The sequence below is a fragment of the Salvia miltiorrhiza genome, chromosome 5, assembly GCF_028751815.1.
Source record: "Salvia miltiorrhiza cultivar Shanhuang (shh) chromosome 5, IMPLAD_Smil_shh, whole genome shotgun sequence".
Lineage (NCBI taxonomy): Eukaryota > Viridiplantae > Streptophyta > Magnoliopsida > Lamiales > Lamiaceae > Salvia > Salvia miltiorrhiza.
Genome location: NC_080391.1, coordinates 43,403,104 through 43,475,192, shown reverse-complemented (window position 1 = coordinate 43,475,192; position 72,089 = coordinate 43,403,104). Strand labels below are relative to the sequence as shown.

Here is a 72,089-nt window from a genome sequence, read left to right as displayed (position 1 = left end):
TGAAATGCAACCATATAATTTGAAGCACTCTTCCGTGTTATTGCAAAAGACCTTCTGAATCATCACGCATTCAATAAGGAAATAGCTTTTGCTCATCTGAGTACCTTTATAGGGTATGTGTCCCCATGTGTAATTCTAAGTCATGGAATGACCTTAGTCCATGCTTGCATTCTGGCTACTAAACTGAATGTTTGGTCTAAAATGTTCTAACTGGGGAATGTCTCTGATCGACTAAGGTATGCATACTTAACCTGCTTAGTCTCTCATCATAATCTCAATCTCTTAACTTTAACATCGAACCATTGTCGATATTTCTAACTCTTGTTAAACTCCAAACCATCTTCAGGAACTCCTCCCGTCTTACGCACTTGTATAGATTTTTCTAGTCAATCATAATGGTTGGTAACTTCTAGTTACCCATGGCACCTATCCTCCTTTCGATTTGTAGTAGGTGATCGTAATCAATAGGGATTCTAAATCATGCTCACGTGTAATATAATAGGTAATTGTAATCATAAAGGTTCTGAATATCTGAAACTGTAAGCTGGCAGTTCTAATCGCGATGCTATAACATCATACACAAAGTGTTATAACTGCATATGAGTCCGACTCTGAAGTTCAAACATAAATCATGAAGGTTCTCTTCATGCCATAACTGGTGATAATCGAGAGTTAGTAATGAGTCTTAGCTCATTATGCGATAGCTAGCTGATTACATAAGTCACACTCGTCGCTACGAGCAATGACTCACGTGATCTATCATCAATTAAGGCAATAGTCGATTCGGTGTTCTGTCACGCGTGAACAACCTGAATGAAGAACTATGCCTGCTTCAGTGATTCGTGCGTGGCACTCTGCTTGCACTGCTTTCATTGGATTCTCTTCCTCTTTCTTAGCTCTTCACCATGGCTATAGTGAAATATAACTGAGTTTCTAGCTTCTATTGTTCTGCTCGTAACAGTGATCATGCATTCTTAACGCATCTAAGTTCATTGAGATATCTAATCAATCAATAAAGTATAAAACTTGAATGTAAGCATCAGTACATTCATATAAAACGTGAACTTCTCAATATTTTAAAATCATTACCACATTCTATCTTGCTGAGCATGACGATGTGATGAAGTGATGAGCTTTGGTTGACTGACTCATATATACTAGTGATCATACTAGAAAAATGGGCTAACTCTAGGGTTCAGAGCAAATGAACTGCTCTAATACCACTCTGTCACGACCGAACATAATTAAGGATAATTAAGCCGGGGAAACCGTGACTAATGGAGGGAGATTAGAAGCGGGGTAGAAAGGGGAATAATCAAACAAGAAAGGATCGCAGTATCATTGTTAACAACAGGGATATTTATAATATAACGGAGTTTTAGTCGTATAGACTCAAATAACTAGTAAGTTCGGATAACTCCGACTTATCCAAAATAACATAAAACTTCTGAGTACGCAGCGGAATAAAGTTCTGATTACATGTATGAAGACATGTAACCCTAGAGTTCATTAATACATAATAAGACAAAAGAGTCCCGCTCGTCACTTCATCACCATCGGCAGCTGCTCAACCTGCACATTTAGAAATATATGCAGGGCTGAGTACAAAAGTACTCAGTGGGCACATATGCCTACTATGAAATATAACATGCTTCGTAAAGTTGTAAATTGTCATGCCATCATAAACAGTACAGCAAGGGAGTTTTTCGCTAAAAAGGCCCAAGCTTACTAAATTCATTTGTGATTCTTAAAGTTCGTCTGCAGACTAAGTTCTCTTGTAATCTATCATATCTGGAACTGTGTGCCGGAGAGGTGGCCACCTCTCACGGACACTTGACCGGCCAACCCGCTAGATGACTCACGGTCACTGGTGTACACTAGCCCTGGCAGGATAGCTATCAACTGCTCAGGACCCGAATTCGATTTCATAATAACTGGCAAAGCCACATCAGATAGATATCATACCAAACATTGAAACATTTATGGCAAGACAACAGTTGAAATAATTTTCAGTTCAAAGATTTTGCAATGAAATATCTGTTCAAACATAACATTAAACTCATTTGATATATATGAAAGTAACCCACCTGATAGCAAAGCTTTGCTACAGATTAGTGACTCCTTGACGAGCTCTTATTCTTGCGCTCGACCTTTAATCCGAGAAAATAACGTAAGACTTTAAATCGAGGGAAAATTCTCAATTAAATGAGAATGCGTAATTAAACTATGCATGAATCTCGTATGCATGAACTATTATTCTGAGATAATAATCAGGGAATTTCTATTGTTAATCCAGGCTATCGGATTTAAACAAAAGCTAAGTCTCGTCTCATGAAGCCGGATAATTAACAAAAATTAATCCGTTCTCTTCGGGGTGTTCTAATCCGTCAATTAAATCCCCGCTCCTCGTAGTCAATAGAAAATAAATAAATACTTCAGCTTATTCGCTTTATAACCTCATAATTAATCGGCTTAATAAATAGGAATAAGTAATGTTATAAGATTAAATAATTAAAAGGCTCAACATAAGGCAACCTAATAATTAAGTAAAAGTGGGCTTGAATAATTAACATGAGAGGCCCAATTGAAATAATTCATCGGCTCAAGTAATTAAATAAATCTTGGCCCAATAAATAATTATTTGATTAGCTGGGCTCAATTACATAAATCAAACGAGGCCCAACGTAGATAATATAACAGCCCAATTAAAATAAAATAGATGGGCTTCAATTTAAATAAATTCGGCCCAATGAAATAATGTAATAAAAGCTCATCTGAGTAAAATAAATAAATTCAGAGGCCCAATCAGTAAATAAAATCGGCCCATATAAATAAAATCAGAGGCCCAATCAGTAATTAAAATCGGCCCAACTCAATTAAATAATAAGCCCATTAAACTAAAGCCCAAGGAAATAATTAAATTAGGCCCAATTTTCACAAATAAGGGGAGAAGCCCAAATTCTTTCCCCCCAACATCTCGGTTCTCTCTCTCTATCTTTTAATTCTCATCTCTCTCTCTTTCTAACAAAACAGTCGAGCTCTCTCTCTCTCTATTTCTTCCTCTCGTTCCAGCCGAGGCGCCGCCGTCGCCGCTCCGAAATCCGGCGAGTCAGCTTCTGCCACGCCAAGGTCCGACGCCTCCTGTTCTTCTCTTCTCTCTAAGCAAACACGCTCTGCTATCACGCACGCCTCTCTCCATCTCGCTCTACCTTCAGCCGAGGCGGGTGCCGCCGCCGCTCCAGAATCCGGCAGGCGGTCGTCGACTGGAAGCAGCTCCGTCCAACCTCGTCCTCAATTCCTCCTCCGAAGTTCTCTCTCTCCCATATCTGTTGAAGGAAACAAAGAGGAGCCCTAACTTCTGGAAATCGTTGCCGCGTTCTGGTCTCGGCCGCCTCCGTCGATTCTCCGAGTCCCGACACCGCTGTTGTTATAACTTCTTCTCCGGCGAAGCAAACTCGCGACGGCATTTCTGGAGATCCGTGAGCGCCCGTCACTGTGCTCAATTTCCGCCGAGCAGAGGTCCGCCGTTGCTGCTATTTTCGGAGTCGAAGGTTCGAGCCACGCCTCCAACTACAACTGCTGTTTCGCCGGGTCGCGGCTTGGAGTTCTATCGCCGGACGTCGCAGCTTGGGAGCGCCGCCGCCAGCCGCTGCTGTTAACAGCAAGAGTCCGGCAGCCGCCTCTCCCGGAGCCGCCGTCGCCGTGACTGAGCAACCGGCGAGCAGAACCGCTGAGGTCTGTACGTGCGCCCCTCCGACGCCGGTGAAAGCTCTGCCGTCGCCCTTGGTTCACTGAGCAGGGCAGTTGCCCATTCCCTCTCAGAAGTTAAGTTCCCTACTCTCACTTTACAACTACTACGTATGGTATGAATTGTCTGAGGTATTTTATGTACATGGTTTATCAATTGTGAGATGGTAAAGCTATGGTGTGAAGGTCAAAATCTGTTAAAGGTTATATGTTGCTGGTTCTACATGCTGCTATGTTCATTCTCACATATTGGTTTTGTTTCTATTTCGTCATGAATAACACATAAAACTGACTTTGGTTGATTGCTATGTCCATTATGCAAAATATACTCATCTTCTACTTTGTATTCTTTATCCAAAGTGTGTTTGATGGATGATGCGTGAACTGGAATTGAAATAAGGGAGTTTAGTATTTACCTTGTAATGTGTTTGAACTGGGTTAAGCTGAGGAATTTGTTGAAAAAAAATCTGAAATTGAATTGTATATTGTTCTTCTTAATAATTGTAGGCTAAACAAGAAGTTGAAAGGATTTGCTTCAAGGCTTACCTCTTCAAGGTACAGTTTGGAGTTGGAGGAAACTCTCTCTCCCTTTCTCAGCTTCTTCAGCACGTTTTAGTGAGGGAAGAAGAGACTTGATGGCTGGAACAAATTTGTGTTGCTGCATAATTGAGTGGTGGGGAAAATGGTGGTGAAAGTGGTGGGGAAAAGTGATGATAATGGTGTGGAGAAGTTGGGGAACAAAAGTTGATGGAAGAAAAAGAAATAAAAAAAAATGTAGAGAAGAATTAATGATGTATTTTCTATATCTCGGTGATTCTGTAACTGTAATAAAATACTGGCTTCGATTCTGCTTGATACTGTATTTACATAAATCTCGATTTCGACATGTGATATCTCGCTAAAATCTATAAGTTATAAAATGAATCTAAATTAAATCCGTAGATTTAATTCGTTCGTTGTTTTAATATAAAAATTAAATCCGCAGATTTAATTAACTCACGGGTCGAAAATAATCCACGACTTGAGTAAAAATAAAATTTAATTCCATCTCGCTTAAATAAATAACGTGACTTTGCTAAGTCAGTTATAACTCTGAAATAATATCATTTACTGCTTTAACAATATAAATTCAGGATCATCAGCTGAATTCATATCAGGATAATAACTGGTTTCATTCACTGATGAACAATAATAAACACGCATTACTGGATTTAAAAATATATAAAAGAGCGGGTCACTACAGATTATGATATGATCCTACAAGGTTCAGACGAGATGATGCTCAGATGAAATAAAATTTTCAATATCGATACATTTTTCAAAATATGATTAAATAAAAATCTACATAAAAAAAATATTTATTATTCTAACAAAAGGTTAACATTTAATTGAGAAATATGATTCAAATTAATATAATTTCAACTATATTACCTTAAATTAAATAAATTTAAAAATAATTTATATAATAAGTTAAAATAATTTCCCGTCGAATTTCGACGGGTTGCGCACTAGTAATCTATAAAACACATATATGACCAACATGGAATTTTAATTTCGACTTGAAAGTATAATTAAATTTATAAAACCTTAGATACTAATATGAGAGCACTTTTGAAATAGTTTATAGTTATTTTGGAAAAGGAACATAATATTTGGTTACTAATAGGGCTATCTAATTGGTTATTGGGTTTTTGGATAATCCGTTAATCGAACCGAAATTTTCGGGTTTGGGTATCCAATAACCGAATTTTTTGGTTAACGGTTCGGTTTCGGGTATCATTTTTAGAAAAATTTTGGGTATCGGTTAACCCAATAACCGAAACGGGTTAACCGAAATAACCGAAAATTATTTAATAAATTATTTAATAAATATATATATATTATATTTTTTAATTATTAATTCATTAATTTATTTATTTTTCTAAAAAAATCGAGTCTTAGCTAAAATAAAATTATAATATATTAAAAGTATAAGAATAAGCTTTAGTCTAGTGGATAAATTGCTTACTGTATTTTCTAGAGACTAAGGTTCAAATCCTTTATCTAGCAAATTATTTGAATTTTAATTTTAATTTTTTAAATGAGTATTTCAGATACCCAAATAACCGAATCGGGTAACCGAAGCGGTTATTGGGTAACCGAACACCTAAAACGGTTTGGGAACGGTTAGTGAAATATGGCAATTTCGGGTTCGGGTAACCGAAAATTCGGGTATGGGTAACCGAACACCTAAAACGGTTTGGGAACGGTAAGTGAAATATGACAATTTCGGGTTTGGGTAACCGAAAATTCGGGTATGGGTAATCGACCCGAACCAATCGACAACCCTAGTTACTAATTCAAAAAACATAAAATTTGACAATTTCTCACGTTTTAGGACTGTTTTTGTACTAATATTATCATATTTGAATCATAATTAAAATAATAATCCCTTCGATTATTTTTTTCTACAACTAACAAAGAAACATGAAAAGTATTTGTGAATGCCTTCGAATTCCTTTATTTTTTTTAAAATTTGTTACAACCAAAGAAAGGAAAAAACCCACTCACACTCTAGCTCCTAAGGTGACTCGAACCCCCGACCTATTAGTTGGAGGGGAAGCGTCTTACCAACAGACTGCACTTCATCGTCCATGCCTTCGAATTCCTATTCCTCTAATACTTTGGCAGAGGAAATAGTTCCCCTAAATTGACATGTGACCTACAACTATATGTTATAAATACTTGTGAGCTGTGGACACAAAAACTTTAGCCACCACTCGTGATTTGAAGTTGAACTGGAAATTGGCCTTTGGATTCGGTAAATTTACTACTCTTATTTTGTAAAAAATCAATTGAACCCATGCGATGTGAGGTCAACTTTATCCAACACCAAAACAATTGTATTATGTAATAATCAAATTTAAAACAGTGTCAACTTTATCCAACAACAAAATAAATGTATTATTGAGTATGTAATAATAAACAAATTTAAAACAGTGGTCAATACAAAATCAAAACATTAGAAGGGCCTTGAACGCGAGTCTATATTACCAAATCTAAGAAAAGTAAAAGATCAAAATCTCCATGTATATATCTACACACGAAAGGTTGAAGAAAATTGAGACACATATATAAGTATAAATTCCCTTCTTCTGTCTCTAAACACTTTGACTTCACACAGTCGTAACATAAAAATCCCAAATTCAAAAATGGGTAACTGCAACACCACCACCACCACCACCACCGGCGCCAATCCCCCACCCAACGGCGGCGGAGGGCAGCAACCCAGCATCAACGTCGTCCCCGCCGATACGCCGCCCCCGCCCCGCCGGCCTCTCCCGACAGGCATCGGCCGCGTCCTGGGCCGGCCGATGTCCGATGTCCACTCCGTGTACATTTTCGGGCGGGAGCTGGGGCGGGGCCAGTTCGGCGTGACCCATCTGGTGACCCACCGCGCCACGCGCCAGAACTTCGCGTGCAAGTCAATCGCCACGCGCAAGCTCATCAGCCCCGACGACGTCGCCGACGTCCGCCGCGAGGTCCAGATCATGCACCACCTCACCGGCCACCGCAACATCGTCGAGCTCAAGGAGAGCTTCGAGGATCGCCACAGCGTGCATTTGGTGATGGAATTGTGCGCCGGCGGCGAGCTCTTCGATCGGATTATCGCCAAGGGGCATTACTCGGAGCGCGCCGCGGCGGGGCTGTGCCGCCAGATTGTGACGGTGGTGCATGCTTGCCACTCGATGGGGGTCATGCATAGGGATTTGAAGCCTGAGAATTTCTTGTTTTTGAGTAAGGATGAGGATTCGCCGCTCAAGGCTACAGATTTCGGCTTGTCTGCGTTTTTCAAGCCGGGTAATAATCTCGTGGTCATTAATTAGGTTTTTGAATGAAATGTTTATGTTGATGGGATTAGTGTGGAAGCCATTTATTGATTGGAGTAATGTTCGATATGCTGATTCAATTTGTTATAGATGTGAGAAATAGTATTGTTTTTCTTTTCAGTTTGAGATCTCTGAGAAATTGGGCGGGAAGGAGATCATTGAGGAGTTGTTTAATTGTGTGTAATGTTAAAATTTGAAACTTGTGAAGAGACCTAGTCGGTAGTGCCTACTAGATATGTATGCTTCTGAGAAGTTCATAAGAAAACCTCAAAAATGATCTCACCCTGCTTTGTTTCTTAGCAAAGAACTGATGGTTTATACTCACAGATGGTGTCTAATTTCAGGAGAGTCGTTCAGAGACCTAGTCGGTAGTGCCTACTACGTGGCTCCTGAAGTACTGCGTCGAAACTATGGTGCTGAAGCTGATATTTGGAGTGCTGGAGTGATACTGTACATCTTACTCAGTGGTGTCCCACCCTTCTGGGGAGGTAACTAGTGAAGGAGAAACCCCCGCCTCGAACAGGAAGGCAGTAGCTTAGTTTAGTGTACTCTGGCATAATAATATTACCACTTTAACAAAAATTAGGTTCAATAAACTTTGTCTACTATATCTCAAAGTAGAGGGGATCATTTAAAAATATGTTTTTATTAATGGATTGCTTAACGTATCAATTCAGATAACTTTTTATGTATTAATCCTTGTCTATGTTCTCCCAATTCCAGAGAATGAGCAGGGAATATTTGATTCTGTTTTGCGTGGGCACCTTGATTTTGTTTCTGATCCATGGCCATCGATATCAAGTAGTGCCAAAGATCTCGTGAAGAAGATGCTTCTGGCTGACCCTAAAGCCCGGCTAACTGCAATTGAAGTTTTAAGTAAGTAGGTCTTCTTTGGAACACCCAGACAATTGACAATGGAAGTGATAATACTGTATTACATTGGTAGCATGATGCAATGCAATATGATTTTATCTTTGCAAAACTACTGACTCATAAGCATGAAACACCCTATAAATTCGTGCTTATGGATTGTAATAAATATGTGATCTTGATATGTTCGAAGATCAAGTAACTTGGAAAAAAAAGCCGACCCCTCTAGTAGCCGGATGAGCTTTCGTAATGATGATGATGCACGTGGTTAACGAACTAAAACTCACTGGTTTCCAAATCCTTGTCCATGTCATTCTTAAGTTGGAGTTAAGTGGCAGTTCATCCGAAAGGATTTTCTTGATACATGTCCAACAAAGACGGGAGGATTGACTCTGATCTTTCATTAACCTCTGTCTTTAGGTTTAAAGTATTTTCGTCAAGACAGTTTGTGGGCATGAGCCAAGATATCCAATCGAATCAATTCCCATTTTTTCTTTTCTTTTTTTCATACATGAGAGTCATACTATAGACTAGTCACTCATCTTACCATGCCTTAGTGCAGGATCCATATTTGTCTTTTGTAGCTCAATTATGCGTACAATAAAGTAATCACCATTCTTTTCCTGCTTTATTTGTTTTGCTTCTGGTTTGGATGGTCAATGTGGTTTGGCACTCATAAAACAAAGGTCAATTTTTGTAAATGCAGATCATCCATGGATGAGAGAAGACGGGGATGCATCTGATAAGCCTCTGGATATTGCTGTGTTGAGTAGAATGAAGCAGTTCCGTGCAATGAACAAACTCAAGAAATTAGCACTTAAGGTCAGAATGCCCGACTGTTCCATTCTATTACTTGCTTCCATCACACTATGTGAAGAGACAAACAAGAAATATATTCTAAATATTTCTGGGCTTTACAGGTGATTGCAGAAAATCTTTCTGAAGAAGAAATCATGGGCTTGAAGGAAATGTTCAAATCCATGGATACAGATAACAGTGGAACAATTACATATGAAGAACTAAAAGCTGGTCTACCAAAGCTGGGCACGAAGCTTTCTGAGTCTGAAGTGAGGCAGTATATGGAAGCGGTATCATCTCTTATTATCTTCTCTTTGTTGTCTCAATTCCTTGCTTTTAGTTTCAGTTAGTATTGCTATCTTGCTGTTTTACAGCTGCTAAATCTAATCCATTTTTGGCTTTAGTGTTCTAGGCGCTTTTGGTAATGTTATATTATTGTCAACCAAATGCTGTTAGCAGCTCCCATTCAGAATCCCATGGTCGTTTATGTTGACAGTTGGTATTCTTCCTACCACTAATTATTTTTTATCGGATTGTACTACTTTCCAGGCTGATGTGGATGGAAATGGGACAATTGATTACATTGAGTTTATAACGGCTACTATGCACATGAACCGAATGGAGAGAGAGGACCTTTTGTACAAAGCCTTTGAATATTTTGACAAGGATAAGAGTGGGTAAGAACTTGGGATCACTGCACTCCACGAATTATTTTGAATCGCATGCTTATTCTATGATTTTACCTTTGAAATCAGGTACATAACAGTGGAAGAACTTGAGCAAGCCTTGAAGCAATACAATATGGGCGATGCTAAAACAATAAAAGAAATCCTTGCAGAAGTAGACACTGATAACGTAAAGCCTCTTTTCCTATTATCTCCAGTGAAACATACGGATGAGTTCTGGTAGGAACCGTTCTTAGTGAGAAATTAGGAACCAATTTGGTCCATAGTAGGTCTTGCCTAAATGGATGGCCAGGATTGATTTTCATGCTGAGTAATGCATCTTTATGATTATGCATTTTCATAATGATGCATTTCATATATTACGATAATGCATCCATTTATGACGATTGTATACCATATCAAGATCAACGGTTCAGATGGTTCGTAGTTTCTACAGGGAGGAGTTTCTATCTGATCCTCTCCTATATATACATGGTTTTTAAAATCATATACGTAACTCTGTCCATTCCCTGGCATATGTTACTTCCATCACCAACTATGTTTTTCAAATATTTCAACAGAAGAAATATAACCTCTTAGTACTAGGTGGGAGATTATTTGTGAATAATGTGTTACTTCCCATGGCAGGATGGGAAGATAAACTATGATGAGTTTGTTGCAATGATGAAGAAAGGCAACCCCGACATTGTAGGAACCAGACGGAGAAAATAGAACAACATACGATCTAGATGAGCTGCATTTTCATTTCTTGCATTTTGAACAGAGGCCTATTCAGCTTTTCATTCGTTCAACCTAAATACGGTGCAGTTCATGGTCTATTGGTCTTCTTGTGTGTGGCCTTAGATCTTGATCTGTTGGAGGTTGAAGTGCAGTTATAGAGGCTGCTGCTGTTCAGGTACGAGATCTGCCGGCGAATGCAAATTTATTACTCATATCTGTTTTATATTACACACATACAGATTACTGATTGTGCAGTTGCTATCTGTAATGAAAAGTTTTATGCATCTCTTGGAGAAGAGAATGTTTGTGCTGTTACTTGTCAGAAAATGACTACACTTTTTGGCACAATGAATCCAACTCTATCTCAACCAAATTTTTATATAATGGTATGTTGTATTCTGGAGGAGGGTTGAAGAATAATTTGAAATTCTTTGTTGCATTATACTTGGAAGTTAAAGGAAGCTCGATTTCTCCAGAAATTTATTGAATAAAGCGGTAAACCATTATTCATTGTTGATATTCTAATCTACATGGAATGATAACTTAATCTGCTTTACCTGCATATTAATGATAGATGATAGTGCTAACTCAAAAAGATAAATGATATACTACAATATACGGATGTCACTGTTTAAAGCATTTAAAAATTACTCAAATGTAAACATAATAAATGTAACAAAAATAAAGATGAATTTGCAAGGGGCATTGTCGTATTACTAAGTGCACGTATTTAGGTCGTAACTAATTATAAGTAGTTTGTCGTTTTCGTAGTAATGAAGTATAATTAATTCATTCAATTATCCTTAGACTTTTTACAGATAAGCGTTTCATTAATATGTACAGTACTAGTACTACACATTGGTGCAAATCACTTTTTTTAAAAAATAAAAATAGGGAAATCACTTTATTAGTTTATGAATAGCTTCTAATGTAATTGTGCCATCAATATAATTCATTCATTTATTCTAAAAGAAAACTACAATTTCGGGTGTTTAAGCTTAATTCAATTTCGATAATGAGGCATTAGTAATTAAGATATTTCTCCTTTGACTAGCAAGTTGAATGCTCAAGTCATTTACAGGTGTGGGTGTGTGTGTGTGTGAGAGTAATTTTATTATAAAAGAAATTAATTCAATTTTATTTCCCCCTAAAGAAAAGTTACAATTTATTCAAAAGAGTGACATAGTACTAATAGAACAGCCTTCTTATGATCAAGAAGGTTATGATTTTGAGTTCTAGCGTAGTTACGAGATACTCCTTTCGTTCTACGAATCTTGACACGTACTCCCTCTGTTTTTTTTTAAAGTGTCTTATTAAGATAAATTTATTGTTCCTTTTTAAGTGTCATATTCCAGAATTTGAGAATAAAAAAATGACAAAGTTCCTACTTTACCCTTTTTCTTTAATATCACAAATTAGCAATTATTTTTATGCATTAGACATTAATCCAATGCAGCTCCAGAAGAGTGACAAAAACATATTCAAAATCTTTCAAGTTCTTCATGCTTAGTAATTATTACATACATGTATTTTTGTGACATTACAAATTCTTCTATTTTTTTATTAAATGATTTCTACATGTATTTTTATTAATAGTTTCGTACATGTATCTAAATACCAAATGACACTCATTATTTTTTCATTTAAAAATTTGAATTCAAACAAATCTTTTGATTTTGGAGGTGGACGAAAATATTAGCGGAATTTTATTTTTTTAGAAAAGATGTGGAGATGGAATACATATAGAACTTTAGCAATTGTAATGGAATATTAACGGTTTGTATTTTAACAAAATCAAAAAGGTGAGCAGGTCATTAGTTAGTCAAATGGTCACAAAAAAAATTGAAAGAAAAAATTTATTATATTTTAAAAATAATAAATGTGGGCACAAAGGTAATACTCCAACTTCCTTGATATATGCACTTTTTTTTTCATGGGACTCTTAAAAAAAACAGAGGGAGTATTCCTTTTTGGCCGTGTCCCGAATCTTGACACATTTTCAAATAAAGTAATAATTATTCCAAAAATAAGGGGTCTTAATTACATTATCTCTCATACTTTATCATTTTATTACCTTCTCTCTTATACTTTATCACTTTTATACTTTATTACCTACACACTTAAAATACTAATCTACAATTCCTTAATTTCCGTGCCGAAACCAAACATGTCAAGATTCGTGGGACGGATGGAGTAATTATTACCTGGTTAATTCAAATCAATAAATTCTAGCATGAATTTTCCTTGTTCCTAATCTCGATCTTGTTTTTCCTTTAAGGGTGCCTTTATTTTGGTAGTAAAATTTTTATTGGAAAATGATGGATATAAGAAAATATGAGAAAATAATATTTTTTTTTTCTCTTTTTTATCTTATGTTTACTAAAGATGAAAAAATGAGAAAATGTTGAAAAATATTTTCACACTTCTACCCTTAGATAATATTATTCAACATTGGAGAGAAAATGAGCAAGAAAATATTCCATCTTGCCCAATTTTTTTTTTTTTCCATCATAGTAAACATGTGAAAATGGTGTCATTTTTCATCAAAGTAAACACACCCTAACTTATTTCTGGATATAATTGGCAATAGTGACTTATGTGTAATCTATATAATATATAAAAATGCAGTTTAACAGCTATTTTTTCCCGCCAAATTTTAAAAAACAAATTTCCTATTTTTTAGCAAGCATGTTTTCTTTCCACTACACTTTTTTACTATTTTTCTATTTCTTTATTTTTTTAATCTTTTCTCTACTTTCTAAAAATTGTATAATTTAACTCATGATAAAATATTTAAAATAAATATCAAATTATAGATCATGATAAGAGCTTTAATTTGATATATATATATATATATATATATATATATATATATATATATAAATATATGTGTGTGTGTGTGTCAAAGATAGATTTTAAATAAAAATGTTGTAAAATTAAAGTCAAAAGACTCAAAATAATTTTTTTTATCACTCTTATTAGTTATGGATATTATCTTTTACGTTTTAGTTTATTTTATTTTTTGTATTTTTTTTATATTTTGCTTTTATTTAATTAACTTTATTTCAATTTTATTTTTATTTTTAAGATCTTTTATCCATAGAAAAAAATATGACATCAATTTATATATATATATCTATATCTATATAATAAAAGGACAAATTTAACAGATGCTTTTTAGTGTTAGTTTTTTTTTTTTAAATAATTTTTGCTACTCCAAAATGCCTATTTTTCTTTCACAAGTCACACTCAATCCTGCATTTTTTTTTTCTTTTTTCCTCTTTTTTTTCAGTTACAATGTAATTTGACTAATGGTTAAATATTCAACTTACATATCAAATTATCATAATCTTTAATTTGATATATATAAAAAAATAAATTTAAAATTAAATATTTATAACATTTTGAAGTTTTAAACTACAAAATTATTTTCTTTAGGGAAAATGTGCAGATTGGCTCCCGAAGTAGTAGCCCCTATTGCGTATAACCTCTCTTACTCACTGTGTGTGCAACTAAACCCCTGAACTCCGAGAAAATGGTGCAAATTCCCCCTTCTGACTAACGGCTGTTAACGACGTTAGGTCAGAGGGGGGAATTTGCACCATTTTCTCAGAGTTCAGGGGTTTAGTTGCACACACAATGACTAAGCGGGGTTTTACGCTACAAAGGGCTACTACTTCAGGAGCTAATCTGCACATTTTCCATTTTTTAATTTTTTTTTATCTCTCATCTCTCTTTTCTCTCAAAAAGTCACGCACAAAAAACCAGGGAGCCCTCCTCCTCCAAAATCTGATCGCTATATAATATATAAAAATGCAGTTTAACAGCTATTTTTTCCCGCCAAATTTTAAAAAACAAATTTCCTATTTTTTAGCAAGCATGTTTTCGTTCCACTCTTTTTCTTTCCACTACACTTTTTTACTATTTTTCTATTTCTTTATTTTTTTAATCTTTTCTCTACTTTCTAAAAATTGTATAATTTAACTCATGATAAAATATTTAAAATAAATATCAAATTATAGATCATGATAAGAGCTTTAATTTGATATATATATATATATATATATATATATATATGTGTGTGTGTGTTCTCATTGTGTGCAAGAGGAAGAAAGGTTGAAGCGTGATAAGACTGAAAGTGCTCACTATACTAGTACCTCCAAAGATAAGGGCAAGAAAAGAAAGTATACAAATGAAGCTGCTAAGGGTCCAACTCAAAAGACACAGCAACAAGCTCCAAAAGCTTGTTTCTTTTGTAACAAGTCTGATCACATGAAGAAAGAATGTCCCAAATATCGCGCTTGGCGTGCAAAGAAAGGTGACATTCTTGCTCTGGTCTGTTCTGAGGTTAATTTGACTTCAGTACCTAGAAATACTTGGTGGATAGATACTGGTGCTACTACTCACATAAGTATTTCTATGCAGGGTTGTCTGAGCTGCCGAAAGCCGAGTGATGATGAAAGACACATCTTTATGGGCGATGGAAATTCGGTGGAAGTGGAAGCAAATTGGACATTTTAGGTTGTTATTAGAAACTGGTTTCTATTTGGATTTGAAAGACACATTTGTTGTACCGTCTTTTAGACGGAATTTGGTTTCTGTTTCTTTGTTGGACAAATTTGGTTATTGTTGTTCATTTGGAAACAATCAATTTACTTTGTCTTTGAATTCAAATGTTGTTGGAACCGGTTATTTAAGTGCCTATGACAACCTTTATTTGTTGGGAACAATTGCATCATATAATGAAACCTTGCACGTGGAATCACGTGGTACTAAACGCAAATTAAATAAAGAAAATTCTGGGCTACAGGTGCAACATGGCATTGCATCATATTGTCTCTCGTCATCTGCTGGATAGTGACGATGTGATGTGGTTCTACATCAACGGCCAGAAGGTTTGCCTTGATCACGCCGCTTTCGCTCTTGTGACCGGACTGTCATTTGGGCAACATCGTTTCGATCCAACAGCCCGCCACAATTTGAATAGTAATGTAGCCTACAGACGAGTTTGTGGCGGGCAGCGCTTGTCAGTTAAGGAGTTGGCAAACATTTTTTTTGAGCAGTGGACGGAGATTGACGACCCCGACGGCTCGATAGCACTGCGTGTGGCCCACCTATTGGTGCTACACGCATTTGTGGCTATCGGTCGCGAATGAAGGAGATGTCCAGTTTCCAGGTCCGGGCGTCTTCGGCCAGAGGAATCCTCGACCGGATACGGGGGGTGGGGACCGCTCTGACGCATCTATTCAGATGGAACCCCGACGTCGCCGTTCGAGGCGCGAAGATCGGGGAAAGCGGCAGAGACCACAGGTGGTTTCGTCCTCGTCGAGCAGCATGAATATCTGTGCACATAACCAAAAATGCCAATATGTATCATAGTACAATTCTGTCGCCCATCTATATTCAGAGGTAGAAAAAATAAAGAAATTTATTATCATTATCTATTATCTATTTGTGCTAATACATTTTGGTTTATGAAACAGGTGAAGTTTGCATATCAAGTTCATATCATGTGTCAAACATACTTTTTGATGAAAACATTGTTGAAATCAAGAAGATGAAGGACAAGTAAGTATTTTAAAAAATAAAAATTAATTGCATCGCCATACATTATTGTTCACATTATTTCCAATTGCAGTTTTATCAAACTTCACAAGGAAAGATCAATCAATCTCAAGTTATTGGCAGCACCAACAATTAGAACAATTGAAGATGAAATAAATGAAGGCAGTGCAAAATTCATGGCTATTTCAGAGTTGACTGGTCAACAGGTTTAATATTACATAATTTTATATTTTTTTAATATTAAATTTTCGAAACATTTAAATAATATATTTTCGTGTTTTTTAAGAGGGGAATGTACTGGATATATGGCACAATATGTTCTGTATCAACGATTCGAGGTTGGGCTTACTTAGCATGCAACATATGCCTAAAAAAACTGAAAGCAAATGATGATAAATTTTTTGGATCAGGTAATTATCTCATTTGGTTTTGAGACGAACGTTGCCGATGATTGTGTGTATCACAAGTTCAGTGGGAGTAAGTGTATATTTCTGGTTCTATATGTCGATGACATATTGCTCGCCACTAATGATATGGGCTTATTGCACGAAACCAAGAGATTTCTATCAAACAAATTTGAGATGAAAGATCTTGGAGAAGCCTCTTTTGTTTTGGGTATTGAGATACATCGTGATCGTTCTCGAGGCATCCTCGGATTATCACAAAAGAGCTATATCAATAAAATACTCAAAAGGTTCGGCATGCAAGATTGTAAACTAGGTGATACCCCTATTTCTAAAGGAGACAAGTTTAGTCTAAAACAATGCCCAAAAGGTAACCTTGAAATTCAAGAAATGCAGAAGATTCCATATGCATCAGTAGTTGGAAGTCTTATGTATGCTCAAGTATGTACGCGTCCGGATATTTTGTACATTGTTGGGATGTTAGGAAGATATTTAAGCAACCCTGGTATGGAACATTGGAGAGCAGCCAAAATGGTTTTAAGGTATTTTCAGAGAACAAAAGATTACATGCTCACATATAGAAAATCAGATAATTTGGAGGTCGTAGGATATTCGGATTCTGATTTTGCTGGATGCCAAGATAGTCATAAATCTACATCAGGCTATGTTTATCTATTGGCTGGAGGAGCTATATCTTGGAAAAGTGTCAAACAGACACTAGTAGCTTCTTCAACCATGGAAGCAGAGTTTGTAGCATGCTATGAGGCATCAAACCATGGAATATGGTTGCGAAATTTTGTCACTGGGCTGCGCGTTTTGGAGAATGTTGAAAGACCACTCAAGCTATTCTGTGACAACAAATCAGCAGTACTGTATTCCAACAACAACAAGAGCTCGTCAAAGTCAAAACACATCGACATAAAGTTCCTTGCTGTTAAAGAAAGAGTGCAAAATAAACAAATATCTATAGAGCATATTGGGACAAACTCCATGATTGCGGATCCGTTCACAAAAGGCTTACCACCCAAGGTCTTTCATGAGCATGTTGCTCGTATGGGTGTTGTATCATTTGATGATATTATGGTTTAGTGGGAGTTTGTATTCCATTTGTTTTATATTGGTTTCAGATGCTTGTGTATTTGAGTATTTTCTGCAGAAATAAAGTATTAAGTATTTCACTCTTTTGTGACCTCACTTAGTTTAAAGAGGACCAGTCGAAAATATACATGTTTGATTAACATTGCGTGTTATTTTCGTTTGACCATTGATCTATGTCATTTGACTATATTTGTATATGTGACCATTGATGAGTTAAGTCATGTTTTTTATGACGAAAACTGCTTTGATCCTATATGTATATAGTTGATGGACGAGATTGTTAAAGAATATACATTTTATGATAGCATATTAAGAGCTCATAAAGTCTTACATTTATTATGTTATATATGTTGTCCAAGTGGGAGATTGTTGGATTAAATTCTTAATTAATCCAATTAGTGGACAAATATATATATATATAATTAATGTAAATAAATACTATCATATTATGTATATATTAAATGTTATATTTATTATTTGTTGAGGGACCAAATAATAAATGGGATGGAATTTAAAGTACCCACTTTGGTTAGTTATCTTACAAAATTACCCACTTTGGTTAAGATGTCTTATAAAACTACCCACTTTGCAATTGATGGTGATAGGTTTGCATCGTTTTCCGTAAAAGTTCTTACACTTTTCTTACACAAGTACACTTGTGTAAGAAAATGTGTAAGAGAGGTAGTTAAATATGACTCTAAATCTGAGGAAATGGCATTATTTGCTATCTTACGTCATTATTTGTAACCATAAATGCCTTAAGTTCGAAAAAATAAGGACATGTTTTCATGTTATTAAACATCTATAAGAAAGTTGAAAAAAAATTAAATGAAGCGTATTATGAAACAAGTATTTTTTTTGAAGCTAATACAACAATTACCCGCCGGTTAATCGTAGCCGTTAGCAGTAGCCGGCTGGAAATGGATCCCGGCGGCTACTGTAACCGGCTAGGATTAACAGGCGGGTAAATACTTCATTAGCTTTAAAAAAAATTCTAGTTTCATAATACTCTTGATTTTAAATTTTTAAACAGACCTAATTTTTCTTATTATTATAAACTTAAAGGGGGATTGGACAATTCACGGGTATAATGCAGCTTTCTAGGGTGGGAATCTATTTGCAGTAAATTCACGAGAAGGAGATTGACAATATAAACTCAATAAGTCTAAATTTATTTAGTTTATTTGATTGTATATTAATTAATATTGTAACACATAAAATAATAGCAAATGGTGCATAAAAAAATTAAAAAATCATATATTATGAATCAGTGAAACATAATACACCATACCAAGTGGGTACCCGCCAGAAATATGTAGCCGGCTGCCGTAGCCGTAGGTAAGAAACTACTCACGGCTACAGCGTAAGGCTACTCAGTACTGGCGGGTAAGCTATTAAATATTTTTAAAATAATGTTTCATATCATTTTATATAATATTCGTATTTTTTACCCTTAATTTACTACTATTTCTTCTATTTATACACGAAAACCTATTTTTTTTTTAAATTATAAGCTTAAAGGGTGATTGGACAATTCATACGGCTACAATGCAGCTTTATAGGGTGGGAATCTCTTTGCAGTAAACTCACGAGAAGGAGATCGACAAAATAAACTCAATAAGTCTAAATTTATTTAGTTTATTTGATTGTATATGAATTAATATTGTAACACATAAAATAATAGCAAATGGTGGATAAAAAAATTATAAAATCATATATTATGAATTAATGAAACATAATAAACCTTACTACACAAGTACCCGCCAGAAATATGTAGCCGGCTGCCGTAGCCGTGGGTAAGAAACTACTAACGGCTAAAGCGGACGGCTACTCAGTACTGGCGGGTAAGCTATTAAATGTTTTTAAAATAATTTTTCATATCAGTTTATATAATAGTCGTATTTTTTACCCTTAATTTACTACTATTTCTTCTATTTATACACGAAAACCTATTTTTTTTTTTTAAATTATAAGCTTAAAGGGTGATTGGACAATTCATACGGCTATACAGATAGGCGAGAATCGCGGAAGCTTTATTGGGGGGATATACACGGCAATTTAAAGGCTTGTTTGACCAAGAAACCCATTTACATGTATAAGAATTGAGTAGAACTTTTAACCTAGCCGCACGGCATCAGTTTATTTTTTGAGAGAGAGTGAGAGAGAGAGGCAGCCGAGAAAGAGAGAGAGAGATGAGAAAGAGCATCGGGGAAATTTTTGAGAGAGATGAGAGCATTCCAAACCGAAGGTAAATTGGAATGAATTTTTGTTTTTTGCTTGGTTTTCTTGTTTGTCCATGTTTGAATGAGAATCATTTTTTTTGAACTTGAAGGAGAGCATTCACGATTTTTTCAACGTCCGAAGGCATACACCATGACTTCTTCTTCAAATCAAGTAAGTATCCTATTTCGTTGATTTTAAATTCGTGAATAAGGATGTTATTTTCCACAACAAGTAGAAGCATGTTATTTTCGTGAATTTTTTTGGACCGGATTGTTTAATTCGAATTACTTGTGTTCGTAAATTAATTATGTTGGGACGAAAATTACATTGTTTAATTATTGGGACGGAATTTACTTATGTTGGGACGAAAATAATTAATTATTGGTTGTATATTCATTTTGGTTGTAGTCATTATGTTTAATTATTTTGTTGGGACGTGAATTACTTATGTTATTTTGTTGTAGTCATTTTGGTTGAATTAGTTATGTTATTTGTGAATTACTTAGTATATAATTTGATTTAGTTTAATTTTAAAATCATTTCAATAATTTAAATAAAATACACAACCAAAGAATTGAATTGGGTAGTGCATAATTATTAAAGTAACGAGAAGATCCTCTACATGTACATAATTATTTTCGTGAATTATTTGATTTAATAATAATTCTATTTGGTTGAATTAGTTATGTTATTATTAAATTTTGTGTTATTTTTCTTAATTAATTATATGTTGGCTTTTTAATTGATAAATTTTTGGTATTGAATAGATCGGTTATCGGAGGCCCGACACAATAAATCGCCCCGGGACGCAGATCAGTTCTTACTACAAGACCAGTTATTTGTCCCGGGTACCCGAGCGACTGAGGGAAATTGGGGGCGACGCACTGGAGAATACGTTCAGGCAGGGTTGCTTTGGACATTTGTTGGATTGGGATCCGGGCTACAGGTGCAACATGGCATTGCATCATATTGTCTCTCGTCATCTGCTGGATAGTGACGATGTGATGTGGTTCTACATCAACGGCCAGAAGGTTTGCCTTGATCACGCCGCTTTCGCTCTTGTGACCGGACTGTCATTTGGGCAACATCGTTTCGATCCAACAGCCTGCCACAATTTGAATAGTAATGTAGCCTACAGACGAGTTTGTGGCGGGCAGCGCTTGTCAGTTAAGGAGTTGGCAAACATTTTTTTGAGCAGTGGACGGAGATTGACGACCCCGACGGCTCGATAGCACTGCGTGTGGCCCACCTGTTGGTGCTACACGCATTTGTGGCTATCGGTCGCGAATGAAGGAGATGTCCAGTTTCCAGGTCCGGGCGTCTTCGGCCAGAGGAATCCTCGACCGGATACGGGGGGTGGGGACCGCTCTGACGCATCTATTCAGATGGAACCCCGACGTCGCCGTTCGAGGCGCGAAGATCGGGGAAAGCGGCAGAGACCACAGGTGGTTTCGTCCTCGTCGAGCAGTGGCCAGCGGGATCAGAGTGGCGGCGGCGATCGCCCCGTGACTTCCGGCCGGAGGTCACAGAGTCAAAGGAGGCCCAGATACGGGGGAGAGAGCAGTGCTGCACATGGGCCTTCTGGTTTGAGCGAGCAGGAGTGGCAGCGCATGGAACAGATGGTGCGCGAGAGTGAGGGCCGGGTGGCGAGGCGTGTGGAGGAGGGCCTATTCACGAGGCTGAAGAATTGGGCCGAGGAGACCTTTGGGTGTATGCGTTGCCGATGCTCGCATAGCACCGATGTACGTCAGCCCATGCCTGCTCCAAGACCTCAATCGGACAGGCGACGTGAGCCCGAGCCCGAGACGGAGCCCGAGCACGAGGATGCGCCATCGCAGCAGAGGTCCCCTGCACACCAGTCGCCTGCTAGGGACGCGGGTCACTCTGCCAGTGATGATTATCAAACCCCACCGGGCCCGCATACTAGTTTTGGTGTGCCCACGACTTTTGGGGCTGGCGGACACTTGACCCCATATCTGGGGCCACGCTACTCGTACACTGAGCAGCCCTCGAGCTCAGCACACCCATTCGAGCCGCCTCGTTCTTCGTTGCCGATTCTTCACGAGGCTGGTTATTCTCAGGGAGAGATGGAGCGTTTCTGGCAGCAGTTTACTAGGGTAAAAGCTCAGTATTTGTTTTAAATTTAACTTCTAATTGAAATTACGTGTCATTGTTAAACTGTTTATATGTTTAACTTTTGTTGTTTTAATGTAAATATAGGGAGCTTTTGCTTCTGGGGCAACACCTGTCCTTCCCGTCAGTGTTTGTCCACCACCACCACCAGAGGGTGCGCAACTGCGCCGAAGCCACCGTGAGCGGCAGCTTTCGGCTGCGCTGAGATCCCCATACGTTCACAGCCACGAGCCGAAACCCGTCGACAAGGAGTATATTGAGGGATTTACTCGTATGGTGGAGGGTATCCGTATTGGGAGCTACAGGAAGTTGGTGGTGACAGAGAGTGGGCACCCGATCAAGAGGATGTTTTGGCAAACTCTCATGAGCAGGACTAAAGACCTCGAGCCACAGGTATCTAATATTTTTGATGCATTTGTTACATGTAGTATTATTTTTTACTTAATATTAACATTAAAGTATGTGCAGCATGTAGATGCGTACATGATGACGCTGAGGCATAGGCTGGTGACCGGTACAGACCTGCTTCAGGACATCGATCACAGGACGCATATCATATTGGATACGGAATTCTTCGTAAGCATTAACATATTTTGCGTTTATAATAAAATATTGTTGAAATAATGTTTTTCTTCTTTGCAGACTTATTTGGATAGAGAATACAAGAAGATGATGGAGAATGCGCGCCGTATGTTTAGCTCTCGTGCAGAGCAACGTCTTATAAGCTCTGAGGCTCCAGTGTTGTCGTGGAAGCCGGCTGCCAAGCTGATGTATTCAGTGTATGGCAAGGGTACCTCATCGACTCAGGGAGATTGGTTGGATGCCATTGCGGTACACAATTACACCTACATCATAAATAACTTTGACTTAAAATAAAAAGGATTGTTGATCAATTATTTCTTCCTGTACAGGTCATTGTTCCTGTATTTGTCGAGGGGTGTATCGTTATCTGTAGCATTGATATGCTCACGGGTAAATGCCGCGTATTCGATCCGAACTTGTATCGGATTGGGGCATAGTCACGCCACGACATGCTGCGCGCTCTGTGTCCTTTGGGCCGTCTTTTCTACCGGGTCCTTGAGGTGTTCCTTTGGTTCGAGAGGACACGCATTGTGGAGAACCCGAATCAGAATCTCCAATGGCGTCAGCTGCAGATCGAGTATGCTGATCCTGCCGAGCAGTTTGCACAGAGCGACCGATTTAGCTCTGGTGTTTTCGCGTGCATGACCGTGGAGCGTTTGATCGCAGACTCGCCGAGCCTGGAGTGGGGCAATAATAATGTTCAGCTGTACAGGCACAAGATAGGCAGTGCCATCTACGAGTTTTGCTCATCCCCCGATGTACTTTGAACTTGTATTCTCTATACATTATGACTATTTACATCTTTATGACTATTTTGTTTACCAACATTTTTACCCCGACATGTTAGTATCTTCTTATCTATATTTACTTCCATGATGACTTGTGATACATATAAAACTGTAAGATAAGATGAATAAACTAATTACCCGCCACAAAAGTGTAGTCATGTGGATTAGCCGCCACGGAATTCACTACTAGCGGCTACCACTTTTTTTACACTTTTGTGGCGGCTAATTAGTTTATTTGGATTTAATGACATTTTTAATGCATAATCACATAATTTCAAGCTCTGTAATGGTATATTATAAATTTATTAGTACAAGTTGTGCATTTTCCCAAATTCTCATTCATAATTTCAACTCATAATTGTAGTGACATGTAAATGGTGGTCATTGTTAAGTAAGTATGATTTATTGTTTGAATTTGTCAAATATTAGAATTGAATATCCTTAAAAACGTCCAACAAACCAAAATAGAAGGATTAGCCGCCATAAAAGTGTAGCCGTGAGGATTAGCCGCGTATTATTTTACTACTCGCGGCTAATCCTCACGGATATACTTTTGTGGCGGCTAATCCTTCTATTTTGGTTTGATGGACGTTGTTAAGGATATTCAATTCTAATATTTGACAAATTCAAACAATAAATCATACTTACTTAACAATCAAAATTATGTAGTAATTCATTTCTATTTCTAAATTGCATTTATAATTAAAGAATATAGCAAGTCTTTATGCTGATCTAGAAATTATAAATTATTAAAACTAAAATAAATTCATTATTGAGTAATTATCTTAAAATTATGAATTAGAATTATAAATTATAATTATGAATTATAATTATAAATTCATTCATAAATTCATTCATTGAAAAAATTATGAATTATAATTATAAATTCACTCATAATTATTTGGATTTATAAATTAATAAAAAATTATTAAAACTAAACTAAAATTCTAAAAATTTCAAAATTATAAATTATGAAAACATCATAATAATTGTAACTGTGAATGATGTCATACGCTGTGAATTCATTCATAAACGTTGAGCACATCCATAATAATTAGGGAACTCTAAATGAACTTAAATAAAACATAAAAAGAAATTAATGTCATACGCTGACATGGTACAACTGAAAACATATTTAAAAAAGCTTCAATTTAAACATAAATACGACTACGCATCGGTGGCCGTACCCTTGCACGATCGACGTGTGTGACCAGACCCGCCACAGAGACCACACGTTTTGGGTGCTCGTTTCTTGCTACTAGTTGATGCCTCCGTTGTTGATGTGTTTTGAGTCGGCCTTTCACCTGCGGATCGAACTCGAGTTTCCTTTGGACGACCAGCTTGTCGCCGAGAGAGATTTGGTAAAACAAGCTGAGATGCAATTTGGAAAGGAATATTCCAATTTTCTATGGGAGGCAAGTGGTTAACGTCGCCAGAGTATGTGTCAACTAGTGAACTGTTCCAGTAGTAAGAGTGCACGTAATCCTCCGCTGACTCGTTCGCCTCACTGCAAAACAAACGATTATACTTTTTTGTTATTTAATAATGGTAATTGAGGTCATGAATAGAAATGACATACGTAATGGCTGCAATCGCATGAGAACACAGCATCTGGTCCTCGTTGAATTCGTTGCATTCACAGCTCTGCTTTTGAAGGTCAACCATATAATGGCGACCACTAGCACGAACCCTGTATTTTCTCTCGGTGGTCCTCTTGGCTGTGTAACGACGACTTTTTACAAGTTCTGCACTGAGCTTCTGTTTTGCCTCCGGAGTCAGATTTTCATCGCTCTCTTGTGCGGCCGCAAGCCTGTCGTTGAACCACTGCTCGACAACTAATCTGACTGCCTCCAACATCGAGCAGATTGGAAGACGCCTGGCCCACAGCAAACGTGCATTAAAACTCTCGGCGGCATTGGATGTAAGGAAACTGTAACGGGACACAGGACATTGTGATCGTGCCCACTTCTCCGGGCCTACGCGCAACAACTTCTCGTACGCCTTTGGCTTCAGAGCAGCCATGGCTGACATTGCACGCGTGTAATTTGATTGCTCGTAGGCGTATGCAGCTTGGCGGAAAAGCTCAGCAACACCGGGCCCGTAACCCTTCATCTTGTTCAACTAGCAAATACCGTGAGTAGCATTTGGAAACTCGCTCTTCACAGCATTAGCGATGGAGACATGCGCATCAAATACAATAAGTAAGTTATCGGGCTCGCCGCAAGCACCTCTCAGATGTGACATAAACCACTTCCACGACTCATCGTTCTCGATCGGACCGACACCGATCACCAAGGGAAAAACTGCCTCGTTTCCGTCTTTTGTCACGGCGACAAACAAAATGCCACTATTTTTTCCCTTCAGGTGTGTGCCATCAACCACAATCACTGGTCGAAGGTGAAAGTAGAAAGGTGAGATGGAAGCCGCAAGAGCAACAAACAAATGTTTGAACCGGCAGTCTATGTCTACTTCCAAACCATATAAGGTGCCAGGATTCGCTTCCTTCAGGGCATACAAATATCTTGGGAGCAGGAGGAATGAATCATCAACTCGACCGTATATCATCTCCATCCCGAGATTTCTTGCACGCAGCGCGACATCATATTTGATTTTGATGCCGAAATCGCGTACTAACTCAGCCATGATGGATTTCGGCTTAATGACCTCTCCATCATCGCGTATTCTGTTTGCCACAAACGCTGCCACCACCTTCGAGTGCGCCTTGATTTTTTTAGCTGTGCGCAAGTCCCCTTCGCATGAATGCTCTTTCAACTTATGCACTCTCCACATCCCTCGGCCGTTACTAGACGCACGAAGATCGAAATTGCAGTTGTCAGAGTGCTTGCACGAGAAATAGACTCGTCCCGGATCTGAGCGGACAACTTTTGTCTCAGTGCCTCGCTTCATGTTCCACAAACCAACAGCAATGATCAGGTCGTCTTTGCTGTTGTAAAAAGAATTCTTCTGCAGATCATCAACTCTAGAAGGGTCACTCTCGCGAGCAACCAGCGAAGCCGAGGCGTCCACTGGAATCAAGGGAACTAACCAATTAGTTAGATCACCGGTCTCGGCTGTCGGATCTCCATCACGTGTTGTACTTTGTCGGATCCAACCTGCTCGCTCGATCTCCGTGAAATCGATTAGATCGTCGTCTAATAAATCCTCAGAGGCATCAGAAGCAGTGCCCGCCTCGAGCGCAGGGTCAAATTCTTCGTCATCTTCCTCAGAATCATCATCGTCTCCTGATGCAACCGAGCCTTCGGCTTCGTGCTCAGCTTCATCATCTGTCCGCACATCGTTCAATCTCCCACATACTTCATTAAGCCTTTCGGTTTGATTCCATGCAGATTCGTCTAGCGGTTGTCCATCCCATGTAAAATATTGTCGTGGAGGCGAGCTCTGGACACCATGAAATGACGTATGATGATAATACGACGTCTCATACTGACTGCATTGTGCTTCATCTACGTGTCCCGAAGGTTCAGCAAAATCAAAAGTAGGGATGTAGGCTTCTTCTACAATCGGACCGTTGTAGTGCTCAACGTACACCATAGGATAGTCGGCAGTTGCCAATAAGGCTTCCATGTCATCGTCTGTGGCCAAGCCACATTTCATCTCCCTACCAAATAGATTGGTCGCCAAATAATACAATTGGTAGCTCGAGCTCAACGAATGCGTCCTCATAATATTGTTGACGCTGCACATCAGGCTCTCAATAGTTTCGTTGACGAGGGGAAGGACATCTGTAGCCCCACCAACATAGTGTATACCATCGACGAGTCCGTTGTATCTCACATATATGTATCTAACGAATTCCATCTATAAAAACACATAAAATGTAGTATTAAAATATGCATAAACACTTTAAAAATTCTCATAAATATAACATAAAACATTCAAACTATTAATTACACAAACAATATATGAGAAAATCACCTCTTCAAGTAGATTTTGAACACCAATTGCACCAACTATCGCACAAACCACTTCTCAAATCTTGAGGGTTTCAATTTCTCAATTTTTTAACTGAATGCTCTTTCTACGAGTATTTGGATTTATGTTTTCTCATTCACAAATGCAGCCCTATTATAGACTAATATTAGAGTCCTTTGTACAAATTCACGTGAAATGTATTGTTCATTCATTCAGTACACTTCAATCTATTATTCAATGTGCAATCAAATGCATGCAGAAAGTGAGCATTAAAGCCTCATTACAATCCAAATTTGTGCAGTCACCTTATCTCGTATTTCATGTGGACATGTACTTTTTTGACTAAAACATTAACAAATAAATAGAAATACACAAAAAGGGGATACATATGTTACTTTCAAACATTCATAACAAGGTAAAAAATTTTACAACCATATGTATTACTTCAAAATGATTTTTTTGTCCCAAAAAAAAATATTAGCCGCCACAAAATCGTAGCCGGCGTCACTAGCCGTGTGTGAAAAATTTCTCACGGCTAGTACGACTGGCTTTCAATTTCTGGCGGCTAATTGTTTTGTAGGGCTCAAATATCTTTTTGTTTACATTTCAGGAGTTTCAAGTGTTTTCTTCAAAAATAGCCTATTATTTTATGTGTTTACTGTATTATTTTGTGTTCAATCAAATCATACATAAAGTGAGTATTATTACCCCACTATAATCCAATATTTATGCAGATTCAGTATCTCTCATATTTCACATCAATGTATACTTCTTTTAATATAAAAAAAATAAAAATAAAAATTTAAATAAAAACTCTAAATTAAGGTATTCGTGTTATAATATAATATTACTAAGAGGGCTCAAAAATTCACTATTATGTATATTATGCAACAAAAAAATATTACGAAACAAATGGAGTAACTAGCCGCCGAAAGTTCATAGCCGCTGCCCAGTAGCCGTGTATATTTTGGACCTGCGGCTACTGGGCAGCGGCTATGAATTTCCGGCGGCTAGTTATGCCATTGGTTTCAGAATATTTTTTTGTTGCATAATAAACATAATAGTAAAATTTTTAGTCCTCTTACTAATGTTTTTACAACGCAAACGTAAGCTAATTTTTTATAAATTTTCAAACATACAGTATATATTAGATTGTGAAAGTGACGTGAGTTGGGCAATTATTGACTCTTCATCACATTTTTAACTTGTGAAAGTGACGTGAGTCAGACATTTTACAAAAAACGAAGCATGTCAGGTCTGCTTTTACAAAAAACCAAGCATGTCGGCTTTGACTTTTTGGACTTTGGCTTGGGTGGGTACTTTTGTAAGACAAGTTATAAAAGTGGGTACTTTCGCCTATTCACAGATAATAAATATGAATAACTTGAGAAGTTATAAATACGGGGTCTGGTCCCCGGGAAACTGTACCATTCTGTATTCTTTTTCCCATCAAAAGAAATACGCAAAAGAATATACTGTATTCCTGGAAGATCAAATCTTCATACAGAATTCATCATGGCTTCAGGTTAGTGATTATGGTTTAATTAATATCAGTTTATCATCATAGACTTTGTGGTAATTACATGAATTACTTCTTACAAGCCGTTAGGTCAGAGGGGGGAATTTGCATCATTTTCTCGGAGTTCAGGGGTTTAGTTGCACACACAGTGACTAAGGGGGGTTTTACGCTATAGGGGCTACTACTTCGGGGGCCAATTTGCACATTTTCCCTTTTCTTTATTCTCCCTTTTATTTTTTTCGCATTTGATCTTTTATTATAGAATACGATATAAAAATATTATTTACGGTCCATCGAACATATTGTCTTGCTTGATGAAATACAAGTGAATGATTTAACTACTTAAATTTTATAGTTTACAATTTATAAATGAATTGCTCATAATTAATTATATATGGTATATAATTTAATGTTAATAATTTTTTTTTACTATTTTATGAAACTATAATAATTCCCGTGCGATGCACGGGATAGGGATAGCGATACTAGTTCATCAAACACATCAGTTAACTCTCATTTTACGTTATGAGCATTTACAAATTACAAGTATTTGCACATTATCATGCAAAGTGAATATAAAATGTTCGATTAGTTTTAAGGACTAATTGTGGAAGATATCATAGCACAATTTCTAAACTTCACAAATTAAATTGATCATAAATTCTGAATTTTTATGCAAACTAGTATCGCGGTATATATATATATCAAATTAAAGCTCTTATCATGATCTATAATTTGATATTTATTTTAAATATTTTATCATGAGTTAAATTATACAATTTTTAGAAAGTAGAGAAAAGATTAAAAAAAATAAAGAAATAGAAAAATAGTAAAAAAGTGTAGTGGAAAGAAAAAGAGTAGAACGAAAACATGCTTGCTAAAAAATAGGAAATTTGTTTTTTAAAATTTGACGGGAAAAAATAGTTGTTAAACTGCATTTTTATATATTATATAGATGAAACATGCCCAACTTTTTCTAACTGTCAGATGATGATGTGTTCGATATTTTTATTATTTGCACACATGTACACCATATCGGATAACATGTCCACGTGGAAAAGAAAGCATCATATCAAACTTTGATTGTTGAAAAATAAAAAGGATTAAGATGAATTTAATTACTACCGTGAAGAACGAATTATGAAACCTAACTTTAAGTATAAGCGATGTGGAACCTCTTAATTCTCAAAATTGATTTTTGTACACATCACAGAGGTAGGAAGATAAATAAATATGTACATCCACTTATAATAAATAAAAATAATTGAAATGGACGATGAATATTAGACTCGTTTTATTTCACAAAAGCAGAGCGTTAAAGGTGCGCAACCTGTCTTGCGCCTCTCTTTTAAATTCGTATAAAAGGGCGCCTGCTAAAACGGGAATAACCGCTTCAATTATGAACCTGCGCAAACCAAAAACCAACTCCCTTCCTATGCAGAAAACCATTGCATCTGCAGCGTTTCAATTGGGGAATTCATTCCTTCCAGAGTTGATCAAGTTATTGTAAGAAACTATATACAATCCGCAGAAGAAAAAAAGCTTTTCGTGGCGAAGTGCGTAATTTGTGTTGTGGAAAATGGAATCGAAGCATATGATGATGTCCGCATTGGGTGTGGGCATAGGAGTCGGAGTAGGGCTTGGATTGGCGTCGGGTACGCAAGCAGTTGGCAAATGGGCCGGTGGCGGTGCCGATGCGAACGGCTTGTCGCCGCTGATCATGGAGGAGGAGATGATAGCGCTCATCGGCAACGGAAGGGATTACAATGTCACCTTCGATCAATTCCCCTACTATCTAAGGTGAATTTCTTAAAGTCGTTTCTTGTTTGGAAGCATTTAATTGATGAATGCCACTGAATATCTCAAATGTTGTTTCTTCTGCGGCTATACTTGTAGAACTTGTATACTTGAACATCTTGTTTGTTTTATTGAAAAAAAAATAAGGAGCTTCTGGTTGGTTTTGGATGGTTGGAATGGAAGATATGGCTCCTTAGTTTTGCAGTAGCATACTCGATCTTCTTGAACTTGGTCATTATTAGATATTTTTCCTTTTTCTAATCAAATAAATAGATAAGAGAAATGGTATATTTTCTTCATCAAATGAGCCAAATAATCAAGTGTAGGCGTAGTAGTAATTCCCTCAACTACGAGCTGTTTAATGTTTGGTAATAAGACTGCAATAAATTAGATATTCACCCTGTTAATGTAGAAAGTTTAATGAATCCATGTAGCAATATGAACAGGATCTTTCTGTCGTAGTCAGCTTATTTCATAGCATAATCAATTTTAAGTTTCTTTCTGCTTGCATCCAGGTTGGAATCTCTCAGTACAATCCTTCGTTATGGAAGTGTTCATTCTTATGCCTCTAATGGTTTACTAACCCAGAAAAGGAAATATAATATGAACTTAAGGCACTGAAGACCGTACTTAGATGTTTCCGTTTTACTGAAAATGCCTGTAGAATGAGATACTACGGGCAAAGAGATTAGTTCGACATAGTTAAGCTTTTCAAAAGAGGAAATATGAGGTTGTAACAAAATTTTATGAATTTTAATAATGAAGCCAACTCTGTATAGTCATATCAAACTGGGTTTTCTTTGTGGGGTTGCATCTTCCACTGATTTCTTTCTTCTTAATCAAAATGACAGTGAACAAACAAAGGCCTTGTTAACAAGTGCTGCTTTTGTTCATTTGAAGAAAGCCCATTTCTCTAAGCACACACGAAATCTATCTCCTGCAAGTCGAGCAATTTTGCTGTCTGGAACCACAGGTAAGTCATTTGGCTTGCTTTTCCAGACTATTTGATCTATGTGAAGCTTTTCTCTTCTCCCCCACGTTTCCAGGTTGTATATGAATGATCTATTTTATGTTTTACTAGAAATGTATCACCAAATGCTTGCTAAGGCTTTAGCTCACTTTTTCGAGGCCAAGCTGTTGTTATTAGATGCAAACGACTTTTCTTTGAAGGTGAGTTGGGAAGTCATTTAACTTTTCATGCTTACTACTCTCTCTGGCATCAAATAATTTCCCTATACATTTTCTACTAACTCTTATATTTGGTTTTTGAAATCAGATTCAGAGCAAGTATGGATGTTCTAGTGAAGCTGTAAGTCCACTATTTATATAAACCTTTTGTTGAATGTATTCATGTAGCAAAGTATTTTACTTCTCATTTGGATATTTGGGATTTCAGTCCATCAGTCACTTAGTGAGGCTTATATATTTGGACTACTTTCCAAAATCTGACATATATCTGTCATAGTCTTTTAAAAGGTCAACATCAGAAGCTACATTGAGCCGAATGTCTGAATTATTTGGATCATTTGCAATGCTTCAGCCTAGAGAGGAGAGGAGAGGTATGAAAAGAAAATTTATATCATCTTTTGAATGAAGCAAAATGTTCACATTATGACATTGTAAAAACTATATTTTCTTTGTATTGTAGACTATAGAACATGAATGTAAGTTATTGTCACTTGAAAAGTGTCCTATAATTCGAGACAGAAGTGTGATTTCTGAATGTAATAATGACAAGTTGTTATTTATTAATTCATTTTTAGTCTCTATTTTCTTCTAATTAATAATGGCAATTTTCAATTGACAAAAAAATTTGTTCATAGATTTGTCTTTTGATTTGGTGATTTGATTTGATTTTGTTAACATGGAATTAGAATGTTGCCTACTGAAGTATCATATTAAGAGCTACGTGACAGGCATATTTTCATATTGCTGCAAATTATCAATACTCGAATACACCATTTCATTGTTCAGTAGCACATCTAATATCTTTTAGATGGACTATTGATATAATTGATAAATAACTTCTGAGTCTTTGATTTGGTTCTCTATATGAATTAGAATGCCATATAGGTTGTCTTTTGTGTAACTGGCTTGACATTATAAACTTCACCCTTGCATTGGAAGGAGACAAAAATAGTCTTTTCCTAGAAATGGACTTCCATCACTGAATTATGCGTGTCTCATTATGATACGTCAAAGGGCTAGGTAATCATGACTCAGTATGATCTATCTCTATATAAGATGGGAATGAGGATATATCATATAAATTTAGCTTGACTTTAGAAAGTCCTGCTCAGGTGGCCACTTGTCATCTTTGGGAATCCTGATTATTCTACTTGAACTGTAGAATTTAATCAACAAGTTGAAAATGCACATTTATTGTCAGAAAAATAATCCTAGATTACTGATCTTAGGTAGTTCTGATATGTTTGTACACTGGGAAACTATGTTTTGACATAATTCAATGCATGTATTTGCAGCATCCCTATGCAATTAAAACTTACATTTGTGATCTGTATTTAACCCTTGGAAAACTTTCCTCATCACCTCCTCCAACTTTTAAGCCTCCTACTAATTACTAATTTTGGAACCATTTGCAGTGTTCAGATTTTTGACGCCATGTTCTTTATTTTGGTTGTTCTAATCCATTTCGTCCCCAACTTTACACTTTTCTTTTGTTTGTAGGACTGAGCAGACAAAGTAGTGGAGTCAATCTTTCATCATAGTGCGTAATGATTTTCTGTATTTCTGCTTATAAGTCATTAAATTCACTGAAGTCTCGTAATATGCATGCTTCTGTATGTGCAGTGGACAGGAAGGCCCTTCTCCTGCAAGGCTGCGAAGGAATGCATCTGCCTCAGCAAACTTGAATAATCTTGCTTTGAATACACTTGGAAATTCAGGTTGAATGGAGAATGATATATATGTACTCTTCACTAAATGTAAAGTGAATTTACCATAATGCATACTTCTGTAAAGATCTGATACCTCAAGAACTAACCAGGGTTAACTGATGGTATTTAAGAAAATTAAGAATATGGGTGAGAGCCGAGAGGGGAGGGGTGGTAGGGGTGATATATGATGTCATTACGGATACTGAACAATGGTTTGAAATCAGTCTCTCAATAGCTGACCTTTTATGTTGCTACTGCATGGGCAAGAATAAAATGCTCGATGGAGTGTGTTGTTCAGAAATCTCCTTTTAACTGGATCAATTTGAGGCATAAGATAGTATACTGTTGTCATATTACCTCTGCTTATGCATCTTAGTCTTATATCTCAACCTTTTTCAGCCCCACCCAAGCGTGCAGTGGGCTGGTGTTTCAATGAGAAGCTTTTTATACAGACACTTTACAAGGTAAGATTTCCATTCATGTGTAACGCTTCCATCTACCCCAGCTACTGGATAACGTTATTTGGATTTTCTACTAACATTTAGTATCAACGACACAGGTTCTTACCAAAGTATCAAATATCAATCCCATTATACTTTATCTTAGGGATGTCGAGCAACTTTTTGGCAGATCCCAGAAACTGTATATAATGTTCCAGAAAATGTTGAAGAAATTGTCAGGATCCGTACTGATCCTTGGTTCAAGGATTGTTAACCAAGAAGATGACTACACATCAGTTGATGAGAAAATTTCATCATTATTCCCTTATAATATTGAAATTAGACCCCCAACCGATGAAAATAATCTTGTAAGCTGGAAGGCTAAACTAGAGGAGGACATGAAGATGTTCCAATACCAGGACAACAAGAATCATATAACTGAGGTTCTTGCTGCTAATGACATTGCCTGTGATGATTTGGGTTCTATTTGTATGGTTGACACGATGGTTCTTAGCAACTATATTGAAGAAATTGTGGTATCAGCTATCTCATACCATTTGACAAATGTCAAGGAGCCCGAATACAGAAATGGGAAACTTGTTATATCCTCGTCAAGGTGGGTCTTTTTGGTGCCATTTTATAGATCATCATTAGAGTGAAAGTTTTGACGATGTGCTTACATATTTTATCATCTTGAATTAGCCTATCCCATGGGTTAGGTATATTTCAGGAAGGTAAATCTTATGGAAATGACACCATGAAGCTTGAAGCGCAAGTTGAACAGCCAAAGGTTGGTTGCTCAAGTTAGACACAGTATTTGTCGATTGAGCATATTCATAAGATAATGATAAATAACAGGTGACATCAGATGGAGCTGCTTCAGCACTAGTGGCTGAAACAAAATCCGTGACAACTGCACCTGAAAGCAAGAGTGAAGAACTCCCAGCATCAAAGGCTCCTGTAAGGATAATTTTCCAGTTTCATTCATTTTTAGTTTATTGTTTTTTCATGTTTTGGATGCTTATCTCTTCGGACGCTGGAATTAGAATTGATTTGTCTTTTCTATTCTCTAATACAACTTATCCTCTATATATGTATCTTGTTTAATCTCATTGTGATTCTAATGATGGCAATTACTGACATAATATGCCTCATATCTTTCTTCTTTCCATGCATTATATATTAGAACTAAACATCATCTCTTCCTCTGTTTATAGATCTTTTTATCATTTTGGTTGCATCAGGAAGTCCCACCGGACAATGAATTTGAAAGACTTATCCGGCCAGAAGTCATACCAGCGAGTGAAATTGGTGTGACATTTGCAGATATAGGAGCCTTAGATGATATAAAAGATTCCCTTCAGGAATTAGTGATGCTACCGCTTAGAAGACCCGACCTTTTTGAAGGTGGCCTTTTGAAACCATGTAGGGGAATACTGCTTTTCGGGCCTCCTGGTACGGGGAAGACTATGCTGGCCAAAGCCATAGCTAACGAAGCTGGAGCAAGCTTTATCAATGTTTCTATGTCTACTATAGCTTCCAAGTGGTTTGGTGAAGATGAAAAGAAAGTTCGAGCATTATTCACTCTTGCAGGAAAGGTATCCCCAACCATAATTTTTGTGGACGAAGTTGACAGTATGCTTGGTCAGCGAAACAAAAGTGGGGAGCATGAAGCCATGCGAAAGATTAAGAATGAATTCATGACTCATTGGGATGGTCTACTGACAAACCCTGGTGAGAGAATTCTGGTTCTAGCTGCAACCAATAGGCCATTCGATCTTGATGAAGCAATCATCAGGCGCTTTGAGAGAAGGTAGGTTCTCCTACATATTTAAGTACAAGTTAGCATGTGTGCAAATTTGGTGACCCAACTTTCTCACTTTATCTGTTGATTGTTACAGAATTATGGTTGGTTTACCGTCTGTGGAGAACAGAGAGAAGATTTTGAAGACGCTATTGTCAAAAGATAAAGCCGAAGGATTGGACTTTACAGAGCTTGCAACAATGACAGAAGGATACAGCGGAAGTGATTTAAAGGTCTCTTTATTTGTTCTTACTTTCTTACATGAAGTTAAATTACATATTTTCCTGTAAAAAAAAATAATAATAATAAGTTAAATCACATCTTCTGAATTTGATGAAAGTTTCATAAATAGAACTTGTGTATAACTGCTGCATACCGACCTGTTCGCGAGTTAATAAAGCAAGAACGACTGAAAGATCAGGTATATATCATAGTTATGTTGTGTAGCAATATATTCATGCATCTGCAGATCTGTAATGTTTTTCTGTTGTGCATTCATTATACGCTGCAGAAGCGTAAAGCTGAAGAAGTTCAGCAGTCTGGTGACAATTCAAATAAAACGGAGAGGGTAATCAATATCAGGCCATTGACCATGCAAGATTTGAAAGAAGCAAAAAATCAGGTAAATACATTATTCATTCTTTTCCAAACCACGAATATTGTCACCTAATTGAGCAGTTAGCTCCTTTATCCAAAATTATGAGTCAATCTTATATTTTAGTGATAATATATGATTTCCTTGTAAGCACAATCAAAGTAACTGCTTAATCAGATGGACTATTAAAACCAAACATTATTGCGTGTTACTTAAAGAAACGTGGATCTTTGATACATTTGCTCATTTTTTTTCGAACTTTTCGTTGTGTTACTGAACCAAATCCGAGTTTAATGACAACAGGTTGCACCTAGCTTTGCAAGTGAAGGGTCCATAATGTCAGAGTTGAAGCAATGGAACGACTTACACGGGGAAGGTGGTTCGAGGAAAAAAGAACAACTATCTTACTTCTTGTAGGATGTAGGTTGTGTTTTGAAGCATTCTATAGTCGTATTTAAAGAACAATATATGTTGTTTTTGAAGGTGATTGCAGAATTCTCGTGCAATTTGTGACACTCAGCTTGTTGTAGGTTATGTATTAAGGCATTCCTAGCTACAGCTTTAGGGAAATAGAAACTACTTCAAAATGTGTTCTTGCTTGTTAAATATGTAAGCTCTGTCAAAGTTGAAGTTGAAGAGTCGTTACAGCCGTAGATGTTAGTTGCGTGTTGCATGTAATTTAGAAAAAAATATGAATTTATATACATTTTAATAGATTTTTATTATTAGTCTAATGACTCTAATTAAATAAAGTTAGTTATAGTTTTTTTATTAGTTTAAATTATGTTGTTTCGCGTATAGCTTCGTTTATCAATCTTCATATTCTAGCGACAAACTATTGATAAATGCGTACTCTTATTTAAAGAGGTATTGAATTCTTGATGTACAATACCATTTTTTTTTTCGATGAACATTATCTAACCACTTTAATTGAAAAAGTTATGGTGTCCTAAATCTTAAATAATCTTCAAATAATCGACAAGGTGAACCACTTCCCACTATCTCCAGCTTCTCTATCCTTTTGAATCAATCCTCTTTGGAAACTTGCATCCTTATAGTCGAATTAGGATGTGCTTACTTTGGTAGTAAAATTTTTATTTGAAAAAGATGGATAAGAAAATGTGAGATAATATTATCTTTTTTTCCTGTTTTTATCATGTGTTTACTTTGTTAAAAATAGATGGATAAACAAATTGAAATGTTGGAAAATATTTTCACACCCTCTCATCCAACATTTGTGAGAAAATGAGTGAAAAGGGGCTGCCCGAATAAATTTTCCAGCCTGACTGGAGAAAATTATCCATCATAGAAAACATGTGAAAATGATGGAAAATATATTTTTTCTAACATTTTCTATCAAAGTAAACACACCCTAAGGCAAAATATAATATATAATTGAATAAACTCTAATAACGTTATTCTTTGGATGGCGTTGACCCATCAAATATTGGTGTTAATGATCATACACTCTCGATATTCACATATTATGCAGCTTCTTATTCTCCTGTGTGAAAATTGATTTAGACCATTTTTCTACAATAAAATTTGATGGAGGCACAGAGGTACTTGAGATTCACTATTCATATTTTTGATCTCTCATTTTTATACCATTTTATTATATTTTCTATTTTAATTAATTTGGTGTCTTTCCAATTTTAATTTCTTGAGTTTAGTTTAATTTTGTAATCATTATATAATTAACTTTGAGCCTTTAGTTTCATTTTTTAGTTTAAGAATAGATTATTACCATTGGTTATTTTATAAATCGGGTAGATATTTTGTAAACATCAATTATTTATAAAGCAATTGTTAATTATGTTTCATTAATATTATAACTTTTTTATGATAAATATTGAAATAATAATTTTAATTTATGGGATACGGATGTTTTACAAAAAATAATGTTGAAATAGAGGATTCGACGTGCACCTTGCTAGGTAAGTTTCAGTTGATTTTGGTTACACTTTGTGGAGATGCATGCAATCTCTTGAATGAAAGCTTCAGGGCAAGGTGAATGCACTAAAGAGATCAATGTTTCACGCACCGACGTACGTAAATAAATATAAATAATAATAATAATAATAATAATAATAATAATAATAATAATAATATAATATAATAATAATAATAATAATAAATCAACATGATGAAGCATGCATTAATTTATTTAGTTTTATGTTACTGTTGTAAAAAAAAATTGGTAGCTTGTGAAAGACAAGAGTAATACTCTTGAATAATTGCTTGATGTATAGTATAAATGAAAAATAAGACAAGAGTAATGACTAATTGCTTCTGGTATAAATGAAAATTTCCATTTAGTATTCATGATAATTTAAAATAAATCGAAACTTAATCGCAGGATGATTGTCTTACACAACATAACCTATTTCGTATTTCTTCGACAATGACAAACCATCTATATAAGGAATTTGTTGAGTCTAAAACTTGTCACATTTATTGGATGCAAAATTGGAAGCTTGCCCTTTTGGTATCTCGGGCTCCCGATTGGTGCAAAAGAGACTTGGAAGGTGGTGATTGAAATTAGCAGGCTGGGAAAAAAGAAAGCTTTCTTTCGGAGGAAGAATTATCAGCTTTACCGCTTTACTACCTCTCCTTCTTCAAAGCTCCTTTGTGTGTTATCAATTCCTTGTCTAAGCTGCAACGTGACTTCTTAGGGGGGGAAGGAAAATAGCAATAAAATCTCTTGGGTGATAGAGTTTGTAGAAGTAAATTTGATGGCGGACTTGGTGTGAGATCTTTTAATTTAGCTCTTCTTTGTAAATGGTTCTGGAGGTGGTCTAACAATCAAAATGCACTTTGGGTTAGGATTCTGAGATCTAGATATGGGGGGTTTTCTGTTGATTTTAGAGTCTTGAACAAAGTCAATTCAGAATCTCTTTGGTGGAGGGATATGAAAAAATCTTTTAAACGGGGTGGAGGGAAAGATTTTTAACGAAAATGTATCACACTCTATAGGAAATGGGTTGTCTATTCATTTTTGGATTGATGAGGGTTGTATTTTAAAAATCAGATTCAGAAGTTTGTATCTTTTATCGTCTCAGAAATCTGTTAAGGTTGGGAACATGGGATGCTTCTGGGTGTGTGGTGCTTTAACTGGACTCCGGTTTTCAATTCTGTTGAATTTCTGGAACTGTGGTCTGTCCTTCTCTCCAGCAACGACTTCAGATGCGTTCTCAACCAAGGAGATATATAAAACTTGTTTGATCGTGGACAACCTTCCGTCTACTTTCAGAAGAATTTGGATGAAATTTATTCAGCATTTGTGTGGAAAGCTCTCCAGGATCGTATTCCTACCAGACACAACCTGATGAAGAGAAGAAATGCCCTTGAGGTCAATAGTCAAGTTGTTCCTCACACCAAGAATTGACCCATCATTTGCTGCTAGTATGTCCTTCTGCTTCCCTCGTGTGGAATAAAATTTATAGCTGGTTCAAGACCCCTTGCCTCTCTTGGAACATTTCTGTGAGTTTGTCAACTTGGGCAAGAACTAGATGGATAAATTGATGTTCAACATGATTTGGCAATGTGCTTGTTGGAGAATTCGGAAAGCTCGAAATCAGAGAATCTTCAAAGATAGATGCGTTGATTCTGCTGAAACCATGGATAACATTATTTTTTGCACATGGAGATGGATTAAGGCTATGTTGTCTAATAACTTTATTTTTCGGTTCAGGATTGATTTGTTGATCCAATCCGTTGTTTTCCTTCCGAGTCTTCTTCTTGACATGTGATGTATTCTGCTCTCATGTTGAGTACCCCTTGTACTCACTTTTATTTATCTTATTTACCTTTCAAAAAAAACCTTGTCTCATTTATTAGAAGAAAAAGTGGCACCCTTTTTTCAATCATCTAAACCACAAAAAATCACTTGTCATTAACTCAAAGCTGAATTAATACAAATTTTCATAGAATAATACATGAATTATTGCAACACTAAGCTTCAAAGCAAACATATGCCTAAAGAGTTGAGGGCTAACACTCTACAAATAATCACTTATCAACATAAAATGATCGAACCACTAAGCTTCCTACGTAATCATGCAAATAAATCTAAATTCAACCATGGTAATTCAACCATAATTTATCACTGCATCTTAGAAGACTACCAAGTGAAAATGGTAGTAATATTCATGCTCATGCCATCTTTTTATTATACTTTGGTATCTTGCTCAAAACTTTGGCATCAAAGACTGCATACTGTTTCCAAAACTCGGCTTCTGCCTTCTCACCAAACGCGTCTACCTGATCTTCATACTTCTCATAGAATCGGGGTGCACTGAACGCCACCACCATAACTATTTCAAAACAAACATAATTGTGTCACAACTCCCACATTTGATGAAAATAGCTAGTTAACTTAACACCATATACATTAAACTTTATACATGTATATAGGACTGTCAAGAATTCACAGTAACGCCCAACAACTGACATAATCCATAAGCCAACAATCACCTGCAAATTGAAAGGAAAATTATTACTTTCATATTGGTGTGTAATGCACACAATCACATTTCCGAGCATTTGTTTGTATGATATAAATCAATATTTGCACGATGAAGTAAAAAAAAACAAAGCTACTAGTTGTTCAAGCCATAATTAGTGATCAAAATGCTGTGATCAACTGATGAGGTAAACTACATACCGCGAGAAACTTCTTCATATCCCTCCCTGATGCAACATCCCTCAAAAGAGCTAAAGATTTATTGATCCAAATCCTCAAAGCAGCGGTGATCTTTACTACTGGTGCTTCAGGAATTCTTAATTCCGGGATTTCTGGAAGAGATCTACCAGAAACAGAATTGAAACGGCATAAACATCAACTAAAACTAACAATGATACTAGCAAGCCTAATAAAGCATAGAATGAGACCACACCTGCTGAGGAAGGAAGCAGCATTCGACCACAAGAAGAGTAAAGCCGAACCAAGGATCAAGCCATGGCAGATCAAGGACACAAAATGGTATTCAAGCACTTCAAACAAAAACCAAATAGCTGTAGCGCCACCTAGGATTCCTGCTGAAACTTTTTTATCCCTCCATAGAATTACATCGGCATCTGATCACCACAACATAAGATTGTAACTCATAATTGCCGTCAAATGCAATGAGATGTGTAGATCCTTGTATACACATACAACTAATGCAATGAGATGTGTAGATCCTTGTATACACATACAACTTCTCATTTCACTGGGGCTCAATCACGATTCCTAAATCAATATCTACTTAGGGGGCATTTACGTTTGAGAATTAGCCTTGATAGATATAAATAGTAAGGCTTTATCGCTTGTTAAATAAAATGGATTGGATATACCAAGGCCCTTGATTATTTCTGTCATTTGAGCTAGCTACCTTTGGTTGATTCATATTCCAATTAAAGGGTCTGATTGGATAAATCCTAATTTTGAGGTAAAAATACTCAATCATGTATCGTATCAATCATGCAAAGTAAACACCTTTTTACTATCACAACCCACATTTCAGCCTACATTTTTTGAGTTGCAATGTTAAATAGGCATTTTGCTTTTATTATCAAGCAAACTTCTTTCTAATGCACATCAATAACAAGCTTAAACATTAATGCCTAGAGAAAAAAAAAATCCTCAAATAATATTACTGTGTAAGAGCAAATAAACGAAAAAGTTAGTAACCATTATTTTGATTAATAAGCTACATAGAAATTCAGGAAAACTAAACTCGAAGTTGAAGGGATTGAAAAGAAAAAGCGAAAAGTTAAAGAGGCCTACAATTAGTATGCCATCTCAGATCAAAGAAAATAGAAAAGCAATCTAATTACCGTACATCTCTTCACATGAATCTCTAATAAGCTATGACAATCAGGGGCGTAGCCAGGGGGGGCTAGGGGGGGGCTAGAGCCCCCCCAAATTTTGAAAAAAAAAATTTAAATATGTCTAAAAATGTTGTTATTATTATTATTATATTTGTATTTTAGTAAAAAAATGTCTAAAATGTATTGAATGCCCCCAAAAAAAATTTTAGTAAATGTTTTGAACTATATTATCTATGAAAATGTTGTTATTATTATTATTATTATTATTATTATTATTATTATTATTATATTTGTATTTTAGTAAAAAATGTCTAAAATGTATTGAATGCCCCCAAAAAAAATTTTAGTAAATGTTTTGAACTATATTATCTATGAAAATGTTTTTATTATTATTATTATTATATTTGTATTCTAGTAAAAAATGTCTAAAATGTATTGAATGCCCCAAAAAAAAATTAGTAAATGTTTTGAATTATATTATCTATGAAAATGTTGTTATTATTATTATTATATTTGTATTCTAGTAAAAAATGTCTAAAATGTATTGAATGCCCCCAAAAAAATTTTTCCGGGGGCAGCCCCCCAAAAAAAATCCTGGCTCCGCCACTGATGACAATTGAGAAACAATTCTTTCCCCGAAAATTGCAAAAACAGAAACTAAACAATGGAAAATAAGGAAATTCTTATCGTAATCTAACATCTAAATTTTTAAGAAGCTTACACAATATGATCAGCATTCCACATCCGGATAATGCAAGTTCCATTTCGTGTACAAATGTAAAAACACAACCGAAATAAAATAAAATAAAAATAAGAAATTAAACACATCAGGATTCTTGGAAATGAAATTGGCACCTTCTCATTAAAGCAAAAAAAATAAAAATATTCGATTTTCACGTAGTCAAAAACTGAAAATTTAGAGTGAGTTTTGGAACTTACGTTTGCCACCGCCGAGGACCATGTGAAGGGGCCGCTCCCTTCCGAAGAGGCGGTAGACCTTCTTGCCCTTGATCGACGATGGTTTTTCCTCCTCGGAATCCGACGACGACGATAAGTCGCGGGAATCAATTTCTTCCATGAAAATCTCTTTGTTTTTCTCTCCTGTTTGTTGTTGTGACGATCCGCCACCCCAGATCACAAATTTAGACACGGATATACATACACCAACTTGATTGTATAGACGAACGAGAGAGAAGAGGGAGAGAGAGAGAGAGAGTTTGGGGGTTACGTGCAAGTGTAACAACTCAGATCAATCTTGATTGTGGAAGTGAAATTCGTACATTATAATTTTCTTCATTTTCTGTTTTTCTAATAGTAGTACAATGATATCCAAAAAAAAAAAAAAATAGTAGCACAATATTTTCTTGATTATTAGGAATGCATAGCATTCATTTTCTATATGTATATATATTCGTATGCATCCACTCTAATTAATATGATTAATTAATAAATCCTGATTTTATTGTATAGTATTAATTGAAGATTAATAAATCCTAATTTCAGCGGATGTACACATATTTTTGTCCATGTATTGTAACTTAACTATCGCGCCTGGTATTTGATGAATACCACTCAATTTTAGTACATGCATGTCTATTATATCCAAAGTAGTTGTATAAAATTATTAATTTCAAGAAGAAAAGCAAATATGGCTTAAAAGAATGAAGTATAGAATCTCGTTTGTTACAATTTGAATGGGATTCAATACCTCCTTACTATGAAGCCCCTCCATATATGGAAATCACTAATTTGAATATCATCTACTATATATAGGGTAGAGCGAGACTTTCGATTCAGAGGCGTCTAACTTTTTAAAATTAAATTAATAATTAAATAAAAAATAAAAATAAATTAAATTAAAAATAAATAATAATCATTAATACAATTATAATATCATTTAAATTACAAAAATAATATTTCAAATAGATTTTCAAGTTCATACAAAACAACTTCAAAAAATTAAAATTGGCAAATGAAATCATGAAGTATTTTGAATTAACAATTTTAGCGTGACTTTTGAAATGTGGCGAATTAAATCATCATCTTTTCAATTTTTACAATTAAGTTTTTCCGATAGTTGGATTGTTGACTTGGAGTTTACGTGGATTAATTATCCACGTAATATTCATGTTACGACGTAGTCTGCAATCAAATTACTAAATATTGAAAATTATGGTGCAAATACATGATACAATCCCTTTCTAATATGGAGAAATTTTTAATTGAAATTGTACGAAACGACGTCGTTTAAGCCTCACAAAAACAACGTCGTCTTTCCCAATCCACGTAAGCTCCAATTCAACACTCTCAGAATCGAAAAAAAATTTATGGGATGGAATTACAAAAGTTGAAAAAATAGTGATTTAATTCGCCACACTCAAAAGTCACGTTAAAATTACAAATTCAAAATAGTTCGTAATTTAATTTGCCAAAATCCCATAAAACTTTATAAGGCAAAGTAACTTTCAATATCAAATTCAAAAAATAAATCTCTAGAATCCACTCCAAGCATGATATGCATAAATTAATTATGTGTTCACTTCTTCACAACATCTTAACTCTAAAGCTTACATAGCAATTACAGTACAAAATCATGTTTTTTAATTTTAAATTACAAAAATACCCCTACTCTTTTTAAAAATTTTAGGGGGTATAGTAGCCCGCTCTTTTATTTGTGATTAAGACCAGTAATGCGATAATTAACTATTGCATCTTTCAGTTAATAAAACTCAATATTTATGCTATGAATTCAACTTATGTTTCAAAATTATATATTCTAAGAAGCAGAGTTATTATTTATTTATGCATGTTAATCCTGCGTGCGATAAATGCAATGTGAATTATTGAGCCAGTCAATAATTATTATTTTCAGAATTGTAACGGACTTAGCAAAGTCATGTTATTTATTTACTTTGATAAAATATTATTCTATTTATTTTTGTTACTAAAGTCGCGAATTCATTCCGACTTGTTAAGTTAATTAAATCTGCGGATTTTAATTTAGATATTAGCAAGGCAGAATTATCAGATACGGGATTTATTAGAGATTTGATTCGTAGAAATTTTATAACGAAGCATCGTTATTTATAAAGAGCAGAATGGATAATTACAGATCCAAATTTGCAGACATGAAATTGATACAATGACTGAGGAATTTTATTAGTCACCTCACAATTTTCCTACATTATTACAAGTCCGCAATCTTGAATAACATATGCACGTACAAGCAGCAGCTCACTTTTCTTTTTTTTGAATTTGCCATGCCCTTTTGATATCCCATCTCAGCTGCTAAGAGTACATGCTGCCACACCCCTACATCTAGGCCATCTCCTCCAAGCTCTTTTGAGGTGTAGGCACTCAAGTTTCAGCCTACACCCTCTTTCTATCAACATATTTACTTTCCTCATTCACCCAACATTTGGAGGAAGAGAAAAGTTATTGACTGCTGCCTAGAATTCTTCTAAGAGGTAAGTATGAGCTTGAAACTCCTCCACTCATCCACTCCTCCATTGATCACTGACTCAACTCAAAACACCTATTGAATTGACTCGCAATCGTACGAGTCAATTGCAATGGAATAAGCTAACCCAAGTCGTACTCTCAGGGAAGGCTAAGCAGGGCATTCTCTTGTGTTGCACACAATTAACAGGAAATTAAACCTAAACACTCTAATCAATATTTTGTGTCGGACACTCTCTCTCATTAACTAGCACGTAATTGAAATAAATCATTTAAAATTATCTAGGCGGAAATCAAATGTAAATAAGCAGTAATGAAATAACATGTAATTCTACGCTAGGTTTATTAAATAAGAACATCAATTATCTAGGCAGTAATCTAAATAGTAAATAAGAATTAATCTAAAGAGTATACTCGAAGAGATAACAGATATTGCATTGAAATCATAAATCTAAGAGTTTTATCTAGGCAATAAATGGAAACTTACAGTAATGACGATAAGTGGAAAATAAATCTCTAACTACTGAATTACTTTAGGCGTCAGGATGAAAATCAAAGCAATAACCCTAACTAGGAAATCTGGTGTCTGGAACAATCGCTAGAACTACGTATGGGAAAGTGTGCCCTAGCGAAAAGAGAAATAATCTATTTATACTCTAGGCGTGAGGAAAGGCTGGAATGGTGGCTGGGATTTGAGCACCGACTGTAATGGTGGCTGGAGCACCGGCTGGGAATTTAAGCGCCGATTGTAATGGTGGCTGGGAACGGCTGGAACACCCTGCGAGCTAGGCACCCCACGAGCTGGGCGAAACGACTGGGACACCCCACGAGTGGGCGAAACGGATGGGGCACCCCGCGAGCTGGGATAAATGGCTGGGACACCCCGCGAGCTGGGCGAAACGGTTGGGAAACCCCGCGAGCTGGGCAAAATAGTTGGAACACCCCACGAGCTGGGCGAAACGGCTGGAGTTCCAGCGAGCGCTGGACAGAAACCAGCGAACTCTCGGTTACTATTTCTCCATAAAATCTCTCAAGTCCAATACTTTCACAACAACTTCACTCCCCTGCAAAATGTAATCCACTCATCACAAACACTCACTAATCAAGCAAATAAAAACTAAAATTGCAATCATAAATTTCCCCAAAACAGTAACAATTAAGCATCAACCCACACTTAGCCTTTTGCTTGTCCTCAAACAAAATCCATATAAATCAAACGAAGAAATGGTTCACAATGTTCGATTCCAACCAAATATTCAACAAACCAATTCAAGTTTTTCACTCAACACATATCTCTCAAATGGTGTAAGTAAAAGTTTTAAGAAGCAACACCATTATAATACAAATGATTCGATCAGACTCAATTCTCCGCTAGAAGTGAATTCACTAATGTGATCGCCTTTATAATCATTATCTTATGTTTTCACTGTTATATTTTCACCATTTTTCAATTCTCTTAAGAACTTTATCTTTCATTTTCAACAGTTAAGCCATAATTTGTGAGATCAAGCCTTTTGGAGGTAATCCAAAGTCTTCCCACGCAGTTTCTCATGCTCATAGTAACACTAGAGGAGTAGAGACTCAGAGCTGTCAAATATTTCAACATTCACAAAACTTTATAACATCAAGATAAGATCGTAGGCAATCACACTGACAACACTCCCTCTAGCATCTACCGGACAAATCACGTCTCAACTGCTTACAAATGTGTTGCAACAAAAACTTCTAATTCATCACACCAATCAAGAGATATGCATAAGAGAACAACAAGAACAGCCACCAATCGGCACAAACCCGAATATCACATTGAGAACCACAACTTCAAAGGATTAATACAAACAAGCTCAATTTTAAGCATCCACTAAATGCAAGGGGACCATTTTCCCAACCAATGAAACACACAAAGAAACTCTCCCGTATTTACCAAAATCAATAAAACCAAGGCTCTCCCTTCTCCTTCCCCCCACTTAGAGCAAAACACTGCCTGAAATAAGATTGTAAGAGAAACACTTCCCTGAAATATCAATCAAGGAGATGAGTCCATGGAGTTCCGCATTGCCATGCATGTTTCTCATCCACACAAGATGTCAATCCCAAAAGCACAGAACCTGCACCATACACCAAGGACATAACCCAACAAAAATCAAACAAAGCAAAAGAAAAACAAAAACAAAGGAAACTAAGAAAAATCATGGGTTGCCTCCCATGCAACGCTAGTTTTAAAGTCGCCAGCCCGACTAAAAGGAACCCATAACCAAAGTCCGATTGAAGCTTCAACTGCTTTATTTCATGTGTCAGTACATCATCTTTCAATGCAGTTGTGGGCACTCCTGATGAGTATACTACGCTCATAGCATCAATTGATCTCACTTTAACACCTCTTTGGGAGCCAAGTTCAAAGCTCATCTCTTCTTTCTCGTCGATATGAAGTGCACACTGCAAATCTTGCACTAAATCATCCTCATGTTGCAGCATGTCCAGTAATTCTTCTTCAATGGCTGCCTCCTCTTGCAAGTTAGCTAGGAATTCTTGTACAATATCCTCTTCCACCAAATTATCTTCTTGCTGCAGCTTGTCCAGAAATTCTTCTTCAATAGTCATCTCATCTTGCAAGTTAGCAAGGAAGTCTTGCTTAATGTCGTCTTCATCCTGCAACTTATCAAGAAATTCCTACACAATGCGATCCTCCTCCACAACATAAAATATCTCAACATAAGAATAATGCTGCAATGATAGATTAGGAGTAATAGGTTTCTTATCAAAAACTGAGAATGTAACCGATCTACCTGACCCAGCCATACTCAATGTTCTAGGTCCCACGTCAATGCGAGTATGAGTGGTGGCCATGAAAGGTCGGCCAAGCAAAACGAGATGAACATTCTCTCCTCTAATTCCCGTGCCCGCATCGAGCACCAAAAAATCCACTAACACTTTAATCCCTTACACTACGACTTCCACATCTTCCACAAGTCCTCGTGGGCTGTTAATAGAGCCGTCAGCTAGCTCTATTTTCATATCAGTGCACTTCAACTCGTCTTCCTTCCTGCCCAGCTTCTAAAAAATGTCAAGTGGCATCAAATTGACTTCCGCACCCAAATTGAGCATTCCTGAGACCTCCTCAAGTCCACCCAAACCAATACCAAAAATGAAGCTGCCAGGATCTTCTTGCTTCGGTAGTGGTTGGGTTGGATCAGCAGTGACAGGTGGCAGAGGCTTGCTGGGACATTGGATAGCTTTAATTACTTCCACGGTTTTGCTTCTCCATTTTCCAATGGTGTCTTTCCCCAAGTTTCCCTACTGAAAACCTTCCCTATCACGCTCCACTCTTTGAGGCAAAACATCAAATCCCTTTATCCTTGGGGCATCTTCTTTGACAATTTCAATAGTATGAGCTTGATGTAGCTGTTGGCCCTGAGTGGAGGACTTTCCAGTTGGCTGCTGCTGCAGCTGATTTAAAGCCCTCGTGAGTTGCCCAACTGTAGTCTTGAGGCGCTTGATGGTAGCACTCTAAGCCTTCATCGCTTGCTTGCTAGCTTGCATAAATGTCTACATCGTATCCTCAAATGATGGTCCCGAGTGTTGGTACTGCTGCTGTTGGGGCTCAAAATTATTCTGCTACATAAAATCCTAATTGTACTGCTGAGGAAAATTCTGCTGCGGTGGAAAGAAATTCTGCTGCTGATTGTGATACCCCATTTGCTGTGGAGGTCTGCGAAACTGCTTTCCTTGATTTGATCTTGACCCCCCTAGGAGCTTGACTCCTCCAACCAGAATTTAAATTTTGTTGCCCTTGATTAAACTGCGGTCTGTTTGAATATACTTGAGCAGCATAAACTTCAGCTTGTCCTTCTGGTGTGTATTCTCCCATTATGTGACACTTATTAATTCCATGGCCAAAATCACCACAGATTCTACAGCTTTCTATATTCTGCTCTCGGACAGGAGAAATTTCTGCCTTGCTCATCTTTAGCTGCTGCAGCTTACTCATCATCTCGGCCATCTGCTTTTGTAGCTCATAATTCGGTGCCATTGCACTCGCTTCAACCCGTCGTCCACAGGTCGACTTTTGTTGGGAACTCTCAGCTAGAGTCTGGAAAATCCGATTGAGCTCTGCAGCTGTCTTCCTGGCTATGTTTCCCCCAGTAGTGTTGTCCACCATGAATTGAGTTGTGTGGATCAGTCCATCATAGAAAAACTGGCTCAACATGACAGGAGGCAGCTGATGCTGTGGGCATTGCCGGAGCAGCTCTTGAAATCTTTCCCACGCTCATGGAATGACTCATCAGCTCCTTGGATGAAATTCATAATCTGTGTACGAATCTCCTATGTCTTGTGATTGGGATAAAACCTCAGCATAAATTTTTCGCATGCCTCTCCCCAAGTAGTAATGGAGTTTGGCGGCAGGGATAACAGCCACGTCCTTACCCTATCCTTCAGAGCATACTGGAAGCATTTAAGCTTCAGCTGATCTTCTGTGATATCCAAAAGCAGGAAGGTCTGCACCTGGGTGCAGAAATCTCGGATAAACGTCAGAGCATCTTCAATAGGCAGCCCGTAAAAGAGTGGAAGTAAGTTTGAATCGTTCGGCGTCAACTCGTGGCCGTAGGAAGAACTATAGCTGAACTCGTAGCCTCAATGACAGGCTGGGTAAAATCTCCCATGTACTGCAGATTTCTTACTGCCATTTCTTCTCTGTCGTGATTGGATTGCACTTCTTCTTCTTCTGTTTGATCACCTCTAGACTTTTCAGAATGATTAGAGTCAGTGACTCAACCCAAAATACCTAAGGGATTGACTCACAATCGTACGAGGTCGTCCTAGTGTAGTAAGCTAACCCAAGTCATCTCACAAGAAAGGCTAAACAGAGCTTTATTCATGCTACGCACAGAAAACAAGAAATAAACCTAAATACTCTAATCATAAGATTGGGTCTGACACTCTCTCACCGATTAATTAAAGCGTAATTGTAATAAGCATAAAAAGTTATCTAGGAGATAAATAGGAAGCAGATAAGAAAACAATAAGAAAGCATAAAGAGCTAAGGTTCTAATCTAACAATCTAGAAAGCAACAATTATCTAGGCAAGATAAAAGGACAAGCATCCAAATTCAGAGAGAACATTAATCACCATTAATCCTAAGAACGCATAGATGAAATCCACCACATAAAACCAACGGAGAATTCAACAATTGAATCAAACAACGATATACTACGCTAACTAGGCGATAGGATTAACAAAAGCATAAACCAACATTAAATATCATTATCTAAACATGCTCAATTGTCTAGGCAAAGAAACTACTAGGAAAGCTTGTAGAAACTAGCAAATCAATAGATGGTACATACAACCGATTCAAGTAAACGACGATCTAGCGTAATCCAAAAGTTCCTAGTATGTTTCTTTCCATCAAAATTCTAAGAAAATACAGTGAAAAAGCCGCCTAGCCCTTGCGCAGAATTGGGCCAGCGAGTGATACGGGGCGGCAAGCGGTGCTGCCTGCGGGCGGCGCCGAGGCGGCGGTGGTCGTGGAGGCCCCCGTACAAACTCTGCGAAGAGTGAGATCTAAGACACATCAACAAAAACTTCGCGAAACGCCAAAAATACCACGACGCCCTACAAAATAATAAGAACGCACACAAAGTCATTGAGCAAGTATAAAATAATACAAATATGCACAAAGCATGCTCAACAGTGCGTCCCAACACCCGCAATGATCAACCAAAAATGAGGTAAACAGTCAGTATCTGCAGTGTCCTCCAGATTGGTATTTGATAGCAAAGGTGCAGATTGCCCCCTGAACTACACCCCCTATAGCTTTTAGCCCCCCATACTCGGTCAAAGCGCGTTGACCTCTCTGAACTCCCGAAAGAAGGGTGCAAATAACACCATCTGCTAAACGGCGCTCAAACGCCGACTGCTTAATTTTTTTTTTCTTTATTTCAAGCGTCATCTTCTCTCTCTCATCTGGTGGCCGTCGCGGTTGAGTCCAGCGAGGCCGCGCCCGGCCGTCGGCGTTTCTCCCTTCGTCTGCTCCTATCTCCTCCTTCACTCCTCTCAATTTCTCAATTCCAGGTGCACTCTACTTGTAAAAACGAGCCCTAATCGAGCTCTTTCTTTCAGTTTTCGGCATCCATGGCCGCTCATCCATCTTTTTCTGAAATTTTCCGGCACCTCATTCATCTCGGTCCGTTCTTCATTTCCTCTGTAAAGGAAACCCAAATGCCCACAAATAGATCTCCACAGAAAAAAAAAATGGATTCAGAAAATTTCATCTTATCCAAAATCAGAATGTATTCCTCCCTAAATCTCCAATATCCATATCCATCTCCCAAGGCATAACACCACCTTCCTTATCTGAAGTTTGCGCCATCTCGCCACGCCGTCGACTACTCTCGTTCGTCTTCCCCTTCTCCGACGGAAATCAGCCTCCATTCACCATTTTTCTCAAAATCGGCGGGTAATCGCCGCCTCCTCGCAGCCCCACCCTGACACCTTACCAGCGTCGCCCTCAAAATCAATCAGCCTCTCATCTCCCTTTCTGCGAAATCGTTGTTCCATGCCTCATGTTCTCTTTGAATTTCAGCGAGGTTGTTGCCTGCGCACAAGAGTTCTTCTCTCCCATCTATATTTCCAAACTCCACCATGGCCTCCCCGAAATCTAGCGAGCTCGGCGCCGACCTCCCCTCGGTTGACCCTTTGGGGTGGGGCCCACCCCAAATAAATAAAAAAATTAAAGTTTAGCAGAGGGTGTTATTTGCACCCTTCTTTCGGGAGTTCAGGGAGGTCAACTCACTTTGACTGAGTATGAGGGGCTAAAAGCTATAGGGGGGAGGTGTAGTTCAGGGGGCAATCTGCACCTTTGCCTTTGAATAAAAACTTTCTGCACGTTCACGCACATTTTCCACAGAATTGTTTGAATTGGACTCAAACTCTTCCCTGCGGTTTCTAAACACTTCTTTGCGGTAACTTCTAAACACCTCGCTAGGCCGATTAATGTTGTCGACTTAGGGCACCAATTTTCTTATCAAACATAGGAGGGAGAAAATAACCGAGTCAAAAGAAAGAAATAAAATAAACACATAAAACAAAGCAACACAATAAAACGCCTAAAGCCTTCCCTGGCAACAACGCCAAAATTTGACTCAACTCTAAACACCTATCGAATTGACTCACAATCGTACGAGGTCAATTGGAGTGGAATAAGCTAATCCAAGTCGTACTCTCAAGGAAGGCTAAGCAGAGCGTTCGCTCGTGTTGCACATAATTAACAAGAAATTAAACCTAAACACTCTAATCAATATTTTGTGTCTGACACTCTCTCTCATTAACAAACACGTAATTGAAATAAAGCATTTAAAACTATCTAGGGGGAAATCAAATGTAAATAAGCAGTAATAAAATAGCATGTAATTCTACGCTAGAGTTTTTAAATAAAACATCAATTATCTAGGCAGCAATCTAAATCGTATATAATAATTAATCTAAAGAGCATACTCGAAGAAATAACAGATACTGCATTGAAATCATAAATCTAAGAGTTTTATCTAGGCAATAAATGGAAACTTACAGTAATGACGATAACTGGAAAATAAATCTCTAACTACTGAATTACTCTAGGCGTCAGGATGAAAATCAAAGCAATAACCCTAACTAGGAAATCTGGCATCTGGAACAATTGTTAGAACTGCATCTGAAAAAGTGTGCCCTCGCGAAAAGAGAAATAATCTATTTATACTCTAGGCGTGAGGAAACACACCCAGCGGGCGCTGGGTAAAAGTGAGCGGCCACTGGGTGTTGAGTGAGTAATTGAGCGCCGCTGGGCTTGAGCGAGGGAGTTGAGTGCTCGCTGGAGATTTGAGCGTCGGCTGGAGTGCCAGCTGGGAATTTGAGCGCCGGCTGTAATGGTGGCTGGGATTTGACCGTCCACTAGATGAAACGGCTGGAACACCCCGCGAGCAGGGCGAAACAGCTGGGGCACCCTGCGAGCTGGGCGAATCGGCTGGAGTTGCAGCGAGCGCTGGATAGAAACCAGCGAGCGCTCGATTACTATTTCTCCATAAAATCTCTCAAGTCCAATACTTTCACAAAAACTTCACCCCCTACAAAATGTAATCCACTCATCACAAACACTCACCAATCAAGCAAATAAAAACTAAAATTACAATCATAAATTTCCCCAAAACAGTAACAATTAAGCATAACTCAATCACCTGCAAGGGTTTAAAGAAAACAACATGATTTTATTTCACCTCTTTATCCACTGAAATTTATAGCAACACAGCAACCATTCAACATAGAACAAAAATACAAGGTATATATCATCTCAACCTGCTCTCTTTCATGTTACACGTTTCACGCCCCAACAGATCACATATTTTACTCATATAGAAATCCAACATGTATAAGATGATGAAGGACCAAATCTAGTTACAGAAAATAGGATGCATAAACGCAGTAATACCCTTGCATAATCGACATAGAACAAAGTTTCACGAACTGGGTATACATTACACTTTGATAGCTATGGTTCATCAAGAGATTCACAAACGAGGAATTATAATAGCATGGAATTAGGGCTTACCCATCTGCCTTGAGCGTGTAATTGAGAGAGAGTTAGAGCTTTCTCTGTTTCAGTCGAGATTTGAGAGAGATAGGGAAGAGGGCTGGATACAAAAATGGCGGCCACTCACCGGCCCCTCTGCCTCGCCGGCTGTTGATTCAGTTGGTGTAAGGAAAAATTAGAGCTTCCTTGTGTGCGTTTTGTCAGAACGAGATAGAGGGAGACATGGATGTGAGTAAGCGTGTTGAGAGAGTGAGAGCAGCGGCATGTGTGCATCTGGCTTGATTAGAAGAAAGGGAAGCGGGCTGGTTGAGAGAAACAGCGCCAGAGTTCAGAGACGAGGCGCGACCTCGCCGGAAGTCCGGAGGCGCGGCGGATCTTGGCAGATGAGGGGCGGTGACTCTGTTCTGCGGTGGGAAGAATTGCACGAGAGAGAGAGAGAGAGAGAGAGAGAGAGAGAGAGAGCCGTTATTTTGAACAAGAAAGAGGGACCTCACTTGGGCTGATGCTATTTTATTTCATATGGGCCGGCCCCTTTTGGGCTTTAGTTTTGATTAATTGGGCCAAGAAGTTATATATGGGCCGAATTCTAAAATTTTGGTTGGGCTTCCATTTATTTTATTAAGTACGGGCTGGATTTTATTTGATAAGTAGGTTGTTTGCTTTAATTGATTTTAAGGCCCAATTCCTTCTATACATCCTATCAATAGAGTAATGTTGGGCTTCCTTTTTAGCAAATTGGGCTGCCTTTATTATTCCTATTAGTTATTCCACGTGAGTAATGACTAATCTAGATTAATCGATTAAATTTAGTTATTCTAATTACGGATCAATTTAGAACGAGGTTATGAGATTAGTACACGGGTTAGCAAACCCCTAAGATTAGTCGATTAATTAAGATTAATAATATGATCTCATAAGATGAGCTTTAATCCAATAGTTGGATTATTATTAACGGAATATGAGTCATGCATAGTTAATTTACGCATTCTCATTTACTTGAGAATTTTCCTCGAGTTATAGTCTTACTTTATATTCTCGGATTAAAGGTCAAGTACAAGAGTAAGAGCTAGTCAATGAGTCTTTGAACTGTCACAAAGCTTTACTATCAGGTGGGTTTACTTTCATATATATATATATATATATATATATATATATATATATATATATCAATCAAAAAAAGGTTTACGTTCAAGCAAGTTATTTCTTTTCAACAGAGTTTGAATTGAAAATTTATTCAGTATTGTTTTGTCATAAATGTTTTAAGATTTGTGTATGATATCTATCTACTTTTGGTTTGCCAATGATGCAATCGAATTCGAATCCTGAGCAGTTGATAGCTATCTTGCCAAGACTAGTGTATACCAGTCACCGTAAGTCATCTAGCGGGTTGGTCGGTCAAGTGTCCATGAGAGGTGGCCACCTTTCCGGCACACAACTTCAGATATGATAGATTACAAGAGAATTTAAACTGCTGTCGAACTTTAAGAATTACAAATGAATTTAGCAAGCTTGGGCCTTTTAGCTAAAACTCCTTAGTTGTACTATTTATGATGGCATGACAATTTATAGTTTTTATACAAGCATGTATATATATTTAGGCATACGTGCCCACTGAGTACTCTCGTACTCAGCCCTGCATATATTTCTAAATGTACAGGTTGAGCAATGGCTGATGGAGATGAAGTGACGAGCAGAGCTTTTGTAATAAGTTAGATGAACGAACTCTTAGATATATGTCTTCACACATGTGATCAGATTATGTTATTTCGCTGCGTACTCTTAAGTACCATGTCATTTTAACTTAGTCAGATTCCTCTAAACTTACTAGTAATTTGAGTCATCGTGACTAACACCAATTATCTAATGAATTCCCTTTTCTTGACAATGATACGAGTTGATCCTTCATTAATTGTTTGTTCTTTTTCTATCCCCACTTCCAACCTCCCTCCCTTAGTCACGGTTTCCCGGCTTAATTATCCTTAATTAAGTCTGGTCGTGACAGGGGGCCTATTAGAATAACGTATTTTATCCTACATAGCATCGTATAATCACACTATTTTAATTTTTCTCAATTTTTATTCATTCTTATTTTATAAATCTCTAATCAATCTCCATTGATGAGGAAAAAAATATGCATCCCTTGAAGACCGAAAGATTAAAGCAAATCAAATTGAATTCCCCAATAACAGTGTTGTTCGTAGGACTACAACCCTGATTATTCGGGATTGACCTTATCCAAAAGAGCCCCGTGTACTCAAACTGGACAAGATCAAGGCAAACACAGAGATAAGCATGAAGAACTGAAGTCCGATTATTAAAGAATTGACTAGTTTGGAGGAACTTTAGGGGCGATGCAAATCACTGTCTATTGTTATTACCTCTTTAAGGATCAAGTCATTTCAGATGCCATTAATGAAGATGTTATTAAAGACGTCGTCGCTGAAGAGGTCATATCACAATACTTATTATTCTTTGTTGTCAAGTTATATTTAAATTTTCTCGTTTTATAATTGAGAGCTCCTGCTATACAACAGTCAGAAACTCAAATCATGTTTACTCCCTAAACCCTGGGAAAAAGGGATTCTAGCCACACATAGACATATGAACTAGAATCAATATCTCAATAAAACAAGAAAACATTCAACAATAAAAACCGTAGTCAAATCGAGAATCTTCGATTCTTGTTCAGGTTCCGTTCTCCGTCTCTCATAGCTCCAAAAGATAGAAAATATGACAAAAGGTGATAAAATGTCCAGAGAATAAGTTCTTGGGGAGTATTTATATGCCCTAGGTCTTGTAGGGCTCAAAATACCCCAAAATCACGTATACTGATAAAATCCGGGGCGGAAACTCGGTGTCACGCGCGGCCGTATGACGTGCCAGCGTGACCTTACTCGGTCGGCTCGCGCGGCTGCGGCCCATGCCCGCGTGGTGGTCCAGTATTTCCTGTCTCATCGCGCGGCTGGGCCATGCGTCCGCATGCCTGGACCACGCGATGTCCGACGCGCGCGTTCTGAATGTTGCTGCGTGTTGTCCGACGTGCGAACTTCCCAACGCTTGTTCTCTCTCGTTCGATGTCCGATTTGAGCTCTGTTTGTGCCTACAGACTCGTCTCTTCGAGTACTTCTCTCCAATATCATCAAACTCTACCCAATTCGAGTCCAAAACCTGTAAAAACAGCACGAACACAGACGAGTTATTCTACAAAAATATACAATTTAAACAATAGACAACTCAACAACTCAATAAGAAACGCCCAAAACACTAATGAATAACGCAATATAGGAGTGGAAAAAACATGAAAATCAAACTTGGAGGGAGAAACTCATCAATTATTTCTCATGACATTATGACTTTCTAAAGCATCATTTGTACCCATTTATTTTCCAAATTTTTTTCCTCTCTTTTATTTTATTTTCTTTTCGCTTTTTTTTTCCAACAACTTGTAGGGTACTAGAATTTTTCAATCAAGATCAAAGTTCATAATCCATAATCACACATCTCCACAAACCAACTATCCCATATCAATAATTTCCAAGCTCCCACCCAATGCTAAATCAAAGAATATGGATAATAAGGCTCAAATGGGGCAAACTAGGATCATATATAGTAAAATGACAATTATGAGAAATATAGGCTAGCAAAGATAGCCTTCTATCATCTCAAAGTTATTAAGCACACAAAGTGACCTCGAGGGAGAACCCAAGACAAGTTCTAGTGAGAAACATGCATGCTCGAACAATCACGCAAGAATAAGAAATAAGACTGTTAAAATGGTGACAGTCAAGGCTCAAATCTCACAGCTGATTTCATTGATTGCAAACATCAAAGAGACCATGCTTATCATTCAACAATCATGCTCAATCACAACAATATCAACACAAACACATGCAATTTCACAAGTTTAAATCAGAAATCATCATAAGCCAGTTATCCAACCAATCTCTACACTACTCATATCTTCATCAAGGTAACATCACAGAGAAATCACCAAAGTAAGACTAAACGACACGACAATGACACAAACAAGAACAAAAAAAAAAGTGTACCTACAAAGACACATCCCCCCAAACTTATTCACCACCAAGGATAATAAGTTTGAAAATGAATTGTGGGGCACGAAAACAAACAAACAAATAAAAAGAAACGAACTAACCAAAATTGGGTTGCCTCCCAATAAGCGTTATTTTAACGTCGTTAGCTCGACAGAACAGTAGAATCTTCAAGGAGGTTGGTACAAGCAATTCTGCACTCAGCTGCGCTTTGCTTCAATCTTGCCAGTCATTCATTCTCCCTGCGATTTTTGATCACCTAGGTCCTGCTGAGAAAAATGATCATCATTAAAAGTATTATGAACATCAACTCTTACCTTTCCCTGATCCTTTGCTTTCTTGGGTACTTCGTCCTTATGGATGCGGTATAGTTCATAGACAAAGAACTTTTGACTTTCATCATGAACTCGCAGCGTGAGCTCTTCTTTTTCCACATCAATCAAAGTTCTTCCCGTTGCGAGGAACGGGCGCCCCAAAATCAGCGGAATTTTGTTGTCATCCTGAATGTCTAAAACCACAAAATCGGTAGGGAAAATAAAATCCCCCACCTTTACAAGCACGTTCTCCACCACTCCACGTGGATAAGTGACCGAAATATCTGTCATCTGCAGCCTCATAGATGTAGGCTTCAACTCCCCAATTGCCATCTGCTGAAAAATAGATAAAGGCATGAGATTGATACTTGCCCCCAAGTCGCAAAGTGACCTCCCGAAATGCTGGCCTCCAATAATATAGGAAAGTGTGAAACTGCCCGAATCCTTGACCTTCGCTGGCAGATTCCTCTGCAAAATCGCGCTGCATTGTTCATTGAGGTTTACTGTCTCAAACTCCCCCAACTTTTTCTTTCGCGAGACTATATCCTTGAGGAATTTAGCATACTGCAGCATCTCTACCAATGGAATGTTGATGTTCACCTTTTTGAAAATCTCTAAAAACTTAGAGAGCCGCTCTTTCATCCTCTCTTTCTGATGGCGCTGAGGGAATGGTATAGTCATAGTTGATGGCGAAGCTCCTTTATTCTTCTCATCCTTCTTTTTGCCAGAAACCTCAATAGTGACCTCCTCATCTTTTTCCTCCACAACCGATGGTGCACTCTCATACTTTGGCGTCTTGGCCCCTTCTTGTGTAGTCCCGCTCGGTAAGTCGACGATCTTATAATGACGCTGGGGAAACGGCATCCACTCGGGAGGACGATATGGAGGTGGAACTCGTCGGCTTCCCTCATGGCTTTGTTTTGGCTTATCTCCAATCTCTCGAAATCCATGGCTACTTTTAGATGCGACTGCACTCTTCACCCCAATTACCATGCACTGCTCCTTTATGTTCACCTTGGCATTATTTGAGGAATTACCCGACTGCTGAAGCTTGCTGATGGCGGTGGCCATTTGACCCAATTAAGTCTCAAACATCTTCATTTGTTTTCCCAAGGAAGCAGTGGTAGCCTCAATCCTTTCCATCATCTCATCTGCCTTAGAGATGAACTTCATCATCAGCTCCTCCATATTTGGCTTCTTCTCTTCATTTATGACACCATTGGTAATAGAGAATTCTGGTGGAGTGTTCTACATGCATTTTCCATCTCCTTTGTCGCGTTTATTCATAGTTTTTGGGTGATTTCATTGAGTTCTTGAATGTCTTTGGTTTGATTTGTTAAATTTTGTGGAATAGACTACTCGTCCGTGCTCGTGTTGTTTTTGTAGGCTCTTGGACTCGATTTCTGAAGATTTTGGATGAAGAATAATGAAGCACGTGAAGAGACGAGTCCATAGGTGCAAACGGGGCTTAAATCGGGCATCGGATGAGCAAGAACGGGCGTCGTGAAGTCCGCGTGTCGGAGGACACGCGGCCGCACGCGAGAACGTGCGATGGGAGGTCGCGCGGTCCGGGCATGCGGCCGCATGCCACGGCCGTGCGACGATGCAGAAATCTCTGGACGACCGCGCGGGCCAGGCGCGCGGCCGCGCGAGGTGCCGAATCTTGCCCAATTTTCCGGATTTCACCTAAAATGCGACTTTTGGGAGTATTTTCAAGCTAGAAGACCTAGGGCATATAAATACCACCCTTTAGCTTATTCCAAGCACTTTTGATCATTTTTATTTTTCCTGAGAGTTGTGAGACACGGAGCAAGAGCAAGACTGTAGATTCTCGACTTCACTACGATTTTTTATTGTTTAATGTTCATTAGTTTTATTGAGATTTTGATTGTTAGTCATATGTCTATGTGTGGCTAGATTTCTTTTTCCCAGGGTTTAGAGAGTAAACATGATTCGAATTTCTGACTGTTGATTCAATTAATTGAGATTTCTATTCCTTTTTATGTTCTTGTTGTAATTGTTTGCTTTATTACTTGATCACCAATTTAGCATAATCATAGGTTTTAATTTGAGATTGGGAGATGATAATTATTACCTGAACTAAGAACATAGAACACATTTATTTTAATTCTAAAGGGAATTAATAATTGTGAAGGCTTTAATCCTAGGTACTTTTAGGAGTTACATGTTAGAAGTGTGATCCAGGGATGATAACCTTGCATGTAATCAACGATTTGCATGCCACGGGAGTGGGTATGAATTAACTTTGAGATTGCCTTAGGAATTATCTCATTAATTGAATCAAACGTGTTAGTTAGGAGAATCTGTTGAAACCTTTGCCTTGGGAAACTCTCTTTCTTCTGTTGCTTCGCATTTTCACAGCTTGATTTCTTTTCAGTGTTTCTTTACTTTAATTTAAGTTTGTTTTCCAAAATCAAACCTTTAAGATTCATTTTTCCAGATAGAGTAAAGTAATTAAGAATAGGCATTGATAACCATTAGTCCCTGTGGATTCAACCTTGTCACTGCTATACACAATTGCACCCGTACATTTGCGGCGTGTTAAATAAAATAGCGAACAAGTTTTTGGCGCCGTTGCCGGGGACTGATTTTTATCAGTACTATTCTGTTAATTGTTTGATACTACTCTGGATTTTTATTTCTGTTATTTGTTTAAGTTAATTACTCCTTTCTTGTGGTTCTAATTTGAAACTGGTGGATTGTTTAGGTGGTATATGAACACAAGATCTAAAAATTTACCTTTAGTAGATTTTGATCCGGAAATTGAAGCTACGTGCCGCCATAACAACAGGCAGACGACCAAAGCCAAGTTGGATCACATGGCTACTGCGGAAGAAGTCTGTGCTTTGAGAGAGCAGTTGCAGGCGTTGATGGATGCTCAGAAAACTGTTGCTGAGCAGAAACAACCGCCTATTGATGAGGCATTTACTCAACTGTACCAGTACCAAGAGCCGCCCAAAGTCAACGCAAATAATTTCGAGCTGAGGACTGGGCTGATTACCATGGTACAACAGAACCAATATGGAGGTAGTGCCGTAGAGGATCCCAACGTGCACTTGAGACAGTTTCTGAAGTTGTGCAGTACTATAAAGATGAACGGCGTAGCAGATGATATCATTCGCCTTCGTCTATTCCCCTTTTCACTGCGGGACAAGGCTAAGTCATGGTACCACACTCTGCAATTGGGTGCCAATCCTGCATGGGAAGATGTAGCACACCTATTTCTACGAAAGTTTCACCCTCCTGGTCTCACTTTGAAGCTGAAGATGGATATCGTTCAGTTTCAACAATTTGAAGGTGAATCGTTAGCAGAAACATGGGAATGATATCAAGAGAAATTGAGGAAGTGCCCGTCCCATGGCTTTGATGAAGGGACTTTAGTCGTCATGTTCTACAATGCTTGCGGAGAGCGCACGAGGATGTTTATGGACACAGCAGCTGGAGGCTCCCTACTCAAGAAGGGAAGCTCAGAAGCAATGGAGATCATAGAAAGTATGGCAGCTACCAGCTATCAATGGCCGTCCGAGAGGGTGCTGTTGAAGAAAGTTGCTGCAGCATCCAGCTCAGATCCCCTGGCGATGATCTCGACTCAGCTGGCAGAGCTGAGCTCAAAAATTTTAGCAATGTCTATGGGAAATTCTGAACCAGTTGTGGAGGATCCGACAGGCGTAGAAGACGCCAACTTCATTCATGGAAGAAACTTTGGGAACTTTCAGCGTGGACAGCAGAGCGGCTACAATAGAGGTCAACAATATCAGCAAGGAGGTCGCTCACACCCGAATTTTTCATACGGGAATCCCAACAATGCAATTCAACCTCTACCAGGCTTCTCGGTTACCAACGGAGTGATAAATGAAGAGAAGAAGCCGAATCTTGAGGAGTTGCTAATGAAGTTCATGTCCAAGTCCGATGAGGGGATGGAGAAGTTGGAGTCCAATGCTGTTGTTGTGGGGACCCAGATGAAGATGTTCGAGACCCAATTGGGTCAACTGGCCAATGCTTTTACAAATCTACACCAACAAGGTCAATTTCCGAGCAATACAATTGTTAATCCCAAGGAGCATTGCAAGGCAATCAATTTGAGGAGTGGGACTACTTATGAGGGACCCAAGATGCTTGAGGACGAGATCGTGTCGCCGGTTGATGAGAAAGAAGCTGAGGAGGTCACCGTTGAGGTTTCTGGCAAAAAGAAGAATGAAAAGCAGAAGACTACTTCGCCAGCAACAGTGACTTTGCCGTTCCCTCAGCGTCATCAGAAAGAGAGGGTGAAACAGCAGTTCTCCAAGTTTTTGGAGATCTTCAAGAAGTTGCACATCAATCTTCCATTGGTGGAGGCGCTGCAGGAGATGCCACAGTATGCGAAATTCTTGAAGGACATCATCTCGAGAAAGAAAAGGTTGGGAGAATTTGAGATGGTGAATCTCAATGAGGAGTGCAGTGCGATCTTGCAGAAGAAGCTCCCAACCAAGCTTAAAGATCCAGGCAGCTTCACTATTTCCTGCATCATTGGAGGCCAGCAGTTTGGGAAGGCGCTTTGCGATTTGGGGGCAAGCATTAATCTCATGCCCTTATCTATTTTCCAACGGTTGGCTATTGGAGAGATGAAGCCTACGTCGATCGCGTTGCAGATGGCAGATAGGTCGATGACATATCCACGGGGGATAGTGGAAGACGTGTTGGTGAAGGTCAACGAGTTCATATTCCCAGCTGACTTTGTGGTGTTGGATTTTGAGGAGGACAAGACCATCCCGTTGATCCTAGGGAGACCGTTCTTGGCCACAGGACGAGCTTTGATAGATGTGGCTAATGGGGAGCTCACTTTGAGAGTGAATGATGAGAGCCACACTTTCTCCATATATCGAGCTTTGAAGTTTTATGATGAGAAGGAAGACATTGACATGGAGGAGTGCAAGTTTCTGAGCCTAGTTGATTCCTATGACACACCATCTTCATGGAAGGGTCTCGGCGACCCTCTTGAGGCTTGCATCTCTCATTTCTTTTTCTCTGCTGATTTTGATTTTTCTCTTGATATGCATTTGTTTTCTGATGAGTTGTTTGAGTGTTGTAGTGCATTGGAGAGTGTAGCAGAGATTGCACATAGGAAAGGACGATTTCTGGAGCTGCGCACCGAGGAGGAGAAGAAAAAGATGGAGGAGGAAAAGGGGACCGCCCCAAAGCTTGAGTTGAAGCCGTTGTCGGATCACTTGAGATACGCCTTCCTAGGTGATGGTGAGACGTATCCGGTAATTGTATCAGCTCTTCTTACTCCTTGTGAATTGGATTCTTTGTTGCGTGTGTTGAGAAAGCATAAGTCTGCTATTGGTTGGTCGATCTCTGATTTGAAAAGGATTAGCCCAAGTGTCTGCATGCATAGGATTTTGCTTGATGATGATGCTAGGCCTAGAGCGCAACCTCAAAGGCGCTTGAATCCTATTATGCAAGAAGTCGTTAGGAAAGAAGTGTTGAAATTGCTTGATGCTGGGATTATATATGCTATATTTGATAGTGAGTGGGTCAGTCCTACCCAAGTGATGTCTAAGAAAGGGGGGATGACTGTTGTGAAAGGTGAGTCTGATGAGATGATTGCTACACGAGTGGTCACTGGTTGGAGAGTCTGCATAGATTATCGCATGTTGAATGCTGCTACTAGGAAAGATCATTTTCCCCTTCCCTTCATTGATCAGATGCTTTATAGATTGGCTGGGTATGAGTTATACTGTTTTCTTGATGGTTATTCTGGTTACAATCAAATTATGATTGCTCCGGAAGACCAAGACAAAACTTCTTTTACTTGCCCATATGGGATTTTTGCCTATCGTCGCATGCCTTTTGATTTGTGTAATGCTCCTGCTACGTTCCAAAGATGCATGATGGCTATTTTCCATGATCTGATTGAGAGTGTGATGGAAGTGTTCATGGATGATTTCTCTGTGTTTGGTAGTTCTTTTGATCATTGTCTAGAGAATTTATCTGTTGTGCTTGCTCGTTGTGAGGAAACTAACTTGGTGCTTAATTGGGAGAAGTGCCATTTTATGGTGCGAGAAGGCATTATTCTTGGCCATAAAGTTTCAGCTGCAGGTTTGGAGGTTGATCGAGCCAAGATTGTTGCCATAGAGAAGCTCCCGCCACCAACCAATGATAGAGCTGTGCGTAGTTTTTTGGGTCATGCCGGATTCTACCGCCGCTTCATCAAGGACTTCTCAAAGGTTGCTAAGCCATTGAGTCAGCTGTTGGAGAAGGATGTCAAGTTCTGTTTTGATGATGCTTGCACAGCTGCGTTTGAGACTTTGAAGAAAGCCTTAGTCACAGCTCTTGTTTTGATTGTGCCGGATTGGACGCAGCCATTCGAGTTGATGTGTGATGCCAGAGATATTGCTATTGGAGCTGCGTTGGGTCAGAAAAATGACAAGATTTTTCGTGTCATCTATTATGCCAGCCGGACTTTGGATAAAGCTCAGGCGAACTACACGGTGACCGAGAAGGAGATGTTAGCAGTTGTTTATACTTTTGACAAGTTCCGCGCATACTTGATTGGGACGAAATCAATTGTGTACACTAATTACGCAGCCATCCGATTTCTCTTTGACAAGAATGATGCCAAGCCACGACTCATTCGGTGGATCCTGTTGCTGCAAGAGTTCGATATAGAGATTCGGGATCGTCGTGGTTGTGAGAATGTGGTTGCCGATCATCTCTCGCCTAGAGAATCCGGTGGAAGGAGAGGAACTTCAAGTTCCAATCAAGGAGACATTCCCGGATGAGCAGATTTTGCAAGTGAGCTCGCCTACACCATGGTATGCCGACTATGTGAATTTCCTGGCCGCCAAATATCCTCCACCCAAGGATTTGAGTACTTATAAGAATAAGAAATTCTATCATGATGTGAAGTTCTACATGTGGGAGAAATCGTTTCTTTACCGACGATGCGCCGACATGGTGATTCGTCGTTGTGTGCCAGAAGAGGAGTGGGGACCGATCCTCACTCAATGTCATTCATCACCGAGTGGAGGTCATTTTGGAGCCAATAGAACCGCTTTCAAAGTCCTACAAAGTGGTTTTTATTGGCCCTCTATATTTAAGGATGCCCACGCTTTCGTGTCTCGTTGTGATCGTTGCCAATGTATGGGTGGTATTTCTAAAAGGCATGAGATGCCTTTGACTAGCGTGGTGGAGGTTGAGTTATTCAACGTATGGGGGATCGACTTTATGGGTCCGTTTCCTTCATCCTATGGGAACCAATACATCCTTTTGGCCGTAGAGTATATGTCGAGATGGGTCGAGGCCATTCCCACCGCCAAGAATGATTCAAAGGTGGTGATGAAATTTCTGCAAAAATATATCTTGTCAAGGTATGGAGCGCCGCGAGCCTTAGTAAGTGATGGGGGATCACACTTCTGCAATCGATGGTTGGATAACTTGTTGAAGAGGAACGGAGTAAAGCATCGTATCACTACGGCGTATCATCCTCAAGCGAATGGCCAAACCGAGCTAGCCAACCGTGAGATTAAGCAAGTTTTGGAAAAGACTGTGAATGGAGGTCGCAAGGATTGGGCGATATTGCTAGATGACGCTCTTTGGGCGTATCGCACGGCATACAAAACTCCTTTAGGTATGTCTCCATATCAATTGGTGTTTGGAAAGTCGTGCCACTTGCCGGTGGAATTCGCCCACAAAGCTTTTTGGGCGGTGAAGAAGTTGAATTTGGACTTTCACTCGGCTGGAAAAGAGAGGATGCTTCACTTGAGTGCTTTGGAAGAATTTCGTGATCAAGCTTTTGAAAACTCTAGCATTTATAAGGAGATGACGAAAAGGTTTCATGACAAGATGATCCTCAAGCGAGAGTTTGCCGTGGGAGACCAAGTACTATTATTCAATTCCCGTCTTCGTTTGTTTCCGGGAAAGTTGAAGTCAAAGTGGTCGGGACCGTTCACCATCTCCCAAGTTTTCCCCAATGGAACGATTGAGTTGAGCAAAGAAGGAGGTGAGCCGTTTCGAGTGAATGGGCAGTGAGTGAAGGCTTACTATAGCCCGGATCAAGTCCACACGGTGGACGTCATCGATCTTCATGATTTTTGAGTTGTGAAGCGTCGAGCTATCGACGTTAAAATAGCGCTTATTGGGAGGCAACCCAATGTTTATGAGTTTTTCTTTTGTTTTGTTACTTTAGTTTCATTTTTGCTTTTGTTCGTTTGTGTTGCGTTGCTGCGTTTTGCAGGTAAAAATAAAAAAAATAAAAAATAAAAAAAAATTGAGGAGTTGAACGCCCAGACCGCGCGGCCCAAGCGTGCGCCCGCGCGTCGAACCCGCGCGACGAAGTCAGATTTTCTGGAGGAAGCACGCGGTCCAGGCGCGTGGCCGTGCGAGGAGCCTGCGCGAGGTCGCGCGACACGCCCGAGCGACGAAGACAGTAATTCTGGGAGGCTCACGCGGTCCATGGGCGCGGCCGCGCGAGGTCGCGCGGTCCAGCCATGCGGCCGCGCGACGCGCTTGCGCGACCCGGACCCGGCTGCGACCGGCGCCTCGACCCGCCCAGCCCAGTTTTTACCCTTATTTCTCCCTCTTTTCACGATTTTTACACACACAACACCCACTTTTCACCCACTAACACCCCAATTCATATTTTTCTCTTAATTTCTTACATCCAATCCATCCAAGGTATGTTTTTCTTGCCCCAATTACTTATGTTTTTCAATTCTTGGCATGATTTACTAGCTTTAGACCGATTGTTTTGTTTTATTCCATGATTTATTTTCTTAGTTCCAAACTAGGGCTTAATTTGGGGATTTCTCGTTTTCTCTTGATTTCTCTTGATCCTATGCTTGTATTTGGACGAATTTATGCTTAGGAATGTCTTATTTATCATGGGTAAACTTAATTGTTGGTCAATTTGAGCTCTTGGTGTGGATTTGGTTCTTATGCTATGATGTGGGGGATGATATTCTTTGGCCTTATTCCTTTGCTCTATATTGTTTTAGCTTATGTTTTTACTCACATGCTACATATTTTATGCATAAGCAACACATGAGTTTGGCCTTTGAATTGTTTTGATATGTTGGGTGGTGGGTTGATGTGCCTTAGTTTTATTTTTCTTGTGTGTAATTTAAGTTTGGGGGATCGTTTCTAATGCAGCGTGTTTGGATTTTTCAGTATTTCCAGCATGCCACCAAAAGGGAAAGAAACCCGGGCTGCCAAAGGAAAGGGCCCGGCCACTGGCTCGTCCTCAAGAAGCAGCCGTACGGCGCAGCCGGTCTCGGAGTTCTCACCGGCTCACTTCAGTGTTGAACTCCCTGATGATGCCTCTCACAAGAACTGGGAGAAACTCATTCACATCCCGGTCAAGCCCACTAAGTACATATGTCCAACTACTTTGGCGAAGTTGGGCATCCAGGATGATGTTTGGGCCATGGTCGATCGCGTAGGACTTCGAAAGGTCTTCACAGGGAATTGGCTCACCTATCGGATTCTCACGATCGAGTTCTTGTCGACTCTGAAGATCACTTATGATCGTACAATTCCTACAGAGTGCTCCTTCCGCTTGCTCAACCAGGACTACACGCTTACTTGTAATAATTTCAATGACGTTCTTGAAAGTCCGCAGAGCGGGGTTTATGGTGTTGTCGATTTTCAACCGCAGACGTTCTGGGCCGCCATGGTTGACTTGACTCTTGAGGACAACAAACACTTCGTTACCGGCCGTGCAAAAGCAAAAGCTTTGAGAAATCCGGTCTTCCGCTATCTACAGCGGGTGATGGCGTACAACTACTTTGCCCGAGAAAATGTGGGCAACATGCGATCTGACGAGTTGCTCCATCTCAAGTGTATGCTCAGAGGTGACAGGATTGACTTAGCTCCTCAGTTGCTGGATCAGTTTCACAGTCAACTCACCTCCCCGACCGCCTCCATTGGCATTGGAGGATTTGTCACCGCCCTTGCTCACGACTTGGAACTTGAGATCATGGAGACCACAGTTTCTCAAGATATCTTGGTGGATTTCAAGGTGTTAAAAGCAGCGGGACACATCGCGGGTGGCCGGAACGTATATTGGGTCTTGAAGCCTAAGCTGTACTTTCCATTGCCCAACCCGCACTTGACTACTGTGCTGGATGCAGCGGATAGCTCAAACTGGCTGATAAACACCCCGAAGCACCTCAACATCATAGTCCAGCGCGTACCGGCAGCACAGGCAGGACGGGCAGCTGCAAGAGACGAGGCTGCAGAGGAGGAAGCAGCTTATGAAGCAGGGGGCGACGTGCCTCAAGAGTCCGAGGCGGGGACTTCATCCTACTTTCCCCACCACCAAGCACCTCCGCCGCCGGCCGTTGGATACGATTTCAATGCCATGGAGCAGCGGCTCTACGGCCACATGGATGCCGACTTTGCCACAATGCAGCAACACATGTACGGCCACATGGATGCAGGTTTCCAAAACCTGCAAACCAACATGTACGGCCACGTGGACAATCAATTCGCTGCATTTCAGAGACAGCAACAGGGCTACTTTGATGCCCAATTTGAAGCTGAGCGCGCTGCCCGCCTACGGCAACATGAGGAGTACATGCGCCACCATGAGGCGTATATGAGATCGATGAATGATTGGCAGCGAGCCTTCCCAGGACCGCCACAGGATCCTCAGGACCCGCCGGGCCCTTGAGCCCCGGTGAGTTCGACTCCGTGCCCTACACTTCCTTTTCAAACTTATGCTTCCTTGTGGAGAATAAGTTTGGGGGGATGTGGCTATGTGGGCACTCTATCTTTATGCTTTGCTTCTTTTTAGTTTGTGTTAGTTATTTTGAGTCTTGTTTGCTTTGGTTAGAGTCGTTGCTTTGTTGAGAAGTTGTCAGTCTTACTTTTGTTTGTCACTCTGTGTTGATGCCTTGGTGAAAAGATGAGATGTGCATGGATTAGTTGGATGACTGGCCTATGATGATTTCTGCTTTGAAATGGTGAAACTGCATGTGTTTGTGTTGATATTGTTGAGATTGAGCATGATTGATAAATGATAAGCATGGTCTCTATGTGTTCGCAATCAATGATATAAGCTGTGAGATTTGAGCCTTGACTGTCACTATTTTCCACAGTCTTATTTCTGTTTCTTGAGTGATTGTTCAAGCATGTTTGTTTCTCGCTAGAACTTGTCTTGGTTTCTCCCTCGAGGTCACATAGTGTGCTTAATAACTGTGAGATGATAGAAGGCCATCTTTGCTAGCCCATATATTCCATACTTGTCCTTTTACTCTATATGATCCTAGTTTCGCCCCTTTGAGCTTTTATTATCCATTTTATTTGGTTTAGCCGTGGGTGGGAGCTTGGAGTTTATTGTTATGGGATAGTTGGTTTGTGGAGGTGTGTGATCATGGTTTATGAACTTTGTCTTTGATTGGAAAAAAATCCTAGTATCCTACAAGTCTACAAAAAAAAAAAAAAATTGAAAAAATGGGTACATAACATGCATTAGAAGGTCATAACGTCATGGGAGATAATTGTTGTGTTGTGGTGGATTATATATTGAAAAATTTTGGTTTTGTGAAAGGTGGAGATAGAATTGAGCAAGAATGTTATAAGGTTGGTGATGATGTTACTTTGATTTGCATCTTTGAGTCACTTAGCCAAACATATCCTACCTTACCAAAGAGCCTACATTACAACCTTCAATAAAGACCTTTTTGATCTTGGTTATAGGAGCACACATTTAGTGGTGGAGAGGTGAGACGATTGACAAGCTTATGGATGAGTACATGTTTAGCTTGAACTGAGCGTATACACGTCCTTTTTGATTGATACACTTGAGAGTTGAGAGTTCGTATATTCTTTATCTTTTTGGTGAGGATTGCGAGTCATTGAGACCATAATTTGAAGTTTGTCATGAGTGTCATATCTTGATGATAGGAGACACAAATGCATGCTGTTGTTTTTGTTGATAAATCTGAAGCCACAAGGTTATCGATTCAACTGTGGTTCATCTTTGTTTTTGTCCGAGGACGGACAATGGTTTAAGTTTGGGGGGTTGTTCTACATGTATTTTCCATCTCCTTTGTCGCGTTTATTCATAGTTTTTGGGTGATTTCATTGAGTTCTTGAATGTCTTTGGTTTGATTTGTTAAATTTTGTGGAATAGACTACTCGTCCGTGCTCGTGTTGTTTTTGCAGGCTCTTGGACTCGATTTGTGAAGATTTTGGATGAAGAATAATGAAGCACGTGAAGAGACGAGTCCATAGGCGCAAACGGGGCTTAAATCGGGCATCGGATGAGCAAGAACGGGCGTCGGGAAGTCCGCATGTCGGAGGACACGCGGCCGCACGCGAGAACGGGCGACGGGAGGTCGCACGGTCCGGGCATGCGGCCGCATGCCACGGCCGCGCGACGATGCAGAAATCTCTGGATGACCGCGTGGGCCAGGCGCGCAGCCGCGCGAGGTGACCGCGCGAGCTCGTGCGGGCAGGCCATGCGGCCGCGCGACGCACCGAATTTTGCCAAATTTTCCGGATTTCACCTAAAATGCGACTTTTGGGAGTATTTTCGAGCTAGAAGACCTAGGGCATATAAATACCACCCTTTAGCTTATTCCAAGCACTTTTGATCATTTTTATTTTTCCTGAGAGCTGTGAGACACGGAGCAAGAGCAAGACTGAAGATTCTCGACTTCACTACGGTTTTTTATTGTTTAATGTTCATTAGTTTTATTGAGATTTTGATTGTTAGTCATATGTCTATGTGTGGCTAGATTTCTTTTTCCCAGGGTTTAGGGAGTAAACATGATTCGAATTTATGACTGTTGATTCAATTAATTGAGATTTCTATTCCTTTTTATGTTCTTGTTGTAATTGTTTGCTTTATTGCTTGATCACCAATTTAGCATAATCATAGGTTTTAATTTGAGATCGGGAGATGATAATTATTACCTGAACTAAGAACATAGAACACATTTATTTTAATTCTAAAGGGAATTAATAATTGTGAAGGCTTTAATCCTAGGTACTTTTAGGAGTTACATGTTAGAAGTGTGATCCAGGGATGGTAACCTTGCATGTAATCAACGATTTGTATGCCACGGGAGTGGGTATGAATTAACTTTGAGATTGCCTTAGGAATTATCTCATTAATTGAATCAAACGTGTTAGTTAGGAGAATCTGTTGAAACCTTTGCCTTGGGAAACTCTCTTTCTTCTGTTGCTTCGCATTTTCACAGCTTGATTTCTTTTCAGTGTTTCTTTACTTTAATTTAAGTTTGTTTTCCAAAATCAAACCTTTAAGATTCATTTTTCCAGATAGAGTAAAGTAATTAAGAATAGGCATTGATAACCATTAGTCCCTGTGGATTCGACCTTGTTACTGCTATACACAATTGCACCCGTACACTTGCGGCGTGTTAAATAAAATAGCGAACATGGAGGTTGAG

At 38.5% G+C, this 72,089-nt stretch overlaps 3 protein-coding genes and 1 long non-coding RNA gene across 4 annotated transcripts; 2 read left to right on the top strand and 2 right to left on the bottom strand.

Annotated features, from left to right (window-relative positions):
- Nucleotides 1-6,820: 6,820 nt before the first annotated feature.
- LOC131024668 (calcium-dependent protein kinase 1-like) lies at nt 6,821-11,089 on the top strand. Its single transcript, XM_057954178.1, has 8 exons — nt 6,821-7,587; nt 7,961-8,104; nt 8,340-8,492; nt 9,193-9,308; nt 9,407-9,574; nt 9,834-9,961; nt 10,040-10,139; nt 10,598-11,089. The coding sequence occupies exons 1-8, from the start codon at nt 6,939-6,941 to the stop codon at nt 10,679-10,681; spliced, it is 1,542 nt and encodes a 513-aa protein (XP_057810161.1). The 5' UTR covers nt 6,821-6,938; the 3' UTR covers nt 10,682-11,089.
- Nucleotides 11,090-30,271: 19,182 nt separating this feature from the next.
- On the top strand, nt 30,272-37,202 carry LOC131024666 (ribosome biogenesis ATPase RIX7-like). The gene is made up of 16 exons (XM_057954175.1): nt 30,272-30,735; nt 31,584-31,705; nt 31,814-31,902; nt 32,009-32,041; nt 32,198-32,291; nt 33,421-33,460; nt 33,544-33,638; nt 34,029-34,093; nt 34,189-34,685; nt 34,772-34,859; nt 34,928-35,029; nt 35,314-35,882; nt 35,971-36,106; nt 36,226-36,294; nt 36,385-36,495; nt 36,772-37,202. The coding sequence occupies exons 1-16, from the start codon at nt 30,515-30,517 to the stop codon at nt 36,883-36,885; spliced, it is 2,445 nt and encodes an 814-aa protein (XP_057810158.1). The 5' UTR covers nt 30,272-30,514; the 3' UTR covers nt 36,886-37,202.
- A 3,137-nt stretch (nt 37,203-40,339) lies between these two features.
- On the bottom strand, nt 40,340-43,560 carry LOC131024667 (reticulon-like protein B2). The gene is made up of 5 exons (XM_057954176.1): nt 43,222-43,560; nt 41,367-41,547; nt 41,135-41,276; nt 40,875-40,944; nt 40,340-40,784 (listed from the first exon to the last, which is right to left on the bottom strand). The coding sequence occupies exons 1-5, from the start codon at nt 43,358-43,360 to the stop codon at nt 40,624-40,626; spliced, it is 693 nt and encodes a 230-aa protein (XP_057810159.1). The 5' UTR covers nt 43,361-43,560; the 3' UTR covers nt 40,340-40,623.
- Nucleotides 43,561-46,137: 2,577 nt separating this feature from the next.
- On the bottom strand, nt 46,138-54,781 carry LOC131024665 (uncharacterized). Its single transcript, XR_009101973.1, has 2 exons — nt 54,324-54,781; nt 46,138-53,841 (listed from the first exon to the last, which is right to left on the bottom strand). It is a non-coding gene; the product is annotated as an uncharacterized LOC131024665 (long non-coding RNA).
- Nucleotides 54,782-72,089: the final 17,308 nt, after the last annotated feature.

Coding starts and splice junctions, on each gene's coding strand:
- LOC131024668 (XM_057954178.1), top strand. CDS start 6,939: ATGGGTAACTGCAACACCACCACCACCACCACCACCGGCGCCAATCCC. Junction 8,105..8,339: donor TGTCCCACCCTTCTGGGGAG/GTAACTAGTGAA, acceptor TCCCAATTCCAG/AGAATGAGCAGGGAATATTT. Junction 9,575..9,833: donor TGAGGCAGTATATGGAAGCG/GTATCATCTCTT, acceptor ACTACTTTCCAG/GCTGATGTGGATGGAAATGG.
- LOC131024666 (XM_057954175.1), top strand. CDS start 30,515: ATGGAATCGAAGCATATGATGATGTCCGCATTGGGTGTGGGCATAGGA. Junction 31,706..31,813: donor TTTGCTGTCTGGAACCACAG/GTAAGTCATTTG, acceptor ATGTTTTACTAG/AAATGTATCACCAAATGCTT. Junction 36,295..36,384: donor AAGAACGACTGAAAGATCAG/GTATATATCATA, acceptor TATACGCTGCAG/AAGCGTAAAGCTGAAGAAGT.
- LOC131024667 (XM_057954176.1), bottom strand. CDS start 43,360: ATGGAAGAAATTGATTCCCGCGACTTATCGTCGTCGTCGGATTCCGAG. Junction 41,548..43,221: donor GGTCCTCGGCGGTGGCAAAC/GTAAGTTCCAAA, acceptor TGTGGTGATCAG/ATGCCGATGTAATTCTATGG. Junction 40,785..40,874: donor CTTGACAGTCCTATATACAT/GTATAAAGTTTA, acceptor GTTTTGAAATAG/TTATGGTGGTGGCGTTCAGT.